Consider the following 72,089-nt stretch of genomic DNA (forward strand, 5'->3'; position numbering starts at 1 on the left):
CTCCTTTTATAGTCTTAGGCCTTACTCAATACCATGGTCCAAAACCACTTAGAAGTAATACCTAGGAAAAAAAACCTGGGGTCAACACTTCGATCAAGATACCTTGGATCAATACCACGAGTCAAAATACCAGGGACCAAATACCATAGACCAAAACCAAGTTTCCCAACATGTACACGCTTTTCCTTGCGAGAAAGTGCATGTATACACTTTTGGTCTGCTAGCCCGTGTGTATACACGGCTTGGTCAAGGGGAACGTGCGTATACTTCTTTTTCTTTCATTTTGTGAACCTAAACTGTGATCTATCATTTGAGTGAGTTGCCATCAAGGACAACACTTATGTCATAGCGCCAACAACAACAATAAAAATATGGGGGCTACATAGGGCACAACAATAATAGTATGGGGGCTACACTAGTAAATTTTTAGGGACCTAATAATTTCTTGAAAATAAAAATAAATATAATCACAATGTTTATTGCATATTCTCACATTTAGTTATTTAATATTGCAAGCCTATACATAAGGGTGGTAGTTTCTCATGGGGGTTTCTTTTATGGCCTCAATGGAAATACATATTTATCTTTTGTTTGGGGAATAGGAGAAGTAATGAACAATGAATAAAAATATATTATAGCCTTCTAAGGCATCCTCTCCATCTTTTGAAATAAGACTGAATTATCTTATTGGGTATGTGAAATATTCTTTTCATGAATGGACCCATATTTTTTACAAATTTAGCAAGGAGGAGGTCACAAGAGGGGGAATAAGCCCTTCCCCCCTATTTGGTTGTTAGAGGTTGGAGCCCCACCAAAAACTATTTTGGTGATTTTTTGGTCCATTTTTCAATGGTTTTTAACACATGGTTGTTTGGGCCATTATTTTCTTATTTTGGTTAAGGAATTAAGGTTGTAATATAGTTTGGATCAATGGGATATATTTTTACATGATACAAGATCATATATATCGTATTGTAAATGGTGAAGTTAATACAACACAAACTAGAGATGTGTATTTAAACATTTGTTAGTTTTCTTAGTTAAGGGTTTCTAGGGGAAATACATGAGTACTATATGTGTATGTTAATTTTTACTCTTTTTTTTTGTCGAGAATCTATGTGTGCAATTATTATTGTAAAAGGTTTAGAACTTAAATTTGGCATAAGAGTATTTATTGTCTTTAGGGGGCCACCGTTGTTGTTAATGGTTTTCTTTTCTTGCAATAATCTTGGTTTTAGTGGGAGCTTTGTTGGTGGTTGTTGAAAATGCTTGTTATTAATGTCAAAGGTTGTCCAAATGGAAGAGAAAGTTACATAGTTAGATAACATATTTCAATCCTCCTAGAAATATTATTTTAGGATATTTTTATGGGCCCCCATTTAGATACCTTATTTTTTAATGCATTTTTACTCCAATTATTTAGCTCAAATGAGAGCATAATATATATGGTTGGAAAGCTTATTCTAAGATATTTCCAATAGTATATGGAACTCCCTCTGACTCCTCATAGTTGATCAAAAATGATTTTTTGAATATCCATTACACATTCTTCCAATTTCAAAAGTCATCCCAACCAATGGACAAGTCAGCAAACTTAATGGGAAATTCAATCCTGCTTTTGAGGGTCAAATGCACTATATATAGGCATTATGCATAGGAACCTACGATGCACTTTCTCAAGTCAATTCAAGTCTATCTAAGCAAGCTGAGTTGGAGAGGATTTTTGTGGGAAGGGTTGTTGGCACTCTTTGGGAAGGTTTCTGGACCTAGTTAAAAGGAGATATGCAGAGGTTTTCTCGAGGCCAAGATTCAACCTTGTTGAAGGCAAGGTTTAATCCTATTAAAGGCTAAACATCAGTTCTTCTGAGGTCAAGTTTCAAGTTTCTTTTGGGGGTCAAATTCTAGTGTTTGAAGGTCAATTTCATGACTATTTTGAAGGCTAGGTCCTGGAGGTTTCAAGGTCGAGTTTTAGTCTAGTTTAAAGGTTGGTTTCCAGTGCCTTGAAGGTTAAGTTCAAGGCTGGTTTGTGGCCAAAGTTTTAGCCTTGTTGTAGACCAAGTTCTGGTATGATATTTAAGGTGGTCGAGCTCTATTGGAGAACAGTTGCAGGGATATTTGGAGGGAGAGTCTCGTTGGATAAGGAAGTGTTAAGGGAGTTTTTATTTGAATAAGTTGTGATATTAAGGTGATGATAGGGCCAACCCTTATTGTGGAAAAAGTTATAGTAAGAACAAGGATATCGTGGACAATTTTTGTGACAGACTTCTGGACTACATAAGGTGAGTATTTAGTGCAAAGGTTGATAGGTAGTAGGAGCATACCTTCAATCTTGTAAAGGCCTATTTGGTTCCAAGTGTGTTAAAAATCCCTATGTAGTAGAAACAAATCTATAGTGCTAAGTACAAACTTCCAAGTGAGAAGACCTTATCTTTGAACATATAATAAGCCTAAGCAAAACAAATTGAACATTGAACAACAATAGTTGTGGAAGTTGAAGTGCCAGATGGGTAGACATATTTTTTATCAAATAAAGGGAACCGAAACGTAGGATATCAAGTCTGAAGAGCCAAGTCAAGAAGCCTAGTTTAAGAGAAAAATGTTAAGGAGTATAGGTCAAGTGGCTATGATCAGGCTTATAGATGCAAACATGAGGGTTGCATGGTTGATGAAAATGCATTGAAAAAATTGTTGAGGACCAAAAATTATTGATGATATATCCAAGGAACAATTTGAAGATGTAGGTTAGTTCCTACAATTTGTTGTCTTAGTGCTCGGTTGGGGGGATTGGTGTCTCTCGTAGGTTGGTGCCTACATTTTTTGAGTTGGTGATCAGCTAAGTGAATGTAGTCTCTTGTAGGTTGGTTCCTACAAAAGTTATAAGTTGGTGCTTACTCTGTACAAGGAATTTTACAAAATATTTACAAAGAAAAATTGTATTTATTATGTAAAGATTTGTGCTTCATGATTTATGTGCATAAAATGTTTTAAAATATAAAAATAGTTAAAAATAATGAAATAAAAATCCACCCCTTCCCCCTCTTATTATTTCCATTAGCGGTGATTATTTTGGTGAAAGATAGTGGTGAGAAATTAAAAACTAAGATTGATGAATTTAATGGGAATTTTTTTTAGCTATATAAGCTCAAAATGGAGTATCTTTTACTAGAAAAATAACAATAGGTTATTATGGGTCCTAGTATTGCACCCACTTGTATGTTAGCATAAGACTACAAGAAGTTGTATAGGAAGGGAAAGAGCCCAATCTAGTTTTGTTTTTCAAATTCATTGTTACCGAATTTCTCAACAGAACATACAACTAAAGTGTTATGGAATAATTTAGGGAATTTTTACTAGTCCAAGTCCCTAGTAAACAATTTTTTTCTTCAAAAGAAGTTACACCTCCCAAGGATGAATGATAGAGACTTGATGACATAGCATATAAATTCTTCAATAATGTTTTAAGTCAATTGTTTTCTATTAATATTAAATTTTAGATTAAGATAAGTGTAGTATTTTATTATGTTCTTTGCCATAATCATAGGATGGACTGGTTGTAGCTATCATAAGTAATGGAATTACTTTAAAGTTTGATAGTGTGGTCTCATATTTGTTATGAAAGAATGTGAATGGAAAACCATGGATATTCAAATATTGGGCGCCTTATTTGTAAGAGGAAATTCCCTTGACAGAAATAAAAATAAGTCTGAGTGGGAGATCGTGGGGAGATCTAAATCTAGAGGTATATATAAACCTATAGGAAAATCCTTAAGGAAGTGTTGGAAATGTGGTAGAGCTAGGCATGAAAAAAAGGATCATAGATCTAAAATCATTGAAAGATAGAGGGATATGATGATGTTTCTTCCAAGAAAGGGAAACTTACAAGCACACATTTAGATCATGATGTATGGATGATTGACTCAAGTGCTTCTTTTCATATGACTCCCCAAGGGGAGTAGTACCGTGAATATGAAAAGTGTGATGGAGGTGATCTTTTCCTAGGAGATTACTAGAGAAGCATAATCACAAGATGTGGAAAATTCAAGTTGTTGCTTAAGGATTGAAGGATTAGAAAGTTCCCTATGGTATTTCACATTCTAGAGTTGGCTAGAAACTTAATATACATAAGAAATATGAGTGATGGATGTGTGTACTATGTTTGAAAGGGAAACCTACAAAATGGTCCAAGGAGAAACGTTTTCACTAAAGGGAGTTTAGAATGGAACTTTGTATAAGTTGCTGGGTAGAATTATCACTAATGGGTGTAATATTCTTGTTGTTGCCTGTTGGGTCAATTTATTGAGTAAATTAACAAAATTATTTTAAATATTAATCTGGTTTTGTAGAACTTAGAAGCATGTCCAAAATATATGGATATCAACTATAATCAACTTTAGAAGAAAAGTTATGGAAACTGAAGTAAATGCAATTATAACCTAAATTATAAATGCATATTACAAATATAAAGTTTAACTAAATAATTTCTAATTCAATATGTAATAAGTAGGAGAAGTGGCTTCTAACTTAGGAGAACCAGATTGACCTTCTTCTACAATACTACTTCATGAACTGAAATCAAAACCACTAATGAACAATAGCTCAAGATGCATAAAAGAAGAATAGAAGAGGATCCTAACTAAGGAGGTCTTTTTTGTTATTCATTATAAATTCATTCATCATTAAAGCCATTTTCAGAAAACTGGAAATTTAGAAAATCACTTAAAAGCAAGAAAGATGAATTCTAGTTTCTAATATCTAATCAGATAAAAGGAGAGTTTAACTTAAACACCTGTTTGACCCTTCATATGAAAATTAGAGTTAAGATTAAGATTCATCGACAATCATAACATATCATCATACATCTAATTAACTGATTAAACATGAAACAAAACTAGTTCAGGAAATTGCAACTAAATTAACCAGAAAGTGCACTTAGCTCGGTATGGGGGCCCGCCACCCTTGCCTGACAAAATGAAAGTAATTCTCAACCACTGAAACTAAATCAAGAATTCACCATATAGAACAACAGAAAATAATATGGAACTGGTCTCTTTGATTAACTCACAAAGTTCAGAAATCTCAAAATGAAGTTATACCAATTCTACATGTTCATGCCTTTAATGTTCTTGGCTTAAATAGAGAAATATGAAACAAAATTAACTAAAATTTATATAGCAGCTATGTTTATCCTTATCCTATCTATCCAGTTTGAGCTCATCCATCCAATCACTCAAAATTTGGAATCCCATAAAATCCTAAATTTGGCCTATTTCTTAGGGATTTCATGAATGACTGGTCCTATTTGACCAGCTTTGACCGAGCCTGTTTAAGCTCGGTTTGACCAAAAAAATAGGTACATGTCCACTATTAGTTCCCAAGATTTCTAAAAATGTACTTAGTTCATGCCAAGGTGTCGTGAAAATATGACATCAAGGAATCCATTACGGGAATTTTTAGTCCTGTCCAAAATACTCTTAAAACCCAATTTTTGCAAAAAGATCTAGAAATTGAAAAACATAATTTATTTGCCTAACTATGCATAATAAGGTCAAAATAGGTCATATGTGGATGGTATAAAGTGGAAAATGATGGAAATTAGGTGGATTTTAATAAGCAAAATTTGATAAAAAACGAGGGCCAACGTCTCCTCCTTGCTTACTCTCAAGGATGTCCTCATTCTTGCCTCTGTCTCCTTGACCTTCTGCTTCTGTATGATGATTGTCCTTCTAATGTACCTATGACTCTGGCTCCTGATGAAGCTTCCTATTGAGCTACCTGTAAAAGGATATCTATGCCTTCATGTATTTTTTCTCCTTCCTTGTAGATGGCATTCTTTACTTTTTCTCCTTCCTTTTCTCTATTTTTCTAAAAAGAACTTCCATCCTTTCTCTTTAAAGTGCTGCTCTTTGTAGTATTATTCACCTATCAGTGGCAAATTTTTGGCTTGGGCTATGTATTCTGGAGTGATGGGAACAAAAAATTTGAACTGGAATGTTGATTTGAACCATTGATACCCTAGGAGAAATTTCTGAATTGAAATGTCAAATTCTGGACTGATATGCAAATTTTTGGTCACTAAAAATAAGGAAAAATTCCTGAACTTGTAATGTCAAATTTATGAGCTGAGACACTACCTCTGTTTTTGCTGCTTGTGGAGAGAAGGCTTTGTTTTAATGCTTTGAAAACACCTTTCTGGAAAATACCCTGATTCTTCAATACCTCAAATTTTTTATTTTTATTTTTTAATAATCTTCCTCAGAAATCATTTTTTAAATAATCTTTTTCAGAAATCAATTTCTAGAAAAATACCTCAGAAAATAATCTTCTGGTCACTACCCTTCTCAGAAATCGAATTCTGGAAATGTAAATCAACCTACAGATATTATGTCTTTGGGCAATTCGATTTATTTTTTTTCTTAAGCTTGAACTTGCTATTAGTAAGCCAAACCATATATCAGTTTCAAATAATACAAAATACATAGCATCAAAGCAAAGAGAAGACCTCATAGTTTCTTCCCCCATGAAATAATTTCGATCTTCACAACCATCCCAATAGTTGACGCAAATGCAATTACATTTTATCTTAATTTTCCTTTTTGTCACTACTTGGTGAACTTGATTTCTCATTATTACTGGATGAATCACCAGAGGGGCCTGGACTATCAATTCCTCTAGGAGCTTTACTTAGAAATTTTACTCCACTGAGAGCACAAAAAAAGCGTGACTGAAAACATAGGCAACAAATAAAAATCTTCACGTGCCACACCCGCTTTGTAGACAAACCACAAAATGACCAAAGGTCCAAAAGCACTAAAAGTTGTAGGCCCAAGAACACAAGCAATAGCTCCAGCAAGACATAAATAGCTTCCAATAATTAAACCCAGTTCAAAAGTTGTATTGTTTTTCCCTTTATCTTTTATGCTTGTCATAATGCCGTCTAGAAATGATTCCAAATAAGGTAGGCCAATTGGTTCATCCTCATAAACAATAGCCTCCAACTTGGAGAAGAGAGCACCTGGGTACAAAACTACCTTCACAATTTGTTATAGATCTGACCTGAAAATATATGAGAATAGAAATAAACCCAAGAAATAACAAGATCTGAATATGGATAAATGCTTCTCGTTATCGATCAAAACCTTAAGGTAGGGCAACACCATACATTCACTCCTTAAGGAAGGAGAACACTCCACAAGCCATATGCTTTTCCACACATTATTCCTTGACATCTCTCAATGGGGAGTCTCTAGCCTCTATATAGGCCTCATACATACAATACCATGGGTCATTACAATGGTTCCCTCAATACCATATATCTAATACCATGGGCTTATTACATTATTGCTAACTACTTGTGGTCCCTTACATGATACGGGTTAACCACTTTATTTATTACTATGGCCCATCCCATTATTACATTATTCCCTTGGGTACCTGTAGAGTCTGAAGATTGTCCTACCATGACATCCTTTTGCCCAATAATCCTTTCTTTTTCATATTAATTTACCATTTAACAAATCCATATCTACCAGGTTTTGATGAAGGTATGCATTAATACGTTTTCTTGTTCATATTTAGTTGTATACCCTATTGTTTTAATTAATGTTGTAATTAGCTACCGAATCAGTATGTTTCTGCAGCTAGTCCGGGATTCCATAGCTGTCTTCATTGTTTGCAAGGTTCCAAAGTTCCAGGTCAGCAACGAAAGCTGCGGATGGATAGAGGATGACTCCCTCATGGATACCTTCCTATCCACTTGAAACTGTTTGCTAAAAGATGCACAAGAGATTGCGGTCAAACTCCGAGTCAACCGCTAGATTAACGCAGAACAGAACCCTAGATCATTTGAAACCTTATCTTTTTTCTTTCAAAATAGAAAAACGATGGTTTCACGATATGATCTTAGATAGGATTAAGAGATATTAGGCTTATGATATTCATACAGTTATGCAAATAGACCTGCTATAAAGCTAATGGCCGCACTGTTATTTGGGTGTGCGCCGAATGATATGTTTTCTGAACAATTTGTGAATTTCGTGTGAATGAATTTCATTTTTGTGTGCAAGCGTTGTACTGATTTCAAGCTCTGAACTGCTATGTGGAGGGACCCTACAAATAGTGGCATGTTTTAATCAAATACAATATGATTTCCTTTAATTATTCAATTGCTCTATTTTTTATGATAATGTTGTATAATGATCTCGAATTGTTATCTGCATAAGAAATTTAATTTGCTTTATACCTAGATTAGACTGTTATTTACTTTTCTTTATACCTGGTACTGCACAATTATTTCCTTTGCTTATTATCCAACATAATTGAAGTGTGTTCAATTCATATATGTTGCTTGGATTACTTTGTTTGAGCAGAAATTGAACAAGCGAGAAGACCTCTCCTAAAACAATTGAGTTCAACAGTATTCCTTCATAGCTGCTAGAGTAAGGTTTCATTTTGCACTTAGAGAATTAGGAGCTGCAACAAAGAGATTTAAGATCAAATCCCAACAATCTAACATAAGTAAAATCACCCTCACATCATCCACAAACTGATTGGATAGAGATTAATTCCTAGGAAACTTAATCAACATCCCTAAGAATTACAACACTAATACAATTGACAAACATCGCCCCATCTTAAGTTTAGACCTTGACAAATACATAACGACCTAGTAAACAACTTCTAAGCACATATTGTGCACCTATACTTCATCAGTCTACGCACCCTGGTTGACAATTTATGATTGCCAATTCAAGGACATTGAATTGACCAAACATTTTGGCGTCGTTGTCGGGGAAGTATAATTAGAAGTAAAAAAAGAAAAGACAAACAAAACCATCATTAATTTAAAACATGACATACGTAGGGCTAGAGACTCTAGGGGTAGATTTTTAGGACGAGGAAGAAGTTTAATTCCCACAAATCCACTCACTCCACCATGATTTCAATATTCCACACCACCTACTCAAACCCGAATTCCATTTAGAGGTAGAAAAAGACTTCCTGAAGTCTCAAGATCAGAAATTCAATCCAAAACTTCACCTAATTCTTCTACTGAAGCTGTAATTGAAGAAAATCCTACATCCCCAACCACATGAGTAATCTTTTTGTCCCCCATTGATGAACAAATCATGGGAGAAGAATTAGAAATTCCTAGTGAAAAGGAGGAATTGGAAACTTATTCTGAACAACCATTGATAGAGGAACCAAAAAGATTGGAAGAACACTATCTTAGCTCCAAAGAATCTATCATGGATGAAGAAGAAGGAGAAGTACACAATTACCATGGTGAAGAGGATAGGAGGATAGGATTGGAGACAAAGGAAGATGAAGAGGTAGAGGTAGAGGTAGAGGAGGGGGTAAAGATAGAGGAAATAATGATCCTTCGGGATTCCCTATTTTTGATGAAGATACAACCCTCATAATGAAAAATATATCACCTTCGATTCTTCCTATTTTCCATGGGAAAAGAAACGAAGATCCAGAGACATTTCTCTTCGAATTTGAAGTATTATGCAGATCATATGACTATCTACATGATTCTCAAAAGTTGAAATTGTTCCCTGCCACATTAAAAGACTAAGCATTAAAATGGTTCATGAGTCTAGGAGTGCATTCCATAACAACATGGGCATAGATAAAGGATGCTTTCTTGGGAAAGTAAGATTATTGTATGCCTAGTAACCTTAAAGATGAAGTCTTCAAAATGACATAGAAAGAAGATGAGAATCTTAAAGACTTGGTAGAAAGATTTGTTTATAATGTTAAAAGAGAAAAAATGGATATTTTGGATGAGAAAACCTTAAAAGCTCTTTTACTCAGAGCTGTTAAAGATGAATGGACTGATTTACTTAACCTAACAGGAAAATGAGATATTTCCCAACTACCATTTGCAGATATTTGTGATTTATGTGTACATATCTCAAGGGGCAAAGAAAGAGTTGGAAAGAGTCTTAGAGACCCTATCTTATCAAGAATAAACAATTTTGTAGCTGGGATAGTTAGTGGGGAAGAAATAGGAAATCTGCTTGATGCCTTTAAAATAGATATTTTAGGGAGCTTAAATGAACAAATAGACACCCTTAAAATACAAAACAAGCAAATTTATGAAAATGTTACATTATTTATCTTCTGTCCCAAATGTCAGAAGAAACATGATCTGAGAGAGTGTCCCTTAGACTCAAAAGCCATAGAAACCTGTGTCATATGTGCAGATAATCATGATACATAGGAATGTCCATCCTTACTAGGTATTAAGTCTGTATTCAATGATGAAGGAATCTCAAAACCAATAGACCCTCTGTACTTTATAGCCAAAATACCATGGCAAAACCCCCAACCAAATCAACCACAAGGATTTAGACCACAACAATTTGCCCAATCTTCACAAAGTAATTGAAATTCAGCATGGTAGCCTTGGGCTCTGCCATAATCACAACCTTGGAATCAAGGATGGAAAAATCCTTATGGAGCCTATGCTCAATATCAACAATTATCACCATCCTACATTCCACCACAATTCTTAACCCTGTCCAATCAAATTCCTAAAACCAATCAATTGCTACAAGTCCCAGTACAGAGTCAAAACACGTAACCTTCCCTACCATTTCCACAAAAATCAAATCAACTGTTGGGTTGTGTTATATTCTTTCCACGACTATCCTACGTAGTGAATTGGGGGGTTAGATGGGGGGCAGATCTCCCTCTTCATTATGTCGATTACGCAGTGGGGGGGGGGGGGCGATAGCCCCCCCTGTCCGGGCGGTTTGAGGGGGGCAGGTAGCCCCCTCTACAGGGTCTAGGGCAGCACCTTGGGAAAAGTTTTTTTGGACCCTATATTAGGTTGGGCGAACCTACCTATGGTTTTCAGTCCATGGTTTTGGACGCGATGGTTTTCAGTCAGTGGTATTGGATGCTTCGACATGTATAAATATGTATTGTAACATTGAAAGGAATATAATGAGAAATCAAGCTGGTAGTCCTGATTTTGGGATCCAGGGGAAAATCTCTGTGTATATGTGTTTTATGTGTTATGCTCTCAAATTGTTCATTTTTTGTGTTCAAGAATTCATATGCAGGTAATTTCTGTACGAGGTTAAAACCTACATTTGGTATCAAAGCTATTTTGTCTTCAAGGGGATGCCTTTGTTGCTGAGGGGTTTCACTTAGGCCTGTGGTATACCCTGTCCAGTGGGAGATTTGCGAGATCGATTCTGGTGGTGAAAGAAGATGGCGAGCAGTGGAAAGATAGAGATCGAGAAATTTAATGGTCAGAGTTTTGAGTTGTGGAAACTCAAGATGGAGGATCTGTTGGTGGATAAAGATCAGTGGATCACGGTAGATCCAGGTACTAAACCAATGGGAGTGTCCAATGAAGAATGGAAGAAGTTGGATTGGAAGGCAAAGAGCACAATACGATTGTGTGTCTTAGATTCAGTATTGCTGAATGTATCGGGGGAAGCTACAACGAAGGCTTTGTGGGACAAGTTAGGGACTTTGTACCAATCTAAGTCTCTGGTGAATAAACTGTTCCTGCGAAAAAAGCTATATAACCTAAGGATGAAAGATGGAGACTCGGTGATAGAGCATCTGAATGCATTTAATTTTGTGGTAAGTCAGTTAGCATCTATTGATATTAAAATTTCAGATGAAGATAAGTGCATCAGTTTGTTATGTTCTCTACCAGATTCATGGGATAGTTTGGTTATTGCAATAGGTAGCAATGCAACTACCTTGCAGTTTGATGAAATAGTCTCTTCCTTGCTGACAGAGGAGATGAGACAGAAAAATATGGAGAGCCAAAATGGTAATTCCTTGTCTGTATGAGGACGGTCCCAGAACATAAAAAAAAAAATTCATCGAGTGGGAGATATAAATCTAGAGGGAGATCTAAATCTCCAGGAAAACCTGTAAAGGTGGTGTGCTGGAAATGCAGAAAGGAAGGGCACTACAAAAGGGACTATAAATCTAAAGCTCCTAATAAAGGAAAGGGATCTGATGATTCTCCTTTCACAGAGGCAAAAACCACCTCAGATGAAGGTGGGGATGTGTACTTGGCTTCTTCAAGTACACTTGTAGATCATGAGGCATGGTTGATTGACTCAGGTGCATCTTTTCATTTCACTCCCCATAGAGAGTGGTTCTACGAGTTTGATAAATACAATGGTGGTGATGTCTTCTTAGGGGATGATAGGAAGGCTAGAATTGTTGGTCTCAGAAAGGTAAAGTTGAAGTTGCAAGGTGGAAGGGTTAGAACACTTCCGGGTATTCTGCATATTCCTGCATTAGCCAAAAATCTGATTTCTGTAAGCAAGTTGGATGATGCAGGTGTAAAAACAATGTTGGAGAAGGATCCTTGCAAGATGGTTCGAGGAGTACTGGTATTGATGCGGGGAGTTTGGACTGGAACCTTGTACAAGCTGCAAGGTAGCACTATTGTTGATGGGTGCAACAGTTCTGTGGTTCCTGAAAGTGGAGTAGAAAATCTAGTGGTCTCTGGATAGAAGACCATGTTGTGGCATCAAAGGCTTGGACATATTGGAGAGAAAGGTCTTCAAATACTTCATGGTAAAGGTATGGTAGAAGGTATGAGTAATAACTCTCTGGATTTTGATTTCTATGAAAATTGTGTATATGGGAAGTAGAATCAGGTGAGTTTCCCCTCTGGTGGTAAGAGGGCGAAACAGATATTAGAGCTTGTGCACAGTGATGTGCTTGGACCTATGAAGGTTCCATCACTAAGTAAGTCTGTGCACTATGTATCATTTATAGATGACTTCTCAAGGAATACATGGATATATTTCCTTAAGAAGAAATCTGAAGTCTTTGACAGGTTTAAAGAATTTAAGGCTCTGGTGGAAAACCAGACAGAGAAGAAGATAAAGGTGCTGAGGACAGATAACAGTGGAGAGTTTTGCAGTTAGGAATTTGAAGAATTCTGTAAGAAGTGTAGTATAGCATAGAAGAAGACTACTCCATATACACCTTAGCAAAATGGAGTTGCAAAAATAATGAACAAGACGTTGATGGAAAGGGAAAGAAGCATGCTCAGTGGTGCCGGGTTAGGACAAGAATTCTGGGTGGAGGTGGTGGAGACAGCATGTTACCTAGTTAACAAATCACCTTCATCAGCGTTGGAGGATAAAACTCCACAAGAGGTATGGACTGGTAAGAAACCCTCTCTTTCACATCTGAGGGTATTTGGATGTGATGCATATGTACATGTTCCAAAGGAGAAACAAACCAAGTTGGATAGTAAATATGAAAAATGCATCTTTATTGGGTATAAGGATGGTTTAAAGGGTTATAAGCTTTGGAACCCAGCAACAAGGAAGGTTGTGTACAGCTGAGATGTGGTGTTCAGAGAGGTGAAAGATGTTATTAAACATGAATTCCAACCAAAGGAACTTGAGAAGATAGATTTTGAGAAAAAGGAGGAAGAATTAGACTCTGCAGTAGAGGAGGAATCAGAGGATGAAGAGCCACAAACTTTGGGTGTAAGAAGATTAGTTTGAGAAAGAAGGCAGCCAGAAAGGTATAGTCCATATACTTTCTGTTCAAAATTTACTTTATCTATTACTGATGGCGATACCAGTACTATGAAGGAAGCAGTAGATTCAGATGATGGAAAACTCTGGAAAGAGGCCATGGTTGATGAAATGGCATCTTTGCACAAAAATGAGGCTTGGGATCTGGTGGAGTTGCCGGCTGGAAGGAAACCCATTGGCAGCAAATGGGTGTTCAAGAAGAAGACAAATGCAGAAGGAAAGGTGGATAAATACAAAGCTCGGTTGGTAGCAAGAGGTTATTCCCAGGTGCCGGGAATTGATTTTGGTGATATTTTTTCTCCTGTTGCCAAGGTAACTTCTATTAGATCACTTTTATTTGTTGCTGCTGCTTTTGATTTTGAGGTAGAGCAGATGGATGTGAAGACAACATTTCTTCACGAGGATCTGGAAGAGGAGATCTACATGAAGCAACCTAAAGGCTTTGCGGTGAAGGGTAAGAAAGAACTGGTATGCAAGTTAAAGAAGTCTTTGTATGGGTTAAAACAGTCACCAAGGATGTGGTATCAGAAATTTAATACATTTATACGGGGACTTGGCTTCACCAGAAGAAAAGCAGATCACTGTGTGTATTTTAAATTAATTGGTGACCGTGTTATTTATCTGGTCTTGTATGTGGATGATACGTTGTTGGTTGGAAATGACAAAGAAATTATCCAGGATTTGAAGACCCAATTGTCCTCCAAATTCAACATGAAAGATCTTGGTGCTGTAAACTATATTTTGGGCATGGAAATTAAAATAGATCGGGCAAAGAGGAATATTTGGTTAAACCAGAGGAAGTATGTTGAGACAATACTGCAGAGGTTTAATATGTAGGATAGTAAACCGGTGAAGGTTCCTATTCCTGTAGGTGTAAAGTTATTTGCTCAACAGTGTCCCAAGACACAAGAAGAGGAAAAGGATATGTCCCATGTTCCATATGCAAGTGCATTCGGTAGCCTGATGTATGCAATGGTCTGTAATATACCAGACATTGCACATGAAGTGGGAGTATTGAGCAAGTTTATGTCAAAACCAAGGAAGGAGCACTGGACAGCAGTGAAGCGGGTTCTCAGGTATTTGCATGGCACTAGTGATGATGGTTTGTGCTACCAAGGAAGACCAGGATTGGACAAAGTGTTGGATATTCGTGGCTTTATTGATGCAGACTGGGCTGGAGATCTGGATCAGAGAATATCTACAAGTGGGTATGTGTTTAACCTATTTGGAGGTGCAGTCAGTTGGATGAGTAAGAAACAATTTGTAGTGGCACTATCAACTACAAAGGCAGAATACATGGCAACCACTCATGTAAGCAAGGAAGCAGTTTGGTTGTAGAAATTATGTTCAAGTATGGGGTTAATACAGGGAGCTATAAGGATAGATTGTGATAGCCAAAGTGAAATTTTCTTGGCAAAGAACCTTGCTTACCATTCAAAGACAAAGCACATTGATGTTTAGTATCACTTTGTGAGGGATATGATAGAAGACAAAAGGTGTTTCTGGTAAAGGTGGACACTTTGAAGAATACCGCAAATGCATTGAAAAAATCTGTGAGCTCTGAGAAGTTCTCTTGGTGTAGAGAAACAATGGGTGTTTCAGGGCTGGAAAAATGACTAAGCTCTCCTGTGCCCCCCTGTGGAAAGAAAACAACAAGTGGGAGAATTTTGGGTTGTGTTATATTCTTTCCACGACTAACCTACATAGTGAACTTCGGGGTAAGAGGGGGGGCAGAGCCCCCCCTTCATTGTGTCGATTTCACAATGGGGGGGTCACAAGGGGGGCAGTAGCCCCCCTTGTCTGGGGGGTTTGAGGGGGGCGGGTAGCCCCCCTGTATAGGGTCCGGGGCAGCGCCCCAGGAATTTTTTTTTTTGGACCCTATATTAGGTTGGGCAAACCTACCTATGGTTTTTGGTCCATAGTTTTGGACGCGATGGTTTTCAGTCCATGGTATTGGATGCTTTGGCATGTATAAATATGTATTGTAACATTAAAATGAATATAATGAAAAATCAAGCTGGTAGTCCCGGTTTTGGGATCCAGGGGAAATCTCTGTGTATATGTGTTTTATGTGTTATGCTCTTGCATTGTTTATTTTCTGTGTTCAAGAATTCGTATGTAGGTAATTTCTGTATGGGGTTAAAACCTACATCAACTACCCACTCAACCACTTCCAAATCCTAATAATAAAGTACCACAACAACCAGTATACAACATGGAGGGTCAGAATCCTCAAACTTATGTAATAGCCCCACTAGACCTAAACAATGTCCAATTAAGGTCTAGAAGGGTATTACCAAAAAAACCTCCCATTTCATTCAAAAAACAAAATCGGATCTTCAAAAACATAAGAATCAATTAGAGGAAGGGGAGACTTCTCTCCCTCAAAAAGAAACTAGACAAACAAAAGAAATTCCAATAAATTCTCCCATCATAGAACAACCTTCAATATCAGTTAAACCATCTTTCCCAGAAAGGTTGAAAATCAATGGAGGAGTAGAGGAACAAATTATCTTACCTGATTACAATATGATGGATAAATTGAGAAATGTTTGTATTAAGATTCCTTTATTGCAAGCCATAAAAGAAATGCCAATTATTGCAAAAACAGTTAAGGAATTAAGTACACAACGATCAGGGAGAAGAAGAAAAGATATAAAAATAATTCAGTTAGTCAGAAAAATTGTAGACATTATGATGGGGAAGACAACAATCCAAAAATATTTAGACCCAAGAAGCCCCATTTTAAAAATTCACATCAACGAAATTGAAATACCAAACACACTGATTGACCTAGGGGAAGCTATAAACATAATGAGCAAACAAGTTATGGACACACTTAGGCTTCCTAACCTTCAATACACACCAACTTTGTTGCAATTAGCAGATAGATCTGTTATTAAACCAGATGGTGTGTTAGAGGATGTTTGTGTATCCTTAGATTCTTGGGAATATCCTGTTGATTTCATGGTCTTAACACCCAAGAACAATCTAGGAGGACATCCCTTAATTCTAGGAAGGCCTTGGTTGGCTACAACAGATGATTTCATCGGCTGTAGGTTAGGTGATATGTTTATCTCAAATGGAAATTCTCCAAATAAATTTACATTATACCCCCCTGCAAGAACAACAATAGATACAGAAACTGAAGAATGGGTAGAAGATGGAGAAGACATACAACCTATTTTTGTCACTGAACAAGTAGAAGAGGAAGAAAAACTTTTAAATCTGCTAGAAAATAATGAATCTTCCTCACATTATGAGCGTAGTCGAAATGAATATCTCTCCTCCAAACAAGTATCATTATTTTCCATGGAAAAATATGGGAATTCATCGATAGAAATCTTTCCAGGAAAAACCTTAAATTCCAATAAAAACTTGGAAGACATTCAAAAGAAACAATTGATAGAAATTTTATAGAAACATTCTTCTAATTTTGCATGGGAATATACTAACATGAGAGGGATTGATCCTAAGACTTGCATACATCATATCTACATTGAACAAAATGAAAGACTAGTTAGACAACCTCAGTGAAGAATGAACCCAAATCTAAAAGAAATTGTTAAGGAAGAATTGCAAAAATTATTAAATTCAAATTTCATATATCCAATATCTGACAGTCAGTGGTGTTATCACTCAGAATTTTCTCAAGGTTAAAGAAACAAATTTCCGAGGTAACCACAAACCGATCTTTTAGGCTTAGGCTCTAGCCAACCTAAGTCTATAGAGGTCTCTCTCTTTATGATTTAAGTTTGTTTTGGGTGGGATTTTATGCTAGTTCTTAGTGTTCATAAGGTTTTAAATTTGGTTAGGTGGTGGAATTATAGGAACAGATCAATGGAGCAGGGCCTTCAAGCCATTGGGCTATGGATTCAATCAAAGGATGGCTTAACTGGACCAGATCACTAAAGGGAGTGTTCACAGGGCAGGCTAGCAAAGCAAAAGGCAAATCTTCAGGTTCAATGGATGAGATAGTCCTAACTAGGGTGAAAGGGAAATGAAGAATCCTTAGACCAGGATCAAGATGAAGAGAAGGAAGTGATCATGAGAAAAGGGCAACTAAGAATCCTTTACTATAGACCGAGGGGGAAACTACAGAAGTAAGGGAGCATTTAAGAATTCCCTAACTAAGATAGTTTAGCAGAAAACATTAAGAATGTAAACAGTCAAGACAGAGTGCATTAAAGCAAGTTCTGAAATATCATTCCTAGTTTACCATTCATATTTCATAGAAACAAATATGATTATTAATAAACATAAAGAAAAACAATAATACACAAGAGAGAAAATACTTATTTGATTTCCGCTTTACACAAGAATCCTGTGAAATGTCTTTACTTTATTCCTTGATCCAGCAAGCCAATCCAGTCTTGATACAATAACACTTTAACTTGATAGGAAAATGTCTATAGAAATGTCTTTGAATCCACCCAAAATACTTCAAATGAAGAAATATTTATACAAATTCTAAACTAAAATATCTTGAAAAAATATCAAGATTAGTTTTACAAATATCTCAAATTGTTTTACACTAATAGAACTTAAATAAAGGACATTCAAAACTAATGAATCTATTTGGCATTATTTTTATGGATTTATGGTGACAAAGAAGAGAAAATCAAATTTGATAGCAACTCTTAATTGATGATGAGGCATCCCAGTCACTAACTACATCCTTTCTGTGTGCATTCTACTCCAACAATTCAGCAAAATTAGGGTCCATTGACAACTTTTATATCTCAATCCAAGATAGATATGTAAAACATGAAAGAGGTTATTGTAGATAAGTATGTTTTTGACATAAACCTCTATCTGTTTCGTAAAATTCAGCTCCATCTATTCACAATATTCTCTGCAAAATGATGTCATAAATAGGACTTTACAGAGTCTGAAAAATGGCTGTGAAGATATGCACTTATCTCACTTTTGGTAATACCTATGTAAAAAGTGAGATAGGTTTTTGTAGAATATCATTTTAGGAACACAAACCTCCTCTAGTTTCTCAAATTTCATCTTGTATTAGCCACAATAGTTTCTGTAAAACTGTGACTTAAACAGGAAATTTATGAAGAATGTACTATTTCTGCTCTGATTTCATCTTTTAACCTTAAATTTATTTTAACTGTTTTTCACTTTTACTTTGTATAAACTTCATTGTTGCTGGTGAAATTGTTTTCATTTCTATTTAACCCTTACTGCCTCCATGTTTACTTTTAATGTTTACTTTTACTGCTCTATTTTTTCATCTATCTTCACTTTGACATGAATATGTATGCTTTGTAACTGTCTTCCCTGCGGTTTGTCTTCATGATAGCTGATTTACTTGACTTGGTCTTTAATATGATACTCTTTAACCCTGATACACTTTGACTATTCTTTGCTGTGTATTTTTACCTTCACTGTGTATTTTAGGTTTCTACTGTCTATTTCAACAGTAAATCATTTAATTTCATGTTTCCTCTGCTTGTCTTTTAACAATATGTTTTATTTTCCATCTCTATTTGAATAGATTTGATAACAATCTTGGAGTAAACAGGTCTTATGACTAGTATTAAGATTTTTTATCCAAGGTTATGATCTTTTGATTGCTTGTAAAACAAAACAAACTATTAGGAAAACGTTGGGTTGACAAGGAGGGTCATTAATGGCTTTAACGAGCTTTATAGGTCTATGGAGTGAGTCCAAAGTGATTTTGACAATTGTGGAGGAGCCAAGATTGGTGCAGCAACTTTAGGAGGTTATGGAGCAGCCACAACAAGGGAAGCTGAGAGGAGATCGAGCAGAGACATCTACTCATGCAGAGACATCCAGTAGGGGGAAACTTCGAGCCAGGTGGGTTGAGGGATCACATGCAGCCATACCTCCAGGTAGGAGGTGGGGTGATGTGGATTGATCGTCCCAAGGAGGAGGGGTAGGATCCTTGAGGTACCCAACTGCTTGGATGAGACCTTGCTACGGGATCCCCAATGTGGAGTAGCAGGAACTGACTGATTGGATAGAGACAGATGTGGATGGAGCGGCAGAGAGAGTGACAATGTAGGGAATCCCAGGAAAGCGCATAGCTAGTAGGCTGCAACAATGCGAGAGGCACAAGTGTTTTACACAGTGCTAGGTGGCACATAGAGGTGTGCAATGGTGCGAGATGCATGGAGATGTTGCAGTAGCGCAGATGTCAGAGAGGGAGCACTTGTCAGCAGCAGGTAGAACTTCAGCATCAGAGTATGTTCCTAGCCCAACAGAGTGGTCAGTTGGGAGTGTTTTTGTTCCAAGTGTTGTTGGAGCAAAGTGGACTGGGAAAATGTGTTGCATGTAGAACATTCCAGAGTTGCAGGATAGGGGTTGCAGATAATCCATATCTTGTTGAGAGGGAGTGTTCAAAATGCAACAAGATGATGGAGCTTAGTGGAAAGGAGTCGCCTTCACTAAGTGGGCCCGCAGGCTATTTTTGGCGCAAAGCCTATTTTTAGACTATGTCTATTTTTAGACATATGGATCATGGTCTATGAGTTGCAGTATATTGTTTATGGATGATTGGTCATGTTGGGAAAAAATAGATGGACTTCTATTTTTGGTTCATAGCAGAGTGATCAGAGTCTATTTTTAGACTGCGAGGCTAAAAATAGAAACAGTCAAATATTATTAGCCCTTAATAATATTTGGACTCTAAACATTATCTTATTCTCTTGGAGCACTTCAGTTCGAGCTACGGATGTGGAAAATGCAGCTGAAAAAAGGAATCACGTGGTTTCTTATGTGTTAGTTGAGCTATTGCATGGAGGACTTCAGTTAGAACTCATGCATGTGAGTTCTATGGAGTTGGATGTGGAGTTGATGGAGTTGTGTTCAGTTTGACTTAGTTGAACTAGTTGTATTTAGTCTAAATAAATAATACACTAGTGATGAGTTGTGTGAATTAAATATTAATTAATTCACTAATTATTAACTCATAAAGAAACTAAAGAATACATCATTTAACTCAGTGCATGGACAGTTCAACATAGACAGGTGTTAGAGGTAAGTGAAAGGGTGAGTTGTGACTATCAGTTGTGCATGAGATTTGCACATGCATGGATTGAGTAATGCCAATGAGGATTGCGTAGTGTGGGACAATACCAAGGCAATTGTAGCTTGTTCTCACGTGATTTTCACTAGGGATTGCGTAGTGGAGGCAGGCAAAGCAACGAAGGAGATTTGAACCTGTGACTTGTTCGGATCTAAGCTAGTTTTGTGTGTAACAGGTGGAGATAGTACTAAGTACTTGTGAAGAGTATTGTACTATGTATTGTTACATGTTCTCAATCATTATAATATACAGATAGTGTGGGGTTTTCAGCTGTATGCTTTCCCCGGGTTACATATTGTGTTAATGTGTGCATGCGATTGATGTTTCATGATTTTTGATGCTGCTAAATTGATGATCAACGTAGAGGAGGTTATGTATTATGCATGTATTCCGCAATAGTGTATAATTGGGATAATCTCTGTGAATAAGTGTTTATTATTCAAAATTTCTACATGAATTGCACTAAGCATAATGTGTTTTTGTGTTTTGTTTGCTTTTCGCATACATACATTATAACTTAGGCTAAAAAGTGTTTTTTGGGTTTTTTTAGAAAAAGTGGTTTACATGGGGGTAATTGCTTTTCCAAGGAAAATAGAGTTTTATCCTTTAGGAAAAGGGGTTTATTTAGGGAAAATGAGGGGAAGTGAAGGGGGGAAATGTTTATGAGGGTCTTTTTAGTACTTAAGATCTATAAGTCATTAGGCCGAGGGTCTGGTCCCTTCAGAAGTCAGAGAAATGCTTTGAGCCCCTTTGACTTAAGATTTTGGGTACTTAAAACTTATTGTGGGAAATTAGTTAAGTAAAAAGTGAAGTGAATGAGGGAAGTTAATTAATTGCCTTTGTAAGTTTTACACATGCTCAATTTCCCATTTACATTTGGAACTTTCATGATGAGAATGATTAATATGTTTTTTTGTGTAACAATCATCATAATTTCTGCAACCTTTCTTCTACTTACCCATCTACTCACCCTACCATTTTTACTTCTCTTTATTAGGGTTCACTTAAGCTGGCAAACCCTTAACAAAACATTTTCTTTCCTTTTACAATAGTAATCTAATTAAGTCCAACCTTATTACATCCAAAGGCTCAGATTAAACAGTTGAGCTACTTTTATTCACTCTACCTAATCTAATTATCTGCCAAGATTACAATGTTTGGTCAGATTTTATTCTCTATATATAAACATAAAATTGAATGCATGAAATAGTCAAGTTTAAACATTTTGACTATCATGGATATTGGCAAAGGTAACAAGCTGCACACAATCATTTATTCTTCATCAAAAGTAACTAGGAGTGGCATTTTGACTTGCACACTTTCATGGTCTTTTCTTTTCTTGGGGTTCATTTTTTCATCATTTTTTACCCTTTTTATTCTTTTTGTCCTTTGATTTTTCTTTTAGGACACACCCTCTTTACATTTTTTAATTTTTTGAATATGGAAAACATTTGCAAAAAAGAAAAGGTATGTACATATTACAGGTTTAAACTCAACCATTCAAAAATTATGACTCCTATTGGTATAGGAACCTAACAGTGGCTCCACTTAGGGATGACATTTCCTGGTGAAATGTCAAGAACTTGTAGATCAATGGCCTTCTGAATTACTGTGATCTTACTCTGCAACTTTTTCCTTTTCACTTTTCTGCATTATTGCTATTTATGATAGTGAGACTTTTGAAGCTTAGGGCCTTCTCTTCGGGCTTCAACTCCAAAAATTACCATCCAATCAACACTAAACATTTTGAAAAATATAATATGTACAAGTGATTAGTGAAATCAGTAACTAGGATCTATGTAGTGCTTAAGCATTCGACCATTAATTGGTCCTCCTACTTCTGTGCCATTCAATTCTTTGAGGAAAAAAGCATTATTGCCTTTAAAAGCATAAATGATATAAGGGCCTTTCCATAGGAAGTCAAACTTCCCATGTTTACCTTTATCCTCCCTTCTTGAGTCCCATTTCAAAACTTTATCTCCTAGGTAAAAATCATCTGCCTTAGTCCTTTCGTCAAAAGCTTTCTTGATTCTTTCCTGCACAATCTGGGATCTGACATACACTTCTTCCCTGGTCTGCTGTAAGTGAATTGTCTAGTTGATTCTCCTTTGAATATCATTTGGCTCAACTTGCACTTCTTGGAGTAATTTCATCACTGGAGTTCGAAAGGAAGATGGGAAAACAACCTCCATTCCATAAACTAATTGATAAGGACTGGTGCCAATGGATTTCTTTGTGGTCAGTCTATATGCCCACAGGGAATTTACTAGCTTCTTGTTCTAGGTTTTCTTGTTATCCTCCAACAATTTTTTGATGATGTTCACTAAGCTCTTGTTGGAAGACTCTGCTAGTCCATTTCCTTTGGGATAGTAGGCTGTGGAGTGACCCTGGGTTATATGATATTTGTTATAGAAATCAATCATTCTCTTGGATTTGAAAGCTGCTACATTTCAAATGATGATTTTGGTGGGGCATATGAATTTGGACAGAATGTTGGTCTCAGGAAGTTTATTATGATAGTGTCAGTGGCTTGTCATGAGGGTATGGCGTCTATCCATTTGGTAAAGTAATCTGTAGTAGTGAGAATCCATTTATGTTGGGCAGAGGAAGGTGGATGGATTTCTCCATTGAAGTCAAGACCCCACTATTGAAATGGTGCTTCAACAGATATTGGCTTCAAGGGTAATGGTAACAGTTTTTTCTTTCCTTAAAAAATATGACATTTATGACATGAGGTTACAAATTTCCTTACATCAAAAAACAGAGTGGGCCAATAAAAACCGGCTCTTAGGATCTTGCCAGCTGTGGTTTTCCAGTAAATATGTCCCCCACAGTCACCTACATGAAACTCTTGTACTATTTTGTCAGATTATTCTTTTAATAAACAGTTAAGAAGGATGCCTTCATGATTTTTCCAAAATAAAGCATTGTCAATTATGAAAAACTTCAAAGATTTCATTTTTAAGAACCTACTTTTAGTCCTGGATAGTTCTAGAGGAGCTTGTATATTTTGTAGAATGTATATAATGTCAACATATCCTGGTGAGTTAGTAAAGGCCCAGCTGATTGGTGGAGTCGCCATCTTATCTTCATTATCCAATTCTGCAATAAAATTTATGTTTAGGGCCTGATAGTTCGACTCAGCCATGAGCTTGCCTAAACCTTGGCCTTTGATCAGTTTTGTAGGTTTAATTTCTAATTCATATTCTAATATAGTAGCTATCCATTTCCCTCTCTTTCCATTTGGACCATCCTGTGTTAGGATGTCTTTGACTACAGCATTGGGAACATAAGCTATTACATGAGAATATAGGATGTAAACTTTGAAATCTTTGATGGCTTTGACTAGAGAAAAATCTTGCTTTTCTATTATATTGTACTTTAAAGGTGCATCCCTCAGGGATTTGCTAAAGAAGGAAATAGGTTGTTCAAAACCCTGATCATTCTTTTGCAGTAGAACTGCAACAATTGTGTGTTCTAAGGCAAAAGAAAATATAATGAAATCCTTATCAAACATTGGACTGATTAGAACTGGTGTTTGTGTCAAGGCTAGCTTAATATCTTCAAAAGGCCTCTTAGCCTCAAGTGTCCATTTAATATGCGAATCTTTCTTTAACATGTTATTTAATAGTCTAATTAGTTCTACTAAGTTAGAAATAAATCTTCTCAGAAAGTTTATTTTACCTTAAAAAGCTTGTATTTCTCTGACGCTCCTAGGATGTGGTATCTATAAGATGGCTTCAATTCTTGTAGGATCTATTCGGATACCATCTTTAGAGATTATGTGGCCTAATAGTTTTCCCCCTTCCGACCCAAATAAATATTTTTTAGGATTCAAAGAAATTCCATACTTCCTATACTTGGTGAAGACCTGCCTTAGATGATCTAGGTGTTGTTCATCATATTTAGAGAATACCGTGATATCATCTACGTATAATACGAGGAAGTCGTGGATTTCCTTAGCAAAAGCTATATTCATAGCTCTTTGAAAGGTGGCCCCTGCATCCTTTAACCCAAAAGGAATCTTCACATACATGAAAGTGCCCCAAGGAGTGGTGAATGCAGTCTTTGCCTGATCGTCTAGGTGGACTAAAATCTGGTTATAACCAAAGAATCCATCTAACAATGATATTTTGGTCGAACCTACTACCCTTTGTAATATGTGATGCATCTTGGGAAGGGGGTAGTTATCCTTGAGTGGAACTTTATTGAGATTCCTAAGGTCAACACACAATCTAATTTCGCTAGTTTTCTTTCTTGTGGGTACCAAATTAGAAACCCAATCAGAGAATCTGATTGGTGCTATGATCTTGGATTTGTACATTCTTTTGATTTCCTTTTCAATAGAAGGCAGTAGAATAGGATTAATTCTGCTAAGATTCTATCTAAAAGGTTTTTGGTTTTCTTTTAAGTGGATGGTGTGTTGTATTATGCTGGTGTCATAGGACTTGAGGTCCTCATAGCTCCAAGCAAAAACATCTTTGAATTCCTTTAACAGTTCTATGCATTTCATTTTTTCATTAGGAGGTAAAGACTTTGAAAGTTTTATCAATTTAGGATCTTCTTCAGAGCCTATGTTACACTCCTCTATGTCAGCCTTTAAGGGTTCCATTTTTGGCTTTTTGAATCAAACAAGTCCTCCAAAGGAGTTAATCCTTTGGGCAAAAAATTGTCTTTGAGATTGATGATTTCAGAGTCTTCGTCAATTATCTCATCAATTTCAATTTGCTTTAGGTTTTGAATATCTGATTTTGTAAACTTTGTGGGATGGAATCTATCTATCTCTTCCTCTTCTAATTTGTTAATTTCTATTTTATCTGTAAAATCAAGATCTAATGTTATGTCAGTATCTATGTTGCTATTTACAAATTCTTCATCTAAAGTTAGAAAATTGTTTATTTGTTGGTCATTAGTGAATACTTTCTAGTTTTTTAAGTTGTCACGGATAGCAAGTCTGTGCCTAACCTCATCATTGTACTGATGGTTAGGTTGAAATGACAACTTACAAGTGCTAGAAAACATAGCTAAGCTATGAGCTTGCATATTGTGTTTTATTGGGATGATCGAAAGCTTAGTTTCTAAAAAAGTATTTAGTATTTCTACAATTGTTCCTCTATAAAAACCTAACCTAGGATCTCTAGTCATATATACAGCGTTGATTTGTTTGATAACCAACTCAGAATCTCCCATAATAGAAACTCTTATGGCTTCTAGCCTTTTAACCAATTTGAGACCTAAAAGAAGTGCTTCGTACTCAACCATGTTGTTAGTGCATTTGAACTTTAACCTGTAGGCATGACCCTCTAAGTGATCATTCTCTAAATTGTAAATCCACACTCTTGCTCCTGCACCTAATTTTTTCACTAACCCATCGAATTCAAGATGCCATAGAATTTCATGTTCATAATTCTTACTGTCTGGGAGAACAAAATATTCTTTAACTAAGATATCTTGATCATCTTTATTATCTAAAAGCTCTTGAATTTGGACCGTTTGATTTTGTTACAACTGCAATTTCTTTTGGTTCTGAAGTTGTTTGAAGTGTCTTCTTGGTTTGGTTCAGCATTATACAGAATGAAAGAATTGATGTCAGAATGCATGGAATATATAGGAAAGTTTTGAGGCCTGGCCTGGCTACTCACTACATACTTCATCAGGGTCTCTCGGTACAGTTTTTTAAGATGTCCAAAGACTGAAATTGTGGCATATGACATGTCAAGTTGCAGAGATCCTTGGAGTTTGGTCCCCCATGATATAGACAAGAGCATGCCATATTTAGGTGGTATATCAGAGACAACTATGTCCAGAAGAATGGTCTTAGCAAGATACTGTGCTAGGGAAACACACAAATCTTTTATAAGTCCTAGACACTTAAATTGACTCGAATCAAATGAAAACAGGTCCTTGTAAGGCATAGTGATATCCAAGTTTAGTTTCTCCGTAACAGATTTAGGCATTAGATTGTGTGAAGCCCCAGAGTCTAGCATATCATTGCGTAGGATTTTGTCGTGGATGTTAAGGCTACTATAAAAGGGTGGTATCCCTCCTTCCACTGGTTTTCCATTAACATCAAGACTGAAAATTAACTCAGGATGATCATCAAATAAGTTAACAAATTATTCATTCTCAACGAAGTTTAAATATTTTCTTATTTGAGATTTGTAAGTTTCATGTTTAATCAATTTTGTTAAAGGAACTGATATTTTCAATTTGGCTACCTCTACCCCCAAATTGAAAGAAAAAGGGGATTTCTCTGTTTGAAGGTTTGGAATTTTAACAGTAGGGCTTGTAGTATTTTGTTCTTCTTTTTCAGTGTTTAGAGTCCTTTTTAGTGGATTTTATAATATAATTTCTAGAGACTGTTCCATTGTTTCATTGGAGGGAACTAAAGTGGAAGGTTGCTCGTTAGGAGGTTGGTCATTGGTTACATCTACAATAGTGGGACTGGGAGGGTTCTGATTTGGTTTAGAGAGGATTTGGAGAGTTTTTGTAATTGGAACTGTTTTAATTTTATTAGGCTGATTCGGTACTGCTTTCTTATTTTGCTCCAGAGAATTAGTGTTCTTTTTGCTCCTCAAATTATATTGTTTATGGACTTTGAAGATAGCAGAATCATACCCTTGCTTGTAGTCAAATGATTCTCCAGTTTGGGTCTGGAACTGCTTAAGCATGTGTAATTACTGATCATCTTTAGGCAAAAAGATAGTTTCCTCCTCATGTAATCCCATTAAGTTAATTTGTGTATCTTGTTCAGGGTCTTCTGAATGGGAAGTTTCAACATAGTTTTCTTGGAAAGGGGGTCTAATATTCTGATCAGGTCCATTTTTTCCGGTGTTCTAGTTTTGGTTCTTTCTAAAGTTTGGATTTCTCACTGGAGGTGCTTGTTGGTTGTCCCAGTGAGGCTTCCTTTTGATGTTCTCCATCCTATCCATAATTTTTTCCATTCCTTTGGCTAGGGCATCCATTTTAAGGTCAAAGGGTGTAGTTTCTTCTTTCAAGGGTGCTCTTCATTTGTTTCTAACCCTAGCCCTTTTTGCTAGCAGATTAGCTTCTACACTAACTGCTACACTCTGCATATCTTCTAGAGTTGGTGGATTTCTTTCTCTAAGTTGAAATGCCATATCAGTGTCAAAGCCGTTTGGAAACTTTATTAGAGCTAAGCCAGGTGGGGGTCTAAGGTCGACTAGTATTGCATTATATACACTATTAAATCTAGTACAGTAGTCCTGAATTGTTTCATTTGGTCCTCTCCTAATGTTTTCATACTCTAAAAGAATTTGAAGAGGGTTCTTTTTCTTTTCCCATCTATGTAAAAATTGTTGGTAAAAAACTTCTAAACTATCTATACTATTGTTAGGTAGAGATCTAAACCATGTTCTCACATTGCCAGCTAGAGTTTGGGAAAAAATTCTCATTTGGACATCTCCAATATCAATTTCATGCAATTCGAAATGATTTGTCATCTTTCTTGTATGTTGTTGTGCTGTGTAGGATCCTGTGCCATCAAATAGGGTAATTTTACTCTGGTAGTCTTGTGGCATGGCACCTTGTGGAGCAGGCATCACAAGAGGGGCATATCTATTTGCCATGGCTCTAAGTTGGGCAGGACTGAGAACTGGAGTTTGGGTTCCCGGGGGTGGTACAGAGGTTGATGGGGAACTGGGGGTGATAGGTGTTTGATGGGTAGTGATAGGTTGATGGGGAAGTGAAGGTATGGAGGTGTGGATTGATCTTTAGAGATGTGAGGGAATAGTGGTGAACTAAAAGAAGTTGAAGTTGTGTCAGAAAGTTTAGGGATCTCAACAGTAATGAGGGATGACTGAGGGGAATTTAGAAGATACTGGTCAATTGACAAGTTTGCCCTTCGGACTTCAAGTTCAGCTGTAAATTTTGGATCTAGAACTACGTCATCAAGTGCACTCTCAGACCTAGTTATAAATAGGGAAAGGTCAAAATATTCGTCAAAGGGGAGGTCTTCTAAAAACAACCACCCATTCGGGCAGGAATCTGCTTTAATTGAAGGTGTAGGACTGACTGAACTTTCTTGTCTCCTAGGTATTCTTGAAATTAGATTAGGATTTTCAAATACTGGGGGAGGGTTTGGATCAGGGTTGGCCCTATTATAATGAGTTCTCCTTGAAGCCTGATTTAAAGCTTTTCCTAATTACTTTCTTTTTTGTGTAATTTGATAAATAAATTCTAATAAACCCTTCAAGAGGCTTGAAATAAAAATTTGAAATTTCTCAAGGGTTTATTAAGACTGAGGGTTTGAATCCCCAGTATGGTTTCCACCATGTTATCACTCATAATTTTTTCAATATTAAAGAAAGAAATTTTCGAGGTAACCACAAACCAATCTTTTAGGCTTAGGCTCTAGCCAACCTAAATCTAGAGAGGGCTCTCTCTTTATGATTTAGCATTGTTTCGAGTGGGATTTTAGGCTAGTTCTTAGTGTTCATAAGATTTTGAATTTGGCTGGGTGGTGGAATTCTAGGAACATATGGATGGAGGAAGGTCTTCAAGCCATTGGGCTATGGAGTCAATCAAAGGATGGCTTAACTGGACCAAATCACTAAAGGGAGTGTTCACAGGGCACACTAGCAAAGCAAAAGGCAAATCTTCAGGTTCAATGGATGAGATAGTCTTAACCAGGGTGAAAGGGCAATGAAGAATCCTTAGACCGAGATCAAGATGAAGAGAAGGAAGTGATCATGAGCAAAGGGAAACTAAGAATCCTTTACTATAGACCGAGGGGGAAACTATGGAAGTAAGGGAGCATTTAAGAATTCCCTAACTAAGATAGTTTAGCATAAAACATTAAGAATGTAAATAGTCAAGACAGAGTGCATTAAAGCAAGTTCTGAAATATCATTCCTAGTTTACCATTCGGATTTCATAGAAACAAATAAGATTATTAATAAACATAAAGAAAAACAATAATACAAAAGAGAGAAAATACTTATTTGATTTCCGCTTTACACAAGAATCTTGTGAAATGTCTTTACTTTATTCCTTGATCCAGCAAGCCAATCTAGTCTTGATACAATAGAACTTTAACTTGATTGGAAAATGTCTCAGAAATGTCTTTGAATCCACCCAAAATACTTCAAATGAAGAAGTATTTATACAAGTTCTAAACTAAAATATCAAGATTAGTTTTACAAATATCTCAAACTATTTTACACTAATAGAACTTAAATAAAGGACATTCAAAAATAATGAATCTATTTGGCACTATTTTTATGGATTTATGGTGACAAAGAAGAGAAAATTGAATTTGATAGCAACTCTTAATTGATGATGAGGCATCCCAGTCACTAACTGTATCCTTTCTTTATGCATTCTACTCCAGCAATTCTGCAAAATTAGGGTCCATTGATACCTTTTTGTATCTCAATACGAGATATATATGTAAAAAGTGAAAGAGGTTATTGTAGAAAGGTATGTTTTTGAGATAAACCTCTCTCCATTTCCCACAATTCAGCTCCAACTATTCACAATATTCTCTGCAAAAAGATTTCAAAAACAGGACTTTACATAGTCCGAACAATAGGCTGTGAAGACATGCACTTATCTCACTTTTGGTAATACCTGTGTAAAAAGTGAGATAGGTTTTGTAGATTTGCTTCTTAGGAACACAAAAATCCTCACGTTTCTCAAAATTCATCTTTTATTGGCCACAATAGTTTCTGCAAAATTATAACTTAAACAGGAAATTTCTGAAGAATGTACCATTTCTTCTCTGATTTCATCTTTTAACCTTAAATTTCTTTTAACCATTTTTCACTTTTACTTTGGATAAACTTCATTGTTTCTGGTGAAAGTGTTTTCAGTTTTGTTTAACCCTTACTGCCTCCATGTTTACCTTTATTGCTCTATTTTTTCATCTATCTTCACTTTGACATGAATTTGTATGCTTTGTAACTGTCTTCCCTGTTGTTTGTCCTCATGGTAGCTACTTTACTTGACTTGGTATTCAATTTGATACACTTTGACTATTCTTTACTGTGTTTTTTTACCTTCACTGTATATCTTAGGTTTTTATTGTCTATTTCAATAGTAAATCATTTAATTTCATGTTTCCTTTGCTTGTCTTTTAACTGTATGTTTTATTTTCCATCTCTATTTGAATAGATTTGATAACAATCTTGGAGTAAATAGGTCTTATGACTAGTATTAAGACTATTTATCCAAGGCTGTGGTCTTTTGATCGCCTATAAAATAAAACAAACTATTAGGAAAACATTGGGTTGACAGGGAGGGTCATTAATGGCTTTATCGAGCTTTATAGGTCTATGGAGTGAGTCCAAAGTGATTTCGGGAGGTAAACCATGTTTGAATTGGTTAGCAGAGGCTTTAGGTGGTGTAGAAGGGTTACATAGGGATTTACTACATAAACAGGCGAAAATGAGAAACACTGGGGTTTTTGTGTTTAAACGGGTAAACATTTGATTTGTTTGAATTTAGGCGCAAAGTGAACAATAAACGGTTTGTCGTGTAGCAGGCAGCGGTATGCATTTTTTTTTTGCACCGCTTTTGGAAACTGGGTGGTTTTGGGGGAGGCCACCCAATTCCGTTCATCGAGCGCCACATTGCATTAGGGTCCCAGTGGAAAACAACCCATTTCAGGCGGGTAATGTTCGGGTTTCGGGCCCTTCCGAAATCAACATGGGCTGTCAGATGTGGAGGGGGGAGATCGTGTGGTGATCGGTCAATGAAGTTGCACGAAAGGTAATTGGGAGGGCTTGGTGGGCATTAAAACATGGTGGTTTCGATTTAATTTGGGATTAAGGTGAAGGTTAATGTATCGGGCGAGATTTGATTGGCGGATGGTTTGACTTTAATTAATCGCAGATTGATTAATTATGTCATTTGTTGGGGTTTAGGTATAGTATAGTTTATATTTCAAACTAGGTCTAGGGATATTTAAATTAAAGGGATTTAATAAATACATACGGGAGAGGGTATTTTATAGGAATTACTATATATAAAGTTAGAAATTAATATGAAAATGGCGGAGAATGAATTGTGCTAAGCATAATGTGTTTTTGTGTTTTGTTTTTTTTGCATACATACATTATAACTTAGGCTAAAAAGTGTTTTTTTGGGTTTTTTTAGAAAAAGGGGTTTACATGGGGGTAATTGCTTTTCCAAGGAAAATAGAGTTTTATCCTTTAGGAAAACAGGTTTATTTAGGGAAAATGAGGGGAAGTGAAGGGGGGAAATGTTTATGAGGGTCTTTTTAGTACTTAAGATCTATAAGTCATTAGGTCAAGGGTCCAGTCCCTTCATAAGCCAGAGAAATGCTCTGAGTCCCTTTGACTTAAGATTTTGGGTACTTAAAACTTTTTGTGGGAAATTAGTTAAGTAAAAAGTGAAGTGAATGAGGGAAGTTAATTAATTGCCTTTGTAAGTTTTACACATGCTGATTTTCCCATTTACATTTGGAACTTTCATGATGAGAATGATTAATATGCTCTTTTGTGTAACAATCATCATAATTTATGCAACATTTCTTCTACTTACCCATCTACTCACCCTACCATTTTTACTTCTCTTTATTAGGGTGCACTTAAGCTGGAAAATCCTTAACAAAACATTTTCTTTCCTTTTACAATAGTAATCTAACTACGTATAACCTTATTACATCCAAAGGCTCAGATTAAATAGTTGAGCTCCTTTTATTCACTCTACCTAATCTAATTATCTGCCAAGATTACAATGTTTGGTCAGATTTTATTCTCTATCTATAAGCATAAAATTGGAAGCATGAAATAGTCAAGTTTAAACATTTTGACTATCATGGATTGTGGCAAAGGTAACAAGCTGCACACAATCATTTATTCTGCATCAAAATTAACTAGGAGTGGCAGTTTGACTTGCACACTTTCATGGTCTTTTATTTTCTTGGGGTTCATTTTTTCCTCTTTTTTGACCCTTTTTATTCTTTTTGTCCTTTGATTTTTCTTTTAGGACATACCCTCTTTACATTTTTTATTTTTTGAATATGGAAAAAATTTGCAAAAAAACAAAGGTATGTACATATTACAGGTTCAACTCAGCCATTCAAAAATTATGACTCCTATTGGTATAGGAACCTAACAAGTGGGTTTCATCCCTAGTAATTGGTCCTAAAAAGAATGGAAAATGGAAAGTATGCATTGATTACAGGGAGTTGAATAAAGCAACATTAAAAGACCACTTTCCACTACCTTTCATAGACCAGGTCTTAGATACTTTAGCAGGAAAAAAATAATTTTCCTTCTTGGATGGGTTCAGTGGATACAACCAGATTCAGGTGGCCCCTAAAGATCAGGATAAAACCACATTCACTTGTCCATGGGGAACTTATGCTTACTGGGTACTTCCCTTTGGGTTATGTAATGCTCCCACAACATTCCAAAGGGAAGTCCTTGGCATTTTCTCTGACCTTATCCATGATTGTGTGGAAGTATACATGGATGATTTCACAGTCTATGGGGATTCTTTCAATGAAGCACTAGAAAACCTGGAGAAAGTCTTAATAATATGTCAAGAAACAAACCTCTCATTAAGCCATGAAAAATGTTTCATGATGTTTAACGAAGGAATTGTTTTAGGTCACCATATTTTCGGAGATGGAATTAAGGTAGAATCATCTAAGGTGGAAGTCATTTCCAAGTTATCAGTACCAAGTTGTCAAAGGGATGTCATAAGTTTTCTCATTTTTACTGGATACTATAGAAGATTTATAGAAAAATTCACAAAAATTGCATCCCCACTCTTTAAATTACTTACAAAAGACTATGAATTCAGTTGGGATTCCGAATGTCAAGTTCCCTTTGAAACATTGAAAAAGAGAATTTCTGAAGCACCCATGTTAAAAGGACCTAACTGGAAATTGCCTTTCCATATCTCAACAAATGCTTCAGATTTAGCCTTAGGAGTTGTTTTAGGACAAAAAGACCTCACTCCTTATGCCATTTATTATACCAGTAGAAATTTAACCCCTGCAGAGTTAAATTATACTGTAATTTAGAAGGAGTTCTTAGCTATGATTCATGCCATTAATAAATTCAGACATTATATAACTAGCTATGAAACTTTTTTCCACACAGACCATTCTACCATTAGATACCTAATGAATAAACTAGACACTAATGGAAGAATAACCAGATGACTCCTACTTTTACAAGAATTCAGCATAACCATTCTAGATAGGCCAGGAAAACAAAACACAATTGCTGATTTTCTATATAGAATACGAAATGAAAACAATGATCGACCCACAGAAGATAAATTTCCTGATGAATATCTTTTTGCAATATCTAATAAATCACCTTGGTATGCAGATATTGCTAGTTATTTGGCCATAGGAAAAATTCCATTTCATTTAACTCCTAGAGAAAAAACAAGAATAGTCCACAATAGCACATCCTAATCATGATTAAATGATGAATTGTATAAGACAGGACCAGACCTCATCATCAGAAGATGTGTTCGGGAGGATGAAATACCAGAGATACTAAAATCTTGTCATGATGAGCCATGTGGAGGACATTTTTTTGACAATAGAACTGGTTACAAAATCTTGCTTTTAGGATATTATTGGCCTTCCATTTTTAGGGACACCAAGGAATATGTTAAGAGATGTGACAGTTGTCAGAGAATGGGAAAACCTACTCCTTCAAATGAGATGCCATTGCAACCATAGGTACTTATTGAACCATTTGAAAAATGGGCACTGGATTTTGTTGGACCAATCTGCCCACCTTCAAAGCAAAAGCAAGTATATTCTAGTATGTAATGATTATGTCACTAATGGGTAGAATCTAAAGCACTTCCTTTTGCTACTGAAAATATTGTAGTTTCATTTCTTTTTGAGGATATTTTTACTCATTTTGGTGTGCCAAGAGAAATTGTAACAGATCAAGGGACACAATTCACATCTAGACTAGTGCAGAAGCTAGTGGACCAATACAAGATAAAACATCAAAAGTCAACTCCATATCATCCACAAGCCAATGGAAAAGTTGAGTCCACAAATAAGGAGATTGAGGCTATCCTTACAAAGATTGTACATCTACATAGGAAAGACTGGGTGGAGAAAATTCCGGAAGCCTTATGGCCCTATACGACTACATGGAGGAATACTACAGGACATACTCCATATGAACTTGTTTACAGGAAGCAAGTCTTACTTCCAATAGAGTTCTAGATCCAGACCTATAAGACAACAGTCCAGTTAGATCTTGACTTGTTAGAAGCCCAAAAGCAAAGAATGACACAATTAAATGAGCTCGATGAAATCAAACAAGAAGCCTTTCAGAGGACCAGCTTAGTGCAACAACAGAGGTCAAGATGGAATGATAAGTACATTAAAGAAAGTAAGTTTCGTCTGGGAGATTGGACATTTCTCTTTGATTCAAAATTCAAAAAATTTCAAGGGAAATTCCAAACCCATTGGCTTGGAACTTATGAGGTTGAGAATGTCTTTGATAATGGTGTAGTTAGAATCAGGACTATTGATGAAGAAAGAACTCCTCTATTAGTAAATGGACATCGACTCAAGCTTTACCAGAAACCATTAACAAGAGAGGAATTTGTCAAAATATTTTAGGATAATTTAGAACTGAAGATGGTCAAGAAGAATTCTTCTTCTTTTCCACCTTAGAAATTTTCATTCAGTTTGTTCTTCAAAAAACATAAAAATAAAAATAAAAAGAAAAAAATATAGAACAAAGATATAATAAATAAATTATATGTATATATGCATATATATCTATATATATATATATATATATATATATATATATATATATATATATATATATATATATATATATATATATATATAGATAGATATATACATATATATACATATAATAATATGAAAAAAATATAAATAATAAAATTGTATAAACATGAAAACCAACATGTTGTTGGCATGTTTATACAAAAAATTTAAAGTGAAAACCAATTTATTGGCACTTCAAATTTTCTTGTCAAAAATAAAATAAATTATATATATATATATATATATATATATATAGGAACATCTCTTCCATATTGGGGATTTAGCTTTGCCGGGAGAGATGAGTGTTCCGGCGCGCTCTGCTGTTAACCGCGAGGGTTTCGGTTAGGGCATCCTGAAACCCTATCTCCTCAGCCTGCAGACTCCCCACAGCCTCCGTTTCGAACCTGCCGACCGGGCCCGTTTTTTCAGGTCACAACTGTCGCTGTCTCTTTCACCATGGAGCCGGTTAATGAGGTTATGGACACGGAGGAGGAAGTCGATTACTCCGAAGACCCGCACCCGTCTCAGGTCATTTTCGAACGCCCTCCTCTCGCATCATCGTTTGCTGCTCCGGGCCCTCTGCTTCCTGGGTCGCACCCCTCCCCTGCGGTATCTATCCCGGTCCCCCCCCCCTCGGGCACGCCAGAAGGTGCTGTTCTCTCTGAATCGGCTGGACTGGACCTTCCCCCCTTATCTCCGGGAACCCTTCGCTTTTTATCATCAGTGATCCCTCCATCTCCGCCTTTCGAATCGCGTCCCCTGTCATCCTCCATCCCGGCTCCACCCTCCTCAAGCCAGCCCCCTCCATCATCGTCTGGTTTCTCCGCGCTCCTCCATTCTCCCTCGGGGTGTTTTGAAACCCCTGCTGTCAAAGTAGTTTCTTCCAGGACAAATCCGCCAGACTGCCTCCCGGATCCCTTGGTTCACCACCCTTCTGCGCCGCGTTCTGGTAAAAAGAGAACTAAGTGTGTCAAATCCACAGCAAAAGACATCTCTATCTGGTTTGGTGAGACTACGGCCATAGCAGAGGCTGCAAACATGGCCAATACTATTCTGGTGGGTCATGTCCGGGGGCGAGCCTACTCTGCGACCCGGTTAACACAATGGGTAAAGGAAATCTGGGGTGGGATTCTGATGGAACTCCCTGAAGTACAGGTTCTCCCCCGCGGCTGGTTTGCTCTACATTTCGCAAAAGAAAATTATACGGATCTGGTTCTGGCCAAATTCTGGCATATTGAGATGGCGCCGGTGTTGCTCAAGCGATGGAGTCCTCTGTTTGATCCGGAACGAGAACAGATTGGAGCTGGGCCTTTATGGGTTCGACTGCCGGGTCTTCCCCTACAATACTGGAACGAAGAGGTATTCATCCGCATTGGAAATGCTTTGGGCACATACCTCGATCATGATCGCACCTTTGTGGAGTCTAGGAACAGAACGCTCGCCCGGATCCTGGTGCACCTAGACACTCGCGAAGGTCTGGAGGAAAAAATCACTCTTCATTGGGGAAGATACACTCGTGTTCAGATTTTAGATTACGAAGGCGTTCCCTTCAGATGCCGTCGCTGCCATAGGGTGGGGCACGTCTTCAAGGACTGCCCGCTCAACCAGAGACGAGCAGACGCACCTGATTCCTCCATCCCCACTCCGAGATCAATCTCTCCGGCGGCTCAACATGTCCCGATCACGAGCATCCCCACTGATACTGCTCCACAGGCTCAGGGTGTCTCGCATGGACGTGCAACTGCTCCGGTCACTAGATCTCGGGCGGCCACAGCATCGGCATCCGCAGGCATTCCGGGTAACTCTCTATATCCTTCATTGTCAAATTTGTCTTCATCTCCATTATCATCTCCTTCATTATCTGCTGCATTCTGTTCGATGCCTTCATCCTCCGTCATTGCCCCTGTGGTCACCGCCACTCTACCACCTACATCCCCTACATCTTCCCTCTCATCACCCAGGGGCGCAAATCACCCTTATTTCCTGCGGCCTCGCCCTCACTCTCAGGGTCCTCAATCTTCACACATTGGTTTGGGTATAATTACACCTGGTCCGTCCTCCCTGCCCTCGCGAGGGAGAAAATCTGATCTCACAAAGGCTATCCGGAGAGCGGGGGCAGAGGTAGCCACCGGGAGACAATCCACTATTGATGGGGTACTTAGAGCGAAGAACACCCCTGGACACCTTCCCCCATGAAGTGTCTCTCCTTCAATTGCAGAGGCCTGGCTAGTGCCTCAAAGAAACTAGCCCTCAAGAGATTGTATGAATCCTCTCCTGTCGATATTATATTTCTCCAAGAAACCCTTGGACCTGCGGACTCCATAGCGGCCTCACTATCTTCTATCTTCCCCGGTTGGCAGTTCTCGGCCATGGACTCCTCTGGTCGATCAGGTGGTTTAGCGATTGGATACAATCCTGTTACCATTAAAGCCCAAGGTACTTGGGGGGGACCTGGCTTTCTGGGGCTCGATCTTTTCTCTGCAGACTTGGGCATCTCTCTCAGGGCTATAAACATATACGGGCCGTGCCACCAGCGTGAAGCCTTCTGGAACAATCTTCTGGGCTTATCCATTCTATCTGTTGAACACTTATTCATCGGGGGGGACCTAAACTTTTCTCTGGGCTATGGTGAATCATGGGGAGCCTCAGCACAAATTGATCCCATATCCGCTTACATGACTGATCTATTGGATCGACATGACTTGAGCGATGTCCCTATGATTAAACCCCTACCCACCTGGAGGAACAGAAGGATCGGTGATGCTGCCCTGGCTCGTAGACTTGATAGATTCTTGATGAAAGGATCTCTGCTTCAAAGACTACACCTCTACAGGCAATGGGTGGGGAATGGAGGTATATCAGATCACCATCCTATCTATCTGGAAATAATCGGTCCAAATAAAAAACCAAAGGCGCCATTCAAATTCAATCATGGATGGCTACAGGACCCATCCTACATCAAACTTGTTACGGATTTCTGGCCCTTACACCCGATTGATCGAGCTGACTCCTTGGCTAAGGGCTTCTGCACGAATCTATTGCAGCTCAAGGAACTCTCGATCGAATGGGCTAGGAACAAATACAGGCTGGAGGTAGCAGCTCTCATGCACATTGAAGATGAGCTCACCTCTCTCACCGATGAAAGAGGATTGGGTTTCATATCGGAGGCAGATAAATCCCACTTAGTGGAGTTGGAAAATCAGAAGCAAAAAATCCTCAAAGAGAGGGAAGAATCTACTCGGTTGCGCAGTAGAGCCACCTGGCTTAAGGCCGGAGATGACAACACTCGCTTTTTTCACAATTATGCCAAAGGCAGAAAAGTCAGTAATACTATTTGGAATCTCCCAATGCCCGAGGGTGGAGTGGCAGACACTTTCAATAAGCTCTCACAGATGGGTACAGCCCATTTCAGGAACTTATATAAGCAACCCCCGGGTTCCAACATTGCAGATATCATCAACATTGCTGGACATTTCCCCAGGTTTGTAAATGAAGACGAAGCTGAGAGTCTTTTTGATCCGGTGACCCCAGAAGAACTTGAGTCCACCATCAAATGGTTTAAAAAGGAGCGTAGCCCGGGTCCAGATGGATGGACCATCGAATTCTACATTGCCTTTTATGAGATGATCAAAATGGACCTTCTTCGGGTAGTAGAGGAATGTAGAATGTCGGGAACCATGTATAATGCCATCAACTCCACTTTCATTGCCCTGATTCCTAAATCTGACTCGCCCTCCTCTTTTGATGAATATCGCCCCATCTCTCTCTGCAATGTTCTCTATAAAATCATCTCAAAAATCATTGCCAATCGCATTCGACCCATTCTGTCTCGCCACATTGCCCCTCAACAATTTGCCTTCCTGGAACACCGCCAGATTCATGAAGCTATTGGGGTTGCACAGGAGGCCTTCCACTCCATCTGGACAAAACACCATAAGGCCATCATCTTAAAAATTGATCTTGCAAAAGCCTTCGATCGGGTAAGCTGGCTATACATCAAAATGCTCCTCATACATCTGGGCTTCCCCCACCAATTTATCACTTGGATCATGGCTTGTATTACCACCCCTTCTTTCAGTGTGTTGATTAATGGATCAGCAACACCTTTCTTCCATTCTGAGCGTGGTCTCAGACAGGGGTGCCCTCTGTCTCCCCTTCTCTTCCTCATTGTCATGGACAGCCTCAGTCGCCTTATTGAATCTGCCAAGAGAAATGGAGACTTATGTGGCCTCAAGATATCAGATGATTGGTTCCTCACACACCTTCTATTTGTGGATGATGTCATGATCTTCTTAGATGGTAGCATCCGGGACTCGCGCTCTTTCTCAAATATTATCACTCTCTTCTCATCCGCCACTGGGATGCAGGCCAATCATTCAAAGTCATCAATCATTCTAGCCAGAACCTCTGTAAATGAATCGCATATGGCTCTCCAGCTATTTCCCTACAGCTTACATCCCCTGGATCAGGGCCTCAAATACTTGGGATTCTGGATCAAGCCTATTTGTCCCAAAATAGCTGACTGGATTTGGCTAGTGGCTAAATTGGAAAAGAAACTAAATATTTGGAGCCATCGATATCTTTCTCGAGCGGGTAGGCTGGTCCTGATCAAAGCAGTGTTGGAAGCTACCCCGGTCTTCTGGATGGCATTGGCCTGGATCCCTCGCAGCATTTTATCTAGATTACAGCAAACCTGTAATAGGTACCTATGGAATGGGGCAAAAGAGAAGCGCATATTTGCTTGGATCGGATGGAAGAGGATTGCCATTCCCAAGAAATGGGGGGGCTGGGGGCTCAAGGATCTCCCTTCTTTCGCACAGGCTCTGGCTGCAAAGATGGGATGGACCCTAATCTCTGGGGAAAATCTGTGGACTCACATGGTTTATCATAAATACATATGGCCTCTACAGCTTATGGAATGGATCCGACTTCCGACTTGGCCCAAAGCTGGGATATCCTCCGTCTGGAAAGCACTACTTCATGCATTACCACTTATCAGAGAAAACCTGATATGGAGAATAAATGATGGCGCACAGGTCAGGGTCGGACTGGATCCTTGGAATGATAGCGGGGGCAGGCACATATTACCTGAAGCTCTCATCCGGTTCCTGCACTCGCAAGGGATCACTCACATTGCCGATATTGCTGATCAACAGAATACCTCCATCTTTGAACAGCGTTGGAAATCTGCTGACCAGATCAACATCCCTCCTCAATGGCACCAAGATTGGATGTCATATACCAGTGCTTTATCTGAAGCACACATTAGAATCAAACAGGGCCCCGATGAACTTATATGGTATCCTTCCAAGCACGGTATCTACACCCCTAAAGATGGGTACCTCTCCCTCATCTCTCACAAGATCCCGGACCACATATCTTTCTGGTGGAACTCCATTTGGAAACTAACGGCGCCTCCCAGACAGAAGTTATTTTTTTGGTGCATCCTAAAGGGTGTAGTCCCCACGGGAGATTACCTCATGAGACGCGCGGTCCATGGACCATCCTGGTGTATCTTATGTAAACAGGCAGCTGAATCATGTGTACACCTTTTTCTGCAATGCCCTGTACTGACTCACATTTGGCAATCCATTTCCTCTGATATTCGATACTCTGGTCGATGGGAAGGAGATGACATAAATCTTATCTGGGAAAATTGGTACCAACAACACAGGAACTCAAAATTGCAAAGCTTGCCCATCATCATCTGTTGGTACCTCTGGCTGGCTCGGAACCGTTTGACCTTTGAGGATAAAACGGTACTCTGGCCTCAACTCTCTGCAAAGATCATTGTTGTCTTTAACGAAATACCGGAGCCTGTGCAGCCAAAGTCCCGTCGTCCTCATGACCCTCCTCACATCAATCAAAACAGCCCATGGGCTTTTTTCGATGGTGCTGCCCAACAGCAAGGTTGTGGGGGGGGCTTTCTTCTTTACAAATCTGAACAGCATTTCTACAAAGCAAAGCTGGGATTGGGTGCTGGTTCAAACAATTTCGCTGAGCTCATCACCCTCCGCCATCTTCTACATTTTGCTTTGAGCCACAATTGCATGCATCTGAGCATATATGGGGATTCAAAGATTATCATAGATTGGTTCAATAATAAATCTGCATGTCATACACACACACTCAGAAGCATATTGGATGAAATAAATTTATTGAAGGCACAGTTTAATGATATCTCTTGCAATCATATCTACAGGGAACACAACAACAGTGCCGATCAACTATCCAAGGAGGCCACGGCACTTCCCAGAGGCGAGTGGATGATACAGGAGCAGCGAGGCGCCAATGCATACCAGTACTACCACCGTCCGTATATAGATGCACAGTATCACAGGGCAGCCAGCCCATGAAAATGTTTATGATCTGATATTTATTTTTGGAACATTTTTGTATATAGCTGAAAAAGAAACAACTGATAGCCCTGCGTGGCAACATATATATATGACGACACAGAACATCCTATAGGATGCATTTTGTTTTTTTTTAGATTGTAATAGAAGCTACAGCTACCCACATGTGTGGTGGAAGAACATACAGCATATGCTAACCGCATCTACAACATGTAATTTTTTCCAATCAATGAAAAGATTACGATTTTTCCAGTGGAAAAATATATATATATATATATACATATCTATATATATATATATATATATATATATATATATATATATATATAGATATATATATATATATAGATATATATATATATATATATATATATATATATATATATATATATATATATATATATATATATATATATATATATATAATAAAGCTTATCTACTAAAGCTTTCTTTCTCTTAAGTTGCAGAAACAACAACTTTCCGTAGCTTGGACAACTTTTCGTAGCTTGGACAAGTTTCCGCAGCTAAACAAATTTTTGCAGCCCAATAATTTTGAAGTCTACAAGAATGCTTGGTGATCTGGATTAAAGGACAGTTGACAACAATGCACCTGTAGAAGATTAAAGGACAAAAAATAAGGTTAGCAATAGAAAATTAAAGGTACGTGCTACTTTAATTTAACAATAGGGAAAGATATATAGAAAGTATGAGTAAGAAAATATAGCACTAAAGTGCAATCATTATAAGCGTAATGGCCGTCTAACGAAATATCATATGCCACCACTCTAAAAGTCATGTCACGACCTTGTGCCAAATCTGCCAAATTAATTACCAAATCATAAGTTTGAATGCACCTAACGATTGAATCCATTCCCATAATCCTCTCAATAACCCATCCATTCTTCCCTATTCCTACATTCGTCTATTCTTTCACAATCACTCCATCTTTCTGCTAGCTAGAAAACCCTACTAGTCCCATTTTCCTGTCAAGGTAACCAATCTTCGAGGCAAAGCATCCTTCAGCATGGGGGTAATTATTTGAACTGAGCCAGCAGGGAAGCAATTCCTAGAGGGGTACCCACAAACTAGGGAGTTGTTGCAAAGAAGACAATGGTTGCAGTTCATTGAGAAATTTAGTGGTTTCCACAAAGAGGTAACCAAGACATTTTCATGTTCCTTCGATGGAATGGAGGCCAAAATTGGGGACATAAAGCTCACAGTAATGGAGTCTATGATTGCTGAGGCCACCGAGTTGCCAAAGCATGGAGAAAAATGGTTTAAAAACAAAGGGATTGATAGCAAGGATTGGAAGGTTTTCCTCAAGAATCCAAACATGGACACAACTGATCTGAAAATGGGGCACTAAAGGATTTTTTTCAAGCTTACAAGAACCTCTCCCACTTCCAAAGCTTAAATATTCCCAAGATCTAGTGATTAACCAATTGCGGAATTAATAATGCTTGAAAATAGGTGTATGCTGGTGTTTGTTTTTAGCTGTTCAAATGCCTTAAGTTCTGTTGTTTATGCTCATATGTGAATACATGTAATAGTAAAATAGTGTAGCAAATAACAAACACATAAGACAACAATATAATTAGTTCACCTAAAACTCTTGGGCTATAGGTTTTAACCCCGTATAGAACTTACCTACATATGAATTCTAAAACACCGAAAACAAACAATGCGAGATCATAACACATATACACAGATATTTTCCCCTGGATCCCAAAACCGGGACTACCAACTTGATTTCTCATTATCTTCATTTCAATGTTACAATACATTTATACATGCCGAAGCGTCCAATACCATGGACTGAAAACCATCGCGTCCAAAAAACATGTGCGAAAATTATGCACAAAACCATAGGTGGGTCCGCCCAACCTAACATAGGGTCCAAAACCAAAACTTTCCAGTGCGTTGCCTCGGACCCCATAAAGTGGGGTTACGGGTGCCCTTCAAACCCCCTATTAACTACGTGGAAAGAATATAACACAACCCAACATTCTCCCACTTGTTGTTTTCTTTCCATAGGGGCCCACAAGAGAGCTTAGTCATTTTCCCAGCCCTGAAATGCCCATTGTCTCTCTACACCAAGAGAAATTCTCAGAGCTCATAGATTTTGTCAATGCATCTGTAGTATTCTTCAAAGTGTCCACCTTTACCAGCAACACCTTTTTGTCTTCTATCATATCCCTCACAAAGTGATACTAAACATCAATGTGCTTTGTCTTTGAATGATATGCAGGGTTCTTTGCTAAGAAAATTACACTTTGGCTGTCACAGTCTATCCTTATAGATTCCTGTACAAACCCCATACTTGAACACAATCTCTGCAACCAAACTGCTTCCTTGCTTGCATGAGTGGCTGCCATGTATTCTACCTCTATAGTTGATAGTGCCACTACAGATTGTTTCTTACTCATCCAACTGACTGCACCTCCAAATAGGTTAAACACATACCCACTTGTAGATCTTCTCTAATCCATATCTCCAGCCCAATTTGCATCAACAAAGCCACAAATATCCAACACTTTGTCCAATCCTGGTCTTCCTTGGTAGCACAGACCATAATCACTAGTGCCACGAAAATACCTAAAAACCCACTTCATTGTTGTCCAATGCTCCTTTCCTGGTTTTGACATAAACCTGCTCAATACTCCCACTGCATGTGCAATGTCTAGTCTAGTACAGACCATTGCATACATTAGGCTACCGACTGTACTTGCATATGGAACACGGGACATGTCCTCTTCCTCTTCTTGTGTCTTGGGACATTGTTCAGCAGATAACCTCACACCTGCAGGAATAGGAACCTTCACCGATTTACTATCCTGCATATTAAACCTCTGCAGTACTGTCTCGACATACTTCCTCTGGTTTAACCAGAGCTTCCTCTTTGCCTGATCTCTTTTAATTTCCATGCCCAAAATATAGTTTGCAGCAACAATATCTTTCATGTTGAATTTGGAGGAAAATTGGGTCTTCAAATCCTGGATAATTTCTTTGTCATTTCCAACCAGCAACATATCATCCACATACAAGACCAGATAAATAACACGGTCACCAATTAATTTAAAATACACACAGTGATCTGCTTTGCTTCTAGTGAAGCCAAGTCCTCGTATAAATGTATCAAATTTCTGATACCACATCCTTGGTGACTATTTTAACCCATATAGAGACTTCTTTAACTTGCATACCAATTCTTTCTTACCCTTCACTGCAAAGCCTTCAGGTTGCTTCATGTAGATTTCCTCTTCCAGATCCCTATGAAGAAATGTTGTCTTCACATCCATCTATTCTACCTCAAAATCAAAAGCAGTAGTAACAGAAAAAAGTAATCTAATAGAAGTTACCTTGGCAACAGGAGAAAAAATATCACCAAAATCAATTCCCGGCTCCTAGGAATAACCTTTTGCTACCAACCGAGCTTTGTATTTCTCCACTTTCCCTTTTGCATTTGTCTTCTTTTTGAACACCCATTTGCTGCTAATGGGTTTCCTTCCAGCTGGCAACTCTAACAGATCCCAAGCCTCATTTTTGTGCAAAGATGCCATTTAATCAACCATTTTCTCTTTCCATAGTTTTCCATCCTCTGAATCTATTGCTTCCTTCACAGTCCTGGGATCATCGCCAGTAATAGATAAAGAAAAATTTGAATAGAAAGCAGATGGACTATACCTTTCAGGCTGCCTTCTTTCTTGAACTGATCTTCTCACAGCCGGAGTTTGTGGATCTTCATCTTCTGATTCCTCCTCTGCTGTAGAGTTTGATTCTTCCTCCTTTAGCTCAAACTCTATCTTCTTAGGTTCCTTTCATTGGACTTCATGTTTAATAACATCTTTCACCTCTCTGAACACCACATCTCGGCTATACACAACCTTCTGTGTGACTGGGTTCCAAAGCTTATAACCCTTTAAACCATCCTTATACCCAATAAATATGCACTTTTCAGATTTACTATCCAACTTGGTTCGTTTCTCCTTTGGAACATGTACATATGCATCACATCCAAATACCCTTAGATGTGAAAGAGAGGGTTTCTTACTAGTCCATACCTCTTGTGGATTCTCATCCTCCGATGCTGATGAAGGTGACCTGTTGACTAGGTAACATGCAATATCCACTGCCTTTGCCAAGAATTCCTGTCCTAACCCAGCATCACTGAGCATGCTTCTTGCCCTTTCCATCAACGTCTTATTCATTCTTTCTGCAACTCCATTTTGTTGAGGTGTATATGGAGTAGTCTTCTACCGTACTGTACCACACTTCTTATAGAATTCTTCAAATTCCTTACTTCAAAACTCTCCACCGTTATTTGTCCTCAGCACCTTTATCTTCTTCTCTGTCTGGTTTTCCACCAGAGCCTTAAATTATTTATACCTGTCAAAGACTTCAGATTTCTTCTTAAGGAAATATATCCATGTATTCCTTGAGAAGTCATCTATAAATGATACATAGTACACAGACTTACCCAGTGATGGAACCTTCACAGGTCCAAACACATCACTGTGCACAAGTTCTAATATCTGTTTTTCCCTCTTACTACCAGAGGGGAAACTCACCCGATTTTGCTTCCCGTCTACACAATTTTCACAGAAATCAAAATCCAGAGAGCTATTACTCATACCTTCTACCATACCTTTACCATGAAGTATCCGAAGGCCCTTTTCTCCAATATGTCCAAGCCTTTGATGCCACAGCATGGTCATCTCTCCAGAGACCACTAAATTTTCTGCTCCACTTTCAGGAACCAAAGAACTATTGCACCCATCAATAACAGTGCTACCTTGCAGCTTGTACAGAATTCCAATCCGAACTCCCCGCATCAATACCAGTGCTCCCTGAACCATCTTGCAGGTATCCTTCTCGAACACTGTTTTTACACTTGCATCATCCAAGTTTCTAATAGAAATCAAATTTCTGGCTAACACATGAATATGTAGAACACTTGGAAGTGTTCTACCCTTCCACCTTGCAACTTCAACTTTACTTTTCCATGACCAATGATTCTAGCCTTCCTGTCATCCCCCAAGAAGACATCACCACCATCATATTTCTCATACTCGCAGAACCAATCTCTATGGGGAGTGAAGTGAAAGGATGCACCTGAGTCAATCAACCATGCCTCATGATCTACATGTGTACTTGAAGAAGCCAAGTACACATCCCCACCTTCATCTGAGGTGGTTTTCGCCTCTACAGAAGGAACCTCATCTGATCCCTTTCCTTTGTCAGGAGATTTAGATTTACAGTCCCTTTTATAGTGCCCTTCCTTTCCACATTTCCAGCACACCACCTTTATAGGTTTTCCTGATGATTTAGATCTCCCTTTAGATTTAGATCTCCCACTCGATGACTTATTTTTGTTTCTGTTTTGGGTCCACCCTCATACAGACAAGGAATCACAATTTTTTCTCTCCATATTTTTCCGTCTCATCTCATCCGTCAGCAAGGATGAGACTATTTCATCAAAATGCAAGGCAGTTGAATTGCTACCTATTGCAATAACCAGACTATCCCATGAATCTGGCAGAGAACACAACAAACTGATGCACTTATCTTCATCTGAAATTTTAATATCAACATATGCTAACTAACTTACCACAGTATTAAATGCATTCAGATGCTCTGTCACCGAGTCTCCATCTTTCATCCTCAAGTTATACAGCTTTTTCCGCAGGAACAATTTATTCACCAGACTTAGATTGGTACAAAGTCCCTAACTTGTCCCGCAAAGCCTTCGTCGTAGCTTCCCCTGATACATTCAGCAATACTAAATCTAAGACACGCAATCGTATTGTGCTCTTTGCCTTCCGATCCAACTTCTTCCATTATTCATCGAACACTCCTGTTGGTTTAGTACTCGGATCTACCACGATCCATTGGTCTTTATCCACCAACAGATCCTCCATGTTGAGTTTCCACAACTCAAAACTCTGACCATTAAATTTCTCGATCTCTATCTTTCCACTGCTCACCATCTTCTTTCACCACCAGAATTGATCTCGCAGATCTCCCACTGAACAACGTCTACCACAGGCTCGAGCAAAACCCCTCAGAAATAAAGGTGTCCCCTTGAAGCCAAAACAGCTCTGATTCCAAATGTAGGTTTTAATCCCATACAGAAATTACCTACATACAAATTCTAAAACACAGAAAACAAATAATGTGAGATCATAACACATAAAACACATATACATAGAGATTTTCCCCTGGATCCCAAAACTGGGACTACCAGCTTGATTTCTCATTATCTTCCTTTCAATGTTACAATACATATTTACACATGCTGAAGTGTCCAATACCATGGACCGAAAACCATCGCGTCCAATACCATGGACTGAAAACCATCGCATCCAATACCATGGACCGAAAACCATTGCGTCCAAAAAACATGTGTGAAAATCATGCACAATACCATAGGTGGGCCCGCCCAACCTAAAATAGGGTCCAAAACCAAAATTTTCTAGGGTGCTGCCCCAGACCCCATAAAGTGGGGTTACGGGTGCCCTTCAAACCCCCTGTTAACTAAGTGGAAAGAATATTAACACAACCCAACATGGGCTATGTCTCCGTGAGCTCTAGTCAACTCATCTAGGTTCTCTGGGATTATGGCTGAAATATTTTACAAGCTCCATGCTCAACTCCATATATTTACATACATGACTCTATGGGTTTAGAATACCATCTTATCCCACTAGTTGTCCTCACTCTCCAGACAGATCTAGGCTTCTCTGGACTTGACTCCTTCAACCAGTGCTCTGAGCGATCTTGCTCTAGCTTGCACCAACTCCCTCAGAATTCTCTTAACTGTCTTTGGAATGCCTTCTTCTGTCTTCATCCTACTCTGGACACTAGCAAAAACTTGATCATTTCGACCCTTTACTGTTCTACAACTTCACTACGACATCACGGCTTTTAGAAGTCTTCTTTGAGCTCTATGGGTCTGAGGCTCTACCTCTAACCTCTGGTGGCTATGCCTCTGTCAAGCACTCTGGCTCTATGACTCTGGTGCTCTGGCTCTATCTCTTACTCTGGCTCTTGGCTCTGGCTCTGGCTCTGATGAGATTCTCTCGGCCTCTGCGTGCATCAATGGATCGCTTGACCTCGAAATGACTCCAAATCTCTCTCAGCTGCCTGCGCTTCCTGTTACCTCGTTAATTGAGCTCTCTAGCTTTCTTGAGGCATCCTTCTGGCTCTGTGGCTTCCTGTCCGTTTCTCTATTTATAATCATCCCTCTGCGGCTCTACAACTTCCTCTACTCCATGTGGCTCTACGTCTGGCCCCTCTGGCTCTATGGCTCTGTGGCTCTGCATCTGGCCATTTGGCTCTATGCATTCTATAATGCATTCCTATTACAAACACCCACTTACAGCATGGCAAGGAGAATGGGAGTCGTTTTTACAGTGGGAAATACACAGGCGACCTTTTTCCTGCATAATTCCCGAAATAGACACATAACGGAAATACACAGGAAAAACTCATGAAAACACATGATTGAGCATTTTCCCGGACTTCAAATATTATAGGATCACACTTAAAATCCTATCGGGTCCGCCATCCATCGCAATATCGCAATCGCTTAGGCAGGAGGTCTAAAAACCTCAATACATGGGAATACACAAAAATCCTGAATTCCTAGATTCCAAAATTTATGAAATCAGTTCTATAACCCCATCGAGTCCGGCCCTTATCTGCATATCACTATCGCAATCGCATTGGCCCTGGCATCGAGGATTGCCGATTTCTGATCGCTAATTAAATCTGGACCATTGATCTTCTCCTTGATCGAACGGTCGATATCGCATCACATGTCGCTATCACATCGATCCTTTGTATCGGCGATCACCGATCTCCCGACCGTTGATTAAATCCTAACCGTTGATCTACGCCTTGATCAGACGGTCGATATCGCATCACATGTCGCTATCATGATGGCCCTGGGGCATGGTCCTCAACCTTCTCTAATCACCGATACACTGACCGCCGATATCTCCGATCATCGCTATTGGCTCCAATCGCAAATTGCAATCGACATATCGCATTCACTACAGCCCAGGGGTTCCAATATCGGGCAAAGGCCTACCTTCGATCTGATATTTAGGAGATCACTGATCGGGGGACCCTTCCACCTTTGTGTTAAGTCCTCCTCTTAACCCTTCTGATGCGATTTTCCTTTATAATGCCTTAAGCCCATTTTTGGAAGAATTTGCCTCCTTTTCAAAGGAACAAAGGCAAACTTCTTTTTGTGATAACTTCAGCATCTGAAGTCCATTTTAGCCCATTTAAGTTGCAGTAGATTCATAATGAAAAGATCTATGAAATGGGACTATTTCCAGGAGCAGCCCTTGACTTTCATTTTCCTCTGTGAGGAACATTTTAGACTTAAAAATCTATCCAATATCAATTTTGGATCATGCCTTTGCACTAAAAGAACTTTTGGTCTCCAAAAGACTGATATGTTGATCTGAACAGTAAATGAGAGTAACAGTACGCTCTTCTTTCAGCCTCCATACACTTGCCTTGCATAGTGCCTCTGAACCAAAGTCTTTGATCACTTTCCTTCCTGGATTTGCTAGTCCTCCTGGGAAGAACTATTTTCTTCCTTGACTTCATGCAAAATTCCTGCTAAAAAGGTCACAAAAGGTAGTTTGAACTTCTCTGCCTTGATCATTGATCCAAGGTGGCTCAAACCAATGTGAAGTTACATCTGCTTCACAATATGTTCATTTGTACCTGTTTGACAAACTGTCAACAACAACTGTTAACAACAATAGAAATACAGACAACAACTGGATGGCCTAAACTCCTGCTTCAACAAAAGAAATAGATTTCACATCTTGTGAACACCTCCATGTCTTACATCTACATACAAATGATGGACTAGATAACAAGCCCACAAAACATGCCTTTAAAACAAATGACCCTTCAAGTCAAGCATGTAGAAAAAGACCTTTAGGACTCGTTTTCAAAAGATGAAACACTTCATCATCATCTCCATCTTGGAGACCAAGCTAACTTTTCTCAAGTCAACATTGCATCACATGCATGTCAAAGCAATCAACCCTTCAAGTTAATCACACACACATGTTCAAAAACAAGGAAATCATCAACATCCTTGTGTTCATGCACAACATTCTCATGCATGCATTTCATCCTTCAACTTTTGCTTAAGCACACTGTACTTTTGAAGATGAAATGAAATATAATGTTGCATCAACAAAGTGAGTCTCCTACTCAACTTTTTCCCATTCACCTTCTTGGTAAAAACCTGCAACTTGCATTCCATCAACAAAGAAATGCAAAAAGATGCCTTATATCAATAGACATGCAATCTTAATTGGATAAGAAATCTAGCCATTTATTACCAATCCATTTCAAAGGTCTTTCCTTTGTCTACACATCAGCATCAACATGTGAATCATCCTTAAACACACCATTCATGGAAACTTCCTTTCCATTTCTGCCATCTTTTCTTTCCACTTTCTTTAGCTTTTGTGGAAGCATTGTTGGATTCAGAGTCCAACACTTTTAAGCAAGATGCCATTTCTTATGGCAGTAAGTGCAAAACATGTGCATCCTCTTGACAGCATGATTTGCCTTGTCCAATGGACCTTTGGCTTATTTCTTCCTTTCCTTCAAAATTTTTCTGCATGTGGCTATCCTCTTCCAACATCTAGAAACATGATGGTTATCCAAACCACAAAAGGAACATGCAATTCTTTTCCCATATCTATGTGGAAATTTATCATGCTTTGCAAAATCAAAAGGAAGATGATTAGAACCAGATTTATACCTTTCTCTTTCACCTTTATTGCCTTCATGAGGAGGTGAATCAAATGAAGAAGTGGCTCCCTTTGGAACACCATCAATCTCTTCAAGGCTTTCAGAGTTTCCACAACTCTCTGGTTCAAGTGTGTGCTTCTGAACACTTGCATCTTGCAAATGATGTTTCAAGCTATTGCATTCCTCCTGAATACAATCTTCACACTCTTGAGGTAGAAGACCTGCAATGAAACTCCTTCTTGGAACGGTTTCCATGGCCTTCATGGCAGCTTTGGAAATTCCTCCATAAGACTGTCCATAGCCAATACCCAAATACTTAGGCCTTTCCTCAACCATTATTTGCTCAACAATACCTTATGCATGTTTTCCCAAGCCCTTTCCTTCATAGCCCATCTTGGAAATTAAATTGGAACTTATGCCTCTGGTATGCTTTTCAAAAGAACCAATATAAGAATTCTTAGAAGAATTTGAAGACAAACAGGAATTGTTTACCTCTTCTTCAAGCTAATACTTGACCAAGGCTTCTTTGGCAACAAAGAGTTGTGACTCCAACTCATGCATCCTTTTTAGGTTCATATTTGCAATATGAAGTTGCCTCTCCATTTCCTTCAATTTTTCAAAAAGCAACTGCTTCTCTTCCTCCATGGAATTCAACTGCTCTCTAAGTATGCTTCTCTTCCTTCCATCCTCATACATTTCTCTCACCTTGTCCATCATGGTGAACAAGTCTTGCTTCATGTCTCCATCAAAGAATCTTGTGATGAAGGAGGAATTTGAGGATACACTTGTAGAAGTTGTCATTATGCAAATGAACAAAAGAACTTCAAACAAGACTAACAAAGAGCTTATCCAAGCAACCTTTTGCAACAAACCTCTTGTGCTTCAAGGATTGCTTTGAGGTCCTTTGGGATGAGAAGAATGCCTTCAGCCCTTCTTCCTTCTTGTCCTTCCTGGACTGAGCTATCAATAGCTTTCCCTTCACCTCTGCAAACTCAAACAATAGTCAATCTGCAAACAAGCATACAATCAATTAGACAATCAATCCTTGACTACCCAAACACCTTTTAGACAAGTAATCTTTTCTCTGTCAATCAAGCATTCTGATCTGATACCACTTGATCTGATATAACCAGCTTTGATATCACCTTCATGAAGGTGGGGTTAATCAATCTCAAGCTTTGATACCTCCTGATCTGAAAATGGGGCATTAAAGGCTTTTTGTCAAGCTTACAAGAACCTCTCCCTCTTCCAAAGCTTAAATATTCCCAAGATCTAGTGATTAACCAATTGCAGAATTAATAATGCTTGAAAATAGGTGTATGTTGGTGTTTGTTTCTAGCTATTCAAATGCCTTAAGTTATGTTGTTTATGCTGATATGTAAATACATGTAACAATAAAACAATGCAGCAAATAACAAACACATAAAACAACAATATAATTAGGAGTTCACCCAAAACTCTTGGGCTACGTCTCCATGAGCTCTAATCAAATCAACTAGGCTCTCTGGGATTATGGCTGAAATCTTTTACAAGCTCCATGCTCAACTCCATAGATTTACAAACATGACTCTATGGGTTTAGAATGCCATCTTATCTCGCTGGCTTTCCTCACTCTACAAACAGATCTAGGCTTCTCTGGACTTGACTCCTTTAATCAACGCTCTGAGCAATCTTTCTCTAGCTTGCACCAACTCCCTCAGAATTCTCTTAACTGTATCTGGAATGCCTTCTTCTGTCTTCAACCCACTCTGGACACCAGCAACAACTTGATCATTTTGACCCTTTGTTGTTCTGCAGCTTCACTACGGCATCACGATTCCTAGAAGTCTTCTTTAAGCTCTATGGCTCTAAGGCTCTGCCTCCAACCTCTGGTGGATATGCCTCTGTCAAGCACTGTGGCTCTACGGCTCTGGTGCTCTAACTCTGAGCTTTGGCTCTGGATCTCACAAGCTTCTCTCAGCCTTTGTGTGCATCAATGGATCACTCGATCTCCAAGTGACTCCAAAACTCTCTCAGTTGCCTACGATTCTCACTACCTTGTCAATTGATCTCTTTGGTTTTCTTGAGGCATCCTTTTGGCTTCGTGGCTTCCTGTCCATTTCTCTGTGTATAATCATCCCTCTGTAGCTTTGCGGCTTCCTCTACTCCCTGTGGCTCTGCGTCTGGCCCCTCTAGCTCTGTGGCTCTGCGTCTGGCCATCTGGCTCTATGCATTCTGTAACGCATTCATGTTACAAACACCCACTTACAACATGGAAATGAGAATGGGAGCCATTTTTATAGTGGGAAATACACAGGTGGCCTTTTTCCTGCATAATTCTCGAAATAGACACATAATGGAAACACACAGACAAAACTCATGAAAACACATGATTGAGCATTTTCCCAGACTTCAAATATTATAGGATCGCGCTTAAAATCCTATCAGGTCCACAATCCATCGCAATATCGCAACAACTTAGGTGGGAGGTATAAAAACCTCAATACACGGGAATACATAGAAATCCTGAATTCTTGGATTTCAAAAATTATGAAATCAGGTCTATAACCCCATCGGTTCTAGCCCTTATCGGCATATCACTATTGCAATCGCATTGGCCCTGGCATCGGGGATCACCAATCACCGATTAAATCTAGACCATTGATCCGCTCCTTGATCAGACGATCGATATCGCATCGCATGTCACTATCGCATTGGCCCTTTGTATCGGGGATCACTGATCTCCCAACCACTGATTAAATCCTGACCGTTGATCTGTGCCTTGATTGGATGGTCGATATCACATCGCATGTCTCTATCGCAACGACCCTGGGGCATGGTTGTCAACCTTCTCCTATCACCAATCCGCTGATCGCAGATATCTCGGATCATCACTATTGGCTCCAATCGTAAATAGCAATCATCATATCGCATTTGCTATAGCCCAGCGGTTTTGATATCGAGCGAAGGCATACCTCCGATCTGAAATATCAGAGATCGTTGATCGGCGGTTCCTTCCACCTTTCCGTTAATTCCTCCTCTTAAACCTTCTGATGCGATTTTATTTTATAAGGCCTTAAGCCCATTTTTGGAAGAATTTGCCTCCTTTTCAAAGGAACAAAGACAAACTTCTTTTTGCGATAACTTCAGCATCCGAAATCCATTTTAGCCCATTCAAGTTGTAGTAGATTTAGAATGAAAAGATCTATGCAATGGGACTATTTCTAGGAGTAGACCTTAACTTTAATTTTCCTCTGTGAGGAACATTTTAGACTTAGAATTCTATCTAAGATCCATTTTGGATCTACAATGGTTTACAAAAAAGGTATTCCAAGCTCTACTCTTAAAAATAAATGGAGAAACTTATTGCTTGTGCTTCAGAAGTTTATCACTTGTAAGGGTAGGTTTGGACAAATGTACTTTTATCATGTTAGAATGATGATGCACTTCCTTAAGGATCATCATATGAACCTCCCATATTTTCTCTTGAATAGCCTAAGGAAAATGGCTACAAATGTTCAGAAGAAAATTCAGTGCATAGAAAACACCATGTACCATCATGGTCTGGTGAAAATATTGGTTGAATTTCACCTCCGAAGTATAGGGTATAACTGGGAAAGTTTCTTTATAAGGAACCATTTCAAGGAAAATCCCCTAAAAAAACCAAGTAGCAGCAAGGTCCTCAGAGGGAGAAAAAGAACCAAAGAAATGATAAAGGAACAAGCACCTCAAACTCAAAGAGAGGTAACAGAGAAATAGCTGCCTATAGTAAATATTTTGCAGAGAATGAAGAGGGGAAACCCTAGAAGAAAGAAAGCTAGCCCAGGTAAAGAAGAACTCTCACAAACTAAAACCTCTCCTCTAAAAGAAAAATCAGAGAATAAGAGGAGGAAAGTGTAGAAAACACAAACCCCAGGGTTGAGAAGGAGCATGAGGTTGAGCACGACTCAACAAACAACCTCAAAAACTACAGGACACATTAACCTTGAGGAAAATGAGCCAAATGGAAAGGAGTCAACTGAAGAGGAGCAAATAGAGAACATTCCAATAGAGATTGAGCCAATAGAAAACACTCCAATAGAGATTGAGCCAACATAGAACACTCCAACAGAGATTGAGCCAATAGAGGATGAGCCAATTGGAAGCCCTGGGAATTCTCCAAAAGGGTCACCAAGATCATCACCACAGCCTTACAGCTCACCTCTAGGAAGCCCAATACATAGTCCAGGTATTGACCCCACACAGCAGGAAATATATGACTACATAGAGTCACTGGAAAGGAAGGCGACAACAACAAAGGAGATAATACAGAGCCTTGGAGAAGGAAGCAACCAGGTGAATGAACAATCGGCCTCAAACATCTTGAAGCAGGATATCTTTGAACTTGAAACACTGAATTTGTATCTTAAAAATGAAAATCAAGCCCTAAAGACACAGAGTGAGATACAGATCGCCAAGAGAGACAATCTAATCCTACATCTAATCTTGTGGTATAAGAAAAACAAGAAGCTCAAGAAAGAGAAAAAAGTTATGCAGAGAGAGATAATTAGTTTAAAGTATAAAATCCTAATGAGGAAGCCTAGAATTCCAATCTCTACCAAAAAGAAGAAAATAGTGAAACAGGGAGATGACAAACAAGAGACACAAGCAGAAGACAAGGAAGAAGTGTATGAGGACATACAACATCTCCAATCTGGGGGAATGTAGAGTCTGAAGATTGTCCTACCATGACATCCTTTTGCCCAATAATCCTCTCTTTTTCATATATATTTACCACTTAATAAAGCCATATCTACCAGGTTTTGATGAAGGTATGCATTAGTATGTTTTCTTGTTCATATTCAGCTGTATACCCTATTGTTTTAATTAAAGTTGTAATTAGCTACCGAATCAGTTTGTTTTCATAGCTAGTCCAGGATTCTATAGTTTTCTTCATTGTTTGCGAGGTTCCATAGTTCCAGTTCAACAACGAAAAGTGTGGATGGATAAAGGATGACTCCCTCATGGATACCTTCCTATACACTCGAAAATGTTTGCTAAAAGAGGCATAGGAGATCGTGGTCAAACTTCGAGTCAACCGTCGATTAACGCAAAACAAAACCTGAGATTAGTTGAAACCTTATCATTTTACTTTCAAAATAGCCAAACGATGTTTTCACAATATAATTTTAGATAGGATTAAGAGATATTAGGCTTAGGATATTCATACAGTTATGCAAAGAGACCTGCTATAAAGCTAATGGCTGCACTGTTATTTGGGTGTGCGTCGAATGATATGTTTTCTAAACAATTTGTGAATTTCGTGTGAATGAATTTGGATTTTGTGTGCAAGCGTTGTACTGAGTTGAAGCTCTAAACTGTTATGTGGATACCCCCTACAAACAATGGCAGGTTTTAATCAAATACAATTTGATTTCCTTTAATTATTCAATTGCTCTGTTTTGTGTGATAATGTTGTATAATGATCTCGAATTGTTATTTGCATAAGAAATTTAATTTTCTTTATACCTAGATTAGACTGTTATTTACTTTGCTTTATACCTAGTACTGCACAATTATTTCCTTTGCTTATTATCTAGCATAATTGAAGTGTGTTCAATTCATAGATGTTGCTTGGATTACTTTGTTTGAGTAGAAATTGAACAAGCGAGAAGACCTCTCCTAAAACAATTGAGTTCAACAATATTCCTTCATAGCTGCTAGAGTAAGGTTTCCATTTAAACTTAGAGAATTAGGAGTTGCAGTAAAGAGATATAAGATCAAATCCCGACAATCTAACATAAGTAAAATCACCCTCACATCATCCACAAATTGATTGGATAGAGATTAATTCCTAGGAAACTTAATCAACATCCCTAAGAATTACAACACTAATACAATTGACAAACATCACCCCATCTTAAGTTTAGACCTTGACAAATACATAACGACCTAGTAAACAACTTCTAAGCACATATTGTGCACCTATACTTCATCAGTCTATGCACCCTGGTTGACAATTTATGATTGCCAATTCAAGGAGATTGAAATGACCAAACAGTACCTCCATCTATACCCCATACTATATCCCTAGGTATACTACATTCCACCCCCCCCTTAAACATGATTCATCCCCGAAACATAAAAAGAACACAAATAATAAGATCTACTCAAAAGAGTAGTCCACTGGTACCATGCATGTGCATCTAGCCATCCAAGAGAAAGGTGAACCCTCGATCTAGTTGGTGCCTCGCTCGCTTGAGATGGAAGTTGACCCTAGCGGCTCTTCTGTGTTGATGTGTAGTAGGTGGATTGTCACCCCTCTCTATCTGTCATGCAGGGGTTGTTGTCCTTGTGGCTAATTTGTTTCCATCGTGTTGGTTGTTTTCTTGCAGGGTGATGTGGGTGGTGATATGCTGAAGTTTTACCAACGGTGTATCTTTCTTTAATTCGCCACCTAATGGGGCTTGATTGGTATCTGGTACATGTTGTGGCATATATTTTTGTTGCTTATCTTCCAATATTACTTCAACTACAAATTCCATACCCGTAACATTTTCTACTTTAGTCTCCTTGCACTCTACCTATTTTTCCCGTACCTCATTTGATGTTTATGTTTGGTTGTCGACCATAAAGGGTTGATCATCCGATGTGTCACTCCCTGGAACATCTTTTGCTTCAACCTCCTTGGAATTTACATGTTTATTGATGGAAATATCGTGTAATGTAATTTTCTTCTTTTTATACCAGAGCTTCAGGAATTTCTTTTGCACATGAATATTGATAGCACCAACAAATTCCATCCAAGGGTATCCCAAAACAACATCCACATTAGCCATATATGAAGCATAAAAATCAGAATGCAATACATACTTATCCAGAGAAATCTTCAGATCTTTAAAAACTTGCACCTGCTCATTATTAACTTGTGTGTGCTCCATCTGTTTAGCTGGAATTTGCAATTTTTTAGCCAAATGAACATTAATAAAATTATACTTGCAACTAGGATTTATAGACACAACTATCTTCTCCTTCTGAATATATCCATGAACCTGTAATAAGTAGATACCAGTAGAAAATAACCCCACATGTTTCTCATTATCTTGTTTTCTAGCATGAGACCATTTGTCCACAAGGAGTTTTTCAATTTCTTCCTCTGAAAATTCGAACTTCTAGGTGCCAAGTGAGTACCACCATGTGGCAGCCTCTTCTTTCAAATTAAGCCATAGGAAACTTCTCCAAGATTTCTGATGGTTTTTCTTAAGATTTTTTATGAATTCTTCAATAGTCGAACCATTATCTTTCCCTGTAAAAAATTGCTTGCTAGAAGCCATGAAGAGGGTTTTGAAAAAAATCACTTACTTGGCGAAAATTTAAAGTGGCCACAATTCAGTCAATATTGCTCAGAATCCCTATTATGACCTATTTTCGGAAATGGAACAACCATTTTGCATCTTCCCATGTGGTAGAAATCTCGATCCAGTCACTAGAATTTCACATTCGCGCTGCAACTGTTCCGTCGTCGCAAAAAAATATGAAAAAAGAGCTGACTTTAAATCAACGATATCTCTCTCATCCGGACTCCAATTCGACCCTTTTTTTTTTTGAAAGTGAGTTTTTTTTGCAAAAAACCCAGATCTGCAATTAGATTCTACAATTTTTGCACCAGAATGTAGAGATATGATCTTCAAACTTGCCACCCCGAAAAATGTCTGCAACACAGCTAATTTTTAAATCAACGATATCTCCCTCATCCGGACTCTGATTCAGCCAATTTTTTTTTTTCAAATTGCATATTTTTTCATGAAAAATCCAGATCTACAATTAAATTCTACAAATTTTGCACCAGATTTTACAGATCTGATCTAAAAACTCGTCGCCCCAAAAAGTTCCTGCAAAAATAATAAAAAAAATGGCTTTGCCCAAGAAAGCGCTCTGATACCACTTGTAATGGATCTGACCTGCAAATATATGAGAATAGAAATCAACCCAAGAAATAACAAGATCTGAATATGGATAAATGCTCCTCTTTATTGATCAAATGCTTAAGGTAGGGAAACACCATACATTCACTCCTTAAGGAAGGAGAACACTCTGCAAGCCATATGCTTTTCCATACAATATTCCTTGACATCTCTCAATGGGGAGTCTCTAGCCTCTATATAGGCCTCACACATACAATACCATGGGTCATTACCATGGTTCCCTCAATACCTTCTATCTAATACCATGGGCTTATTACATTATTGTTAACTACTTGTGGTCCCTTACGTGATACAGGTTAACCACTTTATTTATTACTATGGCCCATCCCATTATTACATTATTCCCTTGGGTACCTCCCACTATACCCCATACTTTCACCCCTAGGTATACTACACAATTTCATTGCTCACTCCTTTAGAGATCAAATGCACATCAACAACCTCCATGGGGTTTGAACATTCACCTTTCGGGCAAGAAGCACTAAACTAGGGGAAACCAAACATAATGAGAAGCATATAAAATTGGGAAGCTCGATGTCTCCATCCCCAAAAGGCCTGCGTTGTTGGTTGCTATTCTCAGGCATCTCGTCTTCTTCAGAGGATAATTGCCTCGCCTTCTTCACAGGATAATTGAAAACAACAATAATTATTCAGATTTGTAACAATCAATTGCTTAAATGTAAACATGAAAGAACTCTTTGTTCTTCCTCTGTTCTGTTGTAAGATGAATGATTTATTTTGTCAAAATGAATTCTTCTTATACAAAGATCATAAAAACAATTTAACAAATGTTTTTATTGCTCTCCAATCCCTGTGTTTGATCTCTGTTTTGTCAAAATCATTCTTTGTTTTGAAGAAAAACAAGTTCTCTGTCTCCTAAAAAAAATCATTGTGTAAAATCATTCATGAATTCATGCTCTGTTTTTTTCTCTTTGAAAATCCTTCACTGTGCATCATATTTTTCATAAAAACGTGCTCATGGTGCATGGAAATCATGTTACTATGTATAAAAATATACCCACTGTTTCATGCATGGAGAGATTTCGAATTTAATGAAGAATCGAATCTACATGGAGAGATTTTGAATTCTAATGAGGATACTTGATCTTTGAGTGATCTTGTGATGAATTTTTGACACAAAAAAATGGAATTAGGACTCCTGTTGAATCAGTGCCAAGGATTCGTTCTTCTCACAAGTGGCGGAATTGTTTGAATGGATGCACAGTTTAGACTTGGAGGTGGCAATGTTTTCCACTAATGATAGAGACCCAGTTTGTGACACCTCTTTAAAACAATTTTGAGTTCATTTATCCTCTAAATTCATTCAAAACTCAGCAAAATCTGGAATTAATCCTTACCTGATTCTCTTGCACAATTTGTGGGATTCAACTCAGCATTAAATCTTATGTCTAACTGCCTTATTTCTCCACAACTTCCTCCTTTTATTTCTACGTTGCCTTGCTTAGCTCTAGCTTTTTCTTCTTAGCATTTCTCTCTGCGTTTTTTTTTATGGCTCCGGCTTCTTTTCACATGGTGTTGAATGCGTGCTCTTGGTTGCATAGCATTATCACCCATTTCCTGAGCTTCAATCGGCTATGATAGTGAAACAAATGCGATACAGAGCTTTGTGCAAATGTCTGAGCAATACAGGGCTTTTGCAAATGTTTGAACTCATAGTTTTGAACTTGTTTGGCCATTTGATTATGCTGACTCACCTTTTGACCTGCATTTTGTACCTCCATGACTGCATCCTTCAGCTCCATGGTGTACAGGCTCACCATATCATATCATTCATGGGCGCCCTCATTAGTTTATATGCCTACTTTCATTACTTCGTATGGCTGCCTTCTTCACTTAATATGCACACCTTTCCATTTGTTTTTAATTTCGTTCCTTTTCATGTAGGCATGTATCATTTGTTTTATAGTCATGCATTTGTTTTATTGCGCTCCTTATACAATATGGTTTGTCATTTCCCTTTATCATTTTAATTTGTTTTTAAAATGACCATAGGATAGGTCATTTTAAAAATCAAATTAGTATTTTATGACATTAACCTTTTTATAGTGTATATAGGTCAACAAAAGTTTGTTTTAAGGGGAAAAATATTGAGTCCTTATTTCCTAATAAAAAATGCTTATAAAATATGTAGGGATGGATAGGATTGTGTGATAATGGATATGTCATGATGAATAGGATTATTATGAGGATAGGGTTATTGTATGGTAGGATTATTATGATGAAGGTAATGGAGTAGGATAAATATGGAATGTAGAATGGTAGTGTAATAGAATGCATATCAAGTTAAACTAGTTTTATCAATTTCTAGAAAAAAATTCAAAAATCAAAGGTTCTAAAAGTAATTTTTTTTCACACTTACTGTACTTGTACTTCCATAATAGCTTTATGTCAATACTAACCGATGTTGTTATTTGTTGGTTCGTCTTTAATTCATGATGATGGTTCTTCAAAGATACATTCATATGAAATATAGACAATTGTAACTGTTGTCTTAAACCTTTTGATATTATGTAATTTCATGTTCTTTCTTGGCATCTTCTATTGATTCAAGTTCCTTGAATGTTGATGTTGTTTAGGTCCCTTCTACAATTTGTAAATGATGTTTCAGATCCCTTCTGCAATACAACTGCTCAAACTATTTGCATAGTTTTATTATGAACTTCCCCCTTGCTTATGTTAAAACTTGTCCTCAAGTCTTGCATTTCTTGGAGGATTATTTTTGCAAAATCAAATTGAAGTAAAAGTAAAACAAAAAAATAGAGAATTCATAGTGGCCAAACAAGTTGGTTTTCCTATATGAATTTGAGTTTTTATTGTGCCAGTTTCCTGGATTTTCACAACCAAACTTCTTTATTATATATATATATATATATATATATATATATATATATATATATATATATATATATATATATATATATATATATATATATATATATATATATATATATATATATATATATATATATATATATATTTGGATGGAGGTGGTATAATGATGTAGGAAGGTATGGAAATCTTATGAAAGTTCATAGGTTGAAATCATGATTTTGACTTCAACATGATAGATCTGAATGATTGTGAAGCTTAGTGTACAATATGGTAGATGAATGAAATCATGAACAATATGCCTTATGAAATTCTTCTTTGGCAATGGATGCGACTTGACATGGTACAAAACTTTACCTCTTCTTCTGATTATTAGCTTCATGCCTTTTTCCTCGATCTTGATTCATGTTGTTAGGTTGTTGGTGTTGTTGGTCAGCTACTAAAAGCAAGCTTCAAGATTTTCAACATCAGGTGAATTCCACTTTATTTTCACTTGAATATTTTCATTTCATCTTTGTAGATATGAATTTTTAAAGATTGACTTTGAAAAGTCCTTCATCCATGGAGCTCACTCCTTAAATCTTCCTGAGACCTGCAAAAACATAGCATTTGCCTGCAATACAATATTAGATGATGGAGGAAGAGAGGTGTACAATCTCTTTTCTTCCAAAAAGTATGTGAAATAATTACAAGCAATGCTTGAAAAACAAGTCCAATGATGGTATACAAAGAAAATGTATTTGTTTACCCCTTGAGGAATGGTGGCCAACCTAGACCTCCTAACAGTATTTTGTTCACAAAAACTTTGTTTTATGTCAAATTAGAGTGAAAAAAATCAAATTTGAATTGAATTCATATGACTACTTCCAGTATACACATGTTTTCAAAATGATTTGAAATGATATACTAAAAGTGATAAAGAGTACCTTGTTTGATAGAGTTGCTTGTGAATTGTTGACTAGACCAACAATCACTATGTAGAGTATAACATTTTTGTTAAAGATCAGATTGATGTGATTCCACTCTGATATTAAAGTAGATTAATTTCTTTCTTTCCAGTAGAAATATGTTTTAAAACTTCTTAGTCTTGATGTCACAAAATGGTTAATGAACAGACATAGGAGGCAGATTTTTACTGTGCTGATTTGAAGACGTACAATCACTAAATGTGGCCTAACATTTTCATTTGACCTCCAAATGGGATAATTCAAACCGTGTCTTAAACTAAACTTGAATATATATGACCCATATAAGCATTTTTTGAAAATAATATGATTTGATATGTCAAATATGCCAATGAATAGTCAAGACCTAGAATTGTCACCATGCAGATTGCTCGAGAAGCAATTAATATTTCAAGAATAATTTTTTCATATGATACCCGATTGAGGTGATTCAATTTGATTTGGAAAGAAGATTTCAAGGGCTATCTTCCCTATGAATAGCAAGTAAACATGTTTCCATTAGACACCTCAAATATAGTCTGTAATGAGTATTGAACAATGATGTGAAATTTTATTCATGAGAAAAATTCTTATTGTGAAATCATTATACTTATTTATTTATGTTATTCTATCCTACTCTTTTGTAGAAAAATAATTCATTCTCTCAAGTATAAGAGAATTTTCAATGCATCCATTTCCGTAACAAGATCATAAATAGACTCACATCCAAGTTTGAAAAATATACCTTAATGAATACTTGTACTTGAAAAAATAGTTGATCATAAAGATTTGATGTTAAAGGATGTTGAAAAATGGAGTGGTATTGTGGCCTAATGGCTAGTTGAAACCAAGTTTGAATGTGATCTGTAAGTTTTTTATTTTTCTCAACTATCATAGCACAAAGTTCTTCCTGTCGAACTTATTCAAAATCATGAATTCACAAGGGATCTTCTATAAATTCTTCAATTTCTAACTCTATTATTTGAACTTCATTGTATGTGATCCATAACGCATTTATCTCCTTACAAAAGTATTTCCGCGAAAACTAGTGTTTTTTCGATCTGCTAGCCCCACTAGGATTGGTAGCTATCCTAGAAACAAACAATCAAAGTAATTTGTGATTTCCTCTATGTATGATAGATAAGAGCGAAGCAAAGAGACCAACCTGGATCTTCTGCTTGACTCCTTGATTTCTCTCCCCCTTGATAGAGCTTGTGCCTCTTCTCCTACTTATCCTGCTCAGTGAATACCTGTAGAGACAAAGTAACAAAACAACATCAAAGCATCTCGATCTATTATATCATAAATAATGCAGAATCAGAAATACATTGAACATACAATAGCATTCACAAATAACAAGATTCACAAATACACGATTGTATGGAGGAAAACTCAAAGAACTTTATTAAAATAGAAGGGAGAATTACAATCCAGCTATCTGATCCAGCATCATCCTCCCAGTATCAAAGCCCTCTTCACCTCATGAAAAGAAAGATCACCCAAAAATACAATGCTCTTTCTCAGATACAAACTATCAGCACTTCCTTACAAATTACAAAATTCTAGCCTCTAGATCTCTCAGATGAGGGATCCATTTATAGATGTCTGCAAGGGTGTGAGTCATCTCTAGGTTTTTGATTAGTATCATTCCACTTGTTGTTTTTGGTTCCACTTGGATATTTCTTGGATCTCTTACTCATCCCTAGGCGAATTCAGAGAGGCAAGTGTCATAGGAGAAGTTTCTAGAAGATTCCATGAGCATCCACTTAGCAAACTGTCTCTGACATTTGTCCATTCTCACTCATCACACCCCACAGAAGGCCTCTTCAGTATGCATCCGCACCTGGCTAGTGTAGGAGTTAGTATGCATTGCACCATAACAATGGAGCAGTCAATATGGTCTAGTTTTGGCTAGTTCTGAGTGGGTTTTTAGGTGGAACTTTTGGGGAATGATGTAATCAGTTGATCATGATCCTTTAGGATATGAAACAACACTTTTAGGGTTAAAGAGCCCTTGGTTTATCGAAATATAAGATTGGGGTTGCAGTGCCCAAATATGTCTATAACAAAAGGTAACTAGAAGAAGCTTCTAGGTTCTCTTCTTGTGGATCCTCTTGATGGATACTTTGTTTCTCTTCTATCTTTTGAAATGAAGATTCATCCCTAGTGACCATTTTAAATTGTGAACAAGGGTTTAAAAAGATCCTTGTGGTGGAATACCCTCCTTCTCTAAATGAATTCTTTAACATCATGTTTTGTAGAACTTTGTTTTGAAAATGGATTTTGTAGTTAGTGAGTTTTTATTAGTGGTTAGAGTTTTTGTTTTGGGGATATACCTTTCTAGTTTCTATCTCTAGGCATAAAGAAACATAACTAAAAGAAAAAATAAATTTTTGCTATTTTTGTTGTCTTTTTGTTTTGTTTTTTTTTTTTTTATCCTCTAATTGACTATGTTGATGAATGCTTCCCCGACAATGGCGCCAAAATGTTGAGTAAATTTATTGAGTACATTAACATAAGTCTTTTAAATATCAATCTAGGTTTGTAGAACTTAGAAGCATGTCCAAAATATATGGATATAAACTATAATAAGCTTTAGAAGACAAGTTATGGAAATTGAAGGAAATGCAATTATAACCTAAATTAAAAATTCATATTACAAATATAAAGTTTAACTAAATAATTTATAGTTCAATATGTAATAAACAAGAGAAGTGGCTCCTAACTTAGGAGAACTAGATTGACCTTCTTCTACAATACTACTTCATGAACAGAAATCAAAACCTGATCCAAGTGGCTCCAGACACATTCAGAAGTCCAAGAGGACTAAGAAAGGGACAAAATTTAAAGTGGTCAGATCGCTTGCAAAGTAGCACCAGATCGCAGTGCTCATCACCCTGATTCCAACGAGGCGAACAACACTCAAATCCAAGCTTGTATGAGGGAGAATAAGTAAGTCAAAGTTTTGGTCAAAGTTGGGCATTGGGCCAGGTTTAAGTGTCCTATAAATTCACCGTCAACCGACGTGGGAACCTAGCTCTTGAAAGCAGGCAAATTTATTGGATACTTAATTTGTCTAATATCCCTTATATTAGACAAAATAGAAAAAATACCTTTATTTTATAAAAAATAAAAAAAATAAAATATATTTTATGGGGTAGCGGGCCACCAACCTCGCCACCCTCCCCCCTCCCAATGACCAATAGATATTATATAAAAAAAAATCTATTTTTCAAATCAAAATGGGCCGATGGGCCATGACCCCCGTTGCCCCCCCAACCCACATCCGTTATAAAACAAAACAATTAAGTGGGGTGGGCAGACCACCTCCAGTGGACCCAGCCCACACCCAACACCTTTACCAACATAACATAAAATAGTTATGGGCTGGTGGGAATTCTAAAACACCTACCCACGTGGCTTGCCTGCTCCACGGGCAGCCCAACCAACCCACACATCAATACAATGCAATATGAAACGACTCCAATGCATGTAACGCTCACACCAACCCCATTTAACACTCAAACAGTTACCACCAACGTTAAAAAATAAAACACGCCAACCAATCATAACAATGTGCCATATTAAGGAGAGGCGGGATTTGATCCCCCGACCTCTCTGCCTCCGTTCTTCTGCCTAACCGCAATTCCATGGGTGGTAGCGTTGTAAAGTCCACCACCCCACCACCATATAAACCTTCTTTTCAGTGCGACGGGGGTAGAGGTGGTGGAAAGGAGAGCGACAGAGCCATGAGTAATGACACAGATGACGAAGAAGAATGTGGCACAAATTTTGAAATATGTATTTTTAATTAATTTTGCAGGTGGAACCATGATTGAGCCCAATTTTCAAGATGGCGAAATTTTTCCAGTGTCCAAATTGGACAAAATTTATGTCGATCCTACACCTCTCAGTGACACGAACCTAATGGCACAGACATAATTTTCATCTGAGTAAAAGATCTTCAAATGACTTGGAGGAGGGAATATTTGAGGAATCTAGGGGGAACCTAAAAGATTCATGTAGCCCCAGATTTTTACTTTTTCAAAATTCAGAAATTTGACAGTCGATTTTACACTATTCGATGCCACGAATCTAATGGTGTAATCAGATTTTCCATTTGATCATTCCATTTTCATCCAGTTTTCAAAGTGGAGTGCAGGTGTTAGCATTCAATGTGTGAACATTCATTTCCATGAGGTTTGACACCACGATATTGATGGTGCAGCCAGGTCTAGTAGTTTATCATCCTCTTCTTCAGATAACTCCTTGATGTCAGGTATATGCAGTGCGATCATGTACTTCTTTGTCTCTTTGCTTGAGATGTATTGTGCTGTATAAATCCATGCTTGATGTTTAATGTGGGATATTGTTTTTTTCTTGATGTGAGATGTACTTATTGTCATGTTTTAATTGAGATCCCTTTGTCGTCATGTTGACAGGATACTCATGTGTTGCCATGTATGTTTTGAATTGATATCCCTTTGATGCCATATTGGTGGGATGTTCATTGTTAACATACATGGAATTATGTCATGTTGATAGGATTCCTTTTTGAATGAGAGTTCCTACAACGGAACATCTCTTGGAGCCACTCCTATGTGAGGGCATATTCCTTGTATTATAGAGAAAACACATGTATGTACATCATCACTCTTTCCAGCACTTAATGCAGTGGCCTACACCATCTTGACACTGGGGCCTGTAGACGTAGTCCCTCCTGGATGAACTCCGTTATCAATGCCTTGTGTTTTATGTTGCTGATTCTTGTCATGTTCCTTCTTCTTTACAACATTAATCTATGTTCCTTTATGCTCTTTTAAATGCAATTCTAATCACATCACGAAATCAAAAGATCTTGGTTAAATCTGGGAGTTGAGTGAACTTGGATCAAGTTTGGTATCATAGTGGCCTTTGTGTGGATGTGAATTGTGAGCGTGAATAATGGAATGTGCAGCGACGGAGGATGACAAAGCGATGTACGAGACCATGCTCAGAATTTCCTAAAAGGTGGAAATAATGTATGAAGCTCTACAAAAAGAGACAAAGGAAAAGCAGCGAGTGCAGCTTCAGTTGCGAGCCATGGAAGAGGCCTTGGAAGAACTGAAGCATAGTAGCCAGAGTCTTCAAGCAGAGAACACTGAATTAAAGATTCTTCTGCAAGAAGAGAAAGAGGAAAAACATAGTTTGCTACGACAGTTGCAAGCTAAGGATGAGGCCTTCAAAAAGCTGCAGCGTGACCCATGTGAGGTAAAACGTAGTTCTCTGAATTCATGTATGTTTCCTAATGATGATTTTGCTGTTTTGACAATCATACCACAGGAATTGGCTCTGAACTATTGAATAAAATGGGGTATGAAGGAAAGGGTTTGGGCATTAACGGCTAAGGCATTGTTAATTCCATCAAAGTAGAATAATTACCCTGTCGAACAGGACTTGGGTATGTTGAAAAGGAATTTGGGGAATGTGCTAAGACAACCAACGAACCACCAAAAATAGATGATGAGTAGCCCTCATCAGTTCTTTCCAAATTGACAATGGAGGTAAAATATGTTGATTTCCTTTCAGTTTCATCTTCACATAGTATGATTTCTATTGGAAATGTGGAGATACCAATTAAAAGGAGAAACATGAGGCTCCTTACCAAGATGAGGTACAAGGATGAAGAAGGACTTGGCATTAAAAGCCAAGGCATAACTCAGCTATTGGAGGTTGTGCAGAGACCTCGATTTGCAGGCTTGGGATACACCGAAGGAGAAATCTCGAAGGTGTCAGATTCTTCTAAGACATCATCGAAATTGTCGAGGAAAGAGGATGATGGGAACACATCACCATCATCCATGGAAATGCCCATTAGAGAGAAAGAGTTGAGGAAAGCTCTCATTGCCATAATGACACCAGAGGTAGCAAGGAAAGGTATAATCAATCTTGATATTCGAATGTTCATTTCAATTATAATCATTTTGTTAATGATGAATGTAAAACATGGCATCGAAAAACATGTACTTTTTGTGGTTTACATAACCATATATTTTCTAAGTGTTGGAAAAGAATAGTAGCACAAAAAAGGAGGAGACGTGAAAGACCCTCTCAACAACAGGTAAAGAAACATATTAAGGAGATCTGGATGAAGAAGATGTATTGCAGTCATTGCGGTAGAAGTGATCATCAAAAAGCCACATGTTGGAGACTCCAACGAGAGCAGCACCTTAAAGACAAAGTGTCGGTGCATGAACTAGTTGAAACAGTTATTCGACAAGAAAAACCAGCACAGGGGGATGATCCATTCACATCGATAAGTGAAAAATGGTTTCTAGATATGTTAGCTTTTCATGGTCGTGCTTTTGTAAATCATTTGTTGCATTTTAAAATGTAAAAGTGATGATTTGTTTTCCATCACTTGCTAAGCAACAATGATGTCTGGTCTTATTTTGTGATGCATTTTAAAACTGTGAAAGTGATGTTGTGTTTCCATCACTTGTCAAAAAAACAATAGTGTTTGACCTTATTTTTGTAAATCATGTGTTGCAATGATGATGTGTTTTCCATCACTTGTTGAAGCAACAATGATATTGTGGCCTTGTTTTCATAGTTGGGGTATTGTTTCCATTTTGATGTAAACTTGACCACCGAGTATGTGTTATAAACTTGTGGCAAGTATGGGATGCTTGGGTCATTAATTGGTCATGTAAACCGAGCATTTAATTTGCAAAACAATGTACTACAGGTTTGCAGACGTGGCAGGTGTCGGCTCATCACTTATGGCTCCAGAGGACAAAGGTGAAGTTGAAGGAAGGGTGACTTATCAGACATTTGTAAGTGCATACAAGGTACAAAGAAGTGGCAGATTATTTTTCATGCTTTTGGAGGACCAAAAGCTCCTCAGTGGGGAGGATTGATCCAAGTTTCTCTAGACACATGCAGAAGTCCAAGAGGACTTAGAAAGGGTCAAAATTTAAAGTGGCCAAATCACTCCCAAACCAGCACCAGATCGCAGTGCTCATCGCCCTAATTCCAACGGTGTGAATGACACTTAAATCTGAGCTCGTATGAGGGAGAACGAGCTAGTAAAAGTTTTGGTCAAAGTTGGGTAGTGGGCCACGTTTAAGTGTCCTACAAATTCACTGTCAACCGACGTGGGAACCTAGCTCCCAAAAGCGGGTGAATTTTTTGGATACTTAATTTGTCTATTATCCCTTATATTAGACAAAATAGAAAAAATACCTCTATTTTATAAAAATAAATAAATATATATATATTTTATGGGTAACAGGCCACCAACCCTGCCACCCCCCCAAAGGACCAACAGATATTATATAAATAAATCTATTTTTTAAATCAAAACGGGGCAACGGGCCATGACCCCCGTCGCCCCCCAAACCCACATCTATTATAAAACAAAACAATTAAGTGGGGTGGGCGAGCCACTTCTGTGGACCCGGCCCACACCCAACCCCTTTACCAACATAACATAAAATAGTTATGGGTTGACGGGAATCGAACCTGCCCGACCATATGTTTGGCTCACTCCACGGGTGGCCCAACCAACCCACACATTAATACAACAAAATATGAAATGGCTCCAACGCATGTAATGCTCACACCAACCCAATTTAACACTCAAACAGTGACCACTAACGTTGAAAAACGAAACGCGCCAACCAAACATAACTATGTGCCATATTAAGGAGAGGTGGGATTTGATCCCCCGACCTCTCCGCCTCCAGTCTTCCACCTAACTGCAATGCCACGGGTGGCAACTTTGTAAATTCTGCCACCCCACCACCATATAAACCTTATTTTCAATGCAATGGAGGTAGAGGTGGCAGAATGGAGAGCGGAAAAACCATGAGCAATGACATAGATGTCAAGGAAAAATGTGGCACGAAGTCCGATATGAATTTTTTAATTAATTTTGTAGGTGGAACCATGATTGAGCCCAATTTTCAGGAGGGCGAAATTTTTCAAGTGTCCAAATTAGACAAACTTTATATCGATCCTACACCTCTTAGCGAAACAAACCTGATGGCGCAGACAGAATTTTTATCTCAGCAACAGATCTTCAGATGACACAGAGGAGGGAATATTTGAGGAATCTAGGGGGAATCTAAAAGATTCCTGTAGCCCTAGATTTGTACTTTGTCGGAATTCAAAAATTTGGTAGTCAATTTTACACTATTCGACGTTGTGAATCTGATGGTGTAATCAAATTTTCCATTTGATCATTCCATTTTTCGGCCACTTTTCAAAGTGGAATGTAGGTGTCAACATTCAATGTGTGAGTATTCATTTCCATGAGGTTCGAAGCCACGAGATTGATGGTGTAGCCAGATTCAGTAGTTTATCATCCTCTTCTTCAAATAAATCCTTGGTGTGAGGTATATGCAGTGTGATCATGTACTTCTTTGTCTCTTTTCTTGAGATGCATTGTGATATATAGATCCCTATTTGATGTTTAATGTGGGATCTTGTTTTGTTCTTGATGTGAGATGTACTTATTATCATGCTTTGATTGAGATCCCTTTGTCGTCATGTTGACGAGATACTCATGTGTCACCATGTATGTTTTGAATTGAGATCCCTTTGATGCCATGTTGGCGGGATATTCATTATTAACATATGTGAAATTATGTCATGTTGATAGGAGTCCTTTTTTGAATGAGAGTTGCTACAGTAGAAAATCTCTTGGAGCCACTCCGACGTGAGGGAATATTCCTTGTATGATAGAGAAAACACATGCATGTACATCATCACTCTTTCCAGCACTTAATGCAGCGACCTACACCATCTTGACACTGGGGCCCAGAGACGTAGTCCCTCC

General features: G+C 37.9%; 1 pseudogene; it reads right to left on the reverse strand.

The window, feature by feature from the left end:
• Nucleotides 1-6,580: 6,580 nt before the first annotated feature.
• On the reverse strand, nucleotides 6,581-60,058 carry LOC149219031 (uncharacterized; annotated as a pseudogene).
• Nucleotides 60,059-72,089: the final 12,031 nt, after the last annotated feature.

This window comes from Pinus tabuliformis, chromosome Q (genome assembly GCF_031772625.1).
Source record: "Pinus tabuliformis cultivar Carrire ecotype Pingquan chromosome Q, CPIR1, whole genome shotgun sequence".
In the NCBI taxonomy this organism is placed as follows: domain Eukaryota; kingdom Viridiplantae; phylum Streptophyta; class Pinopsida; order Pinales; family Pinaceae; genus Pinus; species Pinus tabuliformis.